This window comes from Oryx dammah, unplaced genomic scaffold, assembly GCF_014754425.2.
Source record: "Oryx dammah isolate SB20612 unplaced genomic scaffold, SCBI_Odam_1.1 HiC_scaffold_26, whole genome shotgun sequence".
Classification (NCBI taxonomy): domain Eukaryota; kingdom Metazoa; phylum Chordata; class Mammalia; order Artiodactyla; family Bovidae; genus Oryx; species Oryx dammah.
In genome coordinates, this window is record NW_024070210.1 from 81,734,459 (window position 1) to 81,794,572 (window position 60,114).

General features: G+C 44.7%; 1 protein-coding gene across 1 annotated transcript; it reads left to right on the forward strand.

Moving 5' to 3' along the window:
• Nucleotides 1-22,328: 22,328 nt before the first annotated feature.
• On the forward strand, nt 22,329-51,268 carry CELF6 (CUGBP Elav-like family member 6). Its single transcript, XM_040227407.1, has 13 exons — nt 22,329-22,590; nt 26,366-26,448; nt 36,132-36,180; nt 46,480-46,608; nt 46,711-46,790; nt 46,951-47,094; nt 47,211-47,343; nt 47,452-47,598; nt 47,809-47,871; nt 48,129-48,209; nt 48,296-48,439; nt 48,989-49,143; nt 49,964-51,268. Exons 1-12 carry the CDS (start codon nt 22,329-22,331, stop codon nt 49,114-49,116), a joined length of 1,443 nt encoding a protein of 480 aa, XP_040083341.1. The 3' UTR covers nt 49,117-49,143; nt 49,964-51,268.
• Nucleotides 51,269-60,114: the final 8,846 nt, after the last annotated feature.

The following is a 60,114-nucleotide window of genomic DNA, read 5'->3' on the forward strand; positions in this document are numbered from 1 at the left end:
GCTCTCTGAGTCTCCTAAGGATGCAAAGCCTCCCCAGTGGGAATATAAGTGAAGGAGTGAATGGAGGCTGAGAGGATATTCAGCTTGGCCTCTCTTGGGCAGGAGTTGAGGTAGTGTGCCAGGTGACCCTCACTTCTTAGAAAGCTGGTGTTTTGAGGTGTACCTCAGTGGATTTCCCTGGTGGCTCAGACGGTAAAGCGTCTGTCTACAATGCGGGAGACCTGGGTTCGATCCCTGGGTTGGGAAGATCCGCTGGAGAAGGAAATGGCAATCCAGGAAATGGCAATCCACTCCAGTGCTATTGCCTGGAAAATCCCATGGACAGAGGAGCCTGATAGGTTACAGTCCATGGGGTCACAAAGAGTCAGACATGACTGAGCGACTTTAGTGTAGGGATAGGATAGTAGAGGACTTGGGAGCCTGGTTGCTCCATAGCACTAGTGATGAGGGACACAGCAAGTGGTGAGGAAAGCTGAAAGATACTGGGGAAAGGTGAAAAAAGGATTATAGATTGAATTGAATTTATATCACTGTAGATGAACATACCTAGTGGCAACATTGCTAGCTCTCTAAAGTTTAGATTTTTATAGTTTTTGTCAATATCACTTATAAGATCAATCAGTACAGGCTGTGAAAATTGTATTTCATGTACTTTTTTTCCTACTAAGAAAATAAGTAGGAATTGTCTTTGTCTTAAAATCATTGTTTTTCCTTTATAAATAAATTTTGAAAGTTTAAAAATCTGTGTCCTTTATATCATTAATAAATATAGAATATAAATACATACTAACTAACTTCAGTGAAACATTTACTTGATTTTTTTCAACACTGTTCACTCTTAACTATATATAAATCTTCACAATTATTTTTAAAATCCTTTCTGAAACCCTGTGTTTGTATATCTGTGTGTGTTTCATGCATTTTTCAGTAAGATTTTTGAAAATGTCTATGAACCTTGTTTATTTTCACAGTAATTACTGTATTCTAACCACATCCATGTTGGGTCTTCCCTACCACAGTAGGAACTTTTATTTAACCCAAATGTGTCAAACAGAAAATTGTAGGGAATAGCATAATAAACACAGTATAACCACTTAGCTTTATCACATCTCAGTAGTTGCATCTGCTTTAAATTTATGTTCTTTTTAAGAGATGAAACATGATATATGTCCCGCACTTCCCAGTTCCACTCTCCTGCTTCCCAAAATAACCACTTTCTAGATTTTATTTTAAATCTTATTTCCTCTGGAAATCTGATACTTAGCTATGATTTTTCTTCATTGTTAATAAATTCTTTATGGCTCACTTCATAGCAAATTAGGAAGGGATGTTTTGGAACCCACTCAGAAAAGGGGTTTGTGTGTGTGTCCAGGCAGAAAAGGGGTGTGTGTATATGTGTGTGTGGACAGACCAGCTGGCAAGCAGACATGGAAACAGGGGCATCTGTGCTGTGCTAATGTGCTGCTGGGTTTAAGAGAACATGTTAGGGACATCCAGATAATTATTTATTATAAACGAGAAGATATTTATTTAAGAAGAAAATATTCAGAGAAAACTATGCAGATGTTTACCTGGACTTAAAGGAGATCAGCCCTGGGATTTCTTTGGAAGGAATGATGCTGAAACTCCAGTACTTTGGCCACCTCATGCGAAGAGTTGACTCATTGGAAAAGACTCTGATGCTGGGAGGGATTGGGGGCAGGAGGAGAAGGGGACGACAGAGGATGAGATGGCTGGATGGCATCACTGACTCGATGGACGTGAGTTTGAGTGAACTCCGGGAGTTGGTGATGGACAGGGAGGCCTGGCGTGCTGCGATTCATGGAGTTGCAAAGAGTCGGACACGACTGAGTGAATGAACTGAACTGAACATAAGTTAGAAATCTGAGTGAAGACATTTGTGGAAATCCATCCAGGGGAGCAAAAGTGCTTTTGTCATTTTTATGTGCTTGCTGTGTCAGGGGCTGGTATAAGCACTTGTTCAGATGTTAATTTATTTAATCCTCATCCCAACCAGTGAGGTAGATCAGTATTACCCTCACCTGACAGAGAAGGAAACGGACATCGACAGGTTAAATGATTCGTTCATGGTTACCCAGCAAGGCTGAGTCAGGCTTTGTGCACAGGGCCTATGGATCCAGGCTCACCTAATTCATCCTAGCCTATCCTGTGTCAGACCACCAGTCGCAGCCTCACTCTGTACCAGACATCTTCCTGCTCTTGAACTCCACACTCAGAGACACACCTAAAGCTGGGTACTCAATTATGTCTAGGCTCGAATCCATGTCTTCCCACTTTTCAAACTCTTCCTTACAGATGGTTCCATTCTTTCAGCACACACACATGTACAATCTCCTTTATCTTTAAACAAATTAAAAACTCTCCATCCTGCTTTTTCTCAGTCAAGTTGCGTGCAACAACTACAAGAATTTATCTCCATTTCTCCACTTCTCATTCAGTCCTCATGAAGGCTGCTCTCACTGAGGTGAACAATAACCTATAAGCTGCAAAGTCAACATATCTCAGTAATTAAAATATCACTTGCCCTTTCCTTGTATTTTGAGATTTTGATCACTCCTTTGAAATTCTTTCTTCCCTGACTTCTGTGACACCATTCTTCCCTGAGTTTTCTCCTACGTCTTTCATGATTGTTTCTTAGCCTGCATCACTGATGACTCCAGCAAAATCTGATTCCACAGCCAATTATTTTAAAGGTTTTCCTCTTCTATACCTTCTTCTCAGTGATCTCATTTACACTCAAACAGATCTTTAGCTATATATATATATATATGTACAAAGCTCCAAACTCATCCACTTCATATCATCTGAAGCTCACATGCCAAACAGAACTCATCATCCTTCATAGCTCTCTGCTTTACTATACCACTATTCTGCTACTCATTTCAGCCAAAATCTGGGAATCATCTTTACTCACATCTGTCATAATAGACTTCTAATCTGTCACTAAGTCACGCCCATTCTGTACCAATAACTCTCAGAGCCTCTCCATCTGCACTGCCACTATCTTTTAATAAGCCCATCACATCTTCCCTGAACTTAGAATAGGATCCTGATAACACCGGCCTCAAGTGAAGCTCCAATACTTTGGCCACCTGATGCAAAGAGCCAATTCTTTGGAAAAGACCCTGATGCTGGGAAAGATTGAAGCCAAAAGGAGAAGGGGGGCAGCAGAGGATGAGATGGTTAGCATCATCAACTCAAAGGACATAAATCTGAGCAAACTCTGGGAGATGGTGAAGGACAAGGAAGCTTGGTGTGCTGCCATCCATGGGGTTGCAAAGTACCAGACATGACTTAGCGACTGAACAACATCACACTTGCCTCAAGTCATCTTTTTTTAAGTTGCAAATCAGATTTCCTGCTTCTGCTTTTTAAAGCTATTTAGTTACTATTTGGCTGTGCTGGGTCTTAGTTGCAGCACAGAGATCTTCAGTCTTCATTGCAGCACATGTGCTCTCCTAGCTGTGGCACGGGAACTCTTAGTTATAGCGCATGGGATCTAGTTCCCCAACCAGGGATCAAACCTGGGCCTCCTGCATAGAGAGAGTGGAGTTCTAACCACTGGACAGCCAGGGGAGTCCCTCAATTCCATGCTTTTAATTTTTCAAAATTGCCCCATTGTCTAATTCACTCAGCAGGGTATATATGTCTCCCACTACAAGATGATGTGTCTTGAGTGCTCCATCATCAAGCCCTGACATTCTACCTGTATTAGTCAAGACTCCTTTAGTTGCAGGGAAATAGCTCAAACCGGCTAATAAAAAATGACACTGCTTCACGTAACTGCATGCCTCATGTAACAAGAGTCAACAATTATATGGTCCTTGGAATAAATCTAATGAAAGACATGCAGGAACTTTATAAAGTTCAAACTTTATGAAGTTTGAAAAAAATTTTCAAAGACATTCAGATGTCTTTTGAAAGAACACCCAGATATAAATATGTAACATGTTCATAAATGAGAAGACCCAACATTGTAAGGATTTTAAAATGATCTGCAGATTCAGTGTGATTCCAATTATAATGCAAATTTTATTCTTTAATGAATAACAGTTTGTCCAAAATAATAACAGCACTGTTAATGATTATGGTACCTTATGAATAAGGGAAACAAATGACAGCAATGTTGTGAAGGATGAGAGGCAGAGATTGGGAACACTCTATGTTAGATAATCATCCAATTTTATCAATGATCACTTTAAACATGAATGACCTAAATAAAAAAAAAATTGAAAGACAGATTGTCAGAATGGATTAAAAAAACAAGGCCCGGGACTTCCCCTGTGGTCCAGTGGCTAAGCCTCTGTGCTCCCAAACAGGGGACCTGGGTTCAATCCTTCATCAGGGAACTAGATTACACAAGCTGCAGCTACTGGGGCAGCCAAACAAACTAAATAAATAAATAAAAAGCAAGACCCAATTACATATCTACAAGAAGCCCACCTTACATATAAAGACACAGATGGATTACAAGTAAAGAGATGGAGAAAGACATTTCATGTTACACTAATCAAAAGAAAGCTGGAGTAGCTGTATTTCAAACAGAGCCAACTTCAAAGCCAGAAAAATTGTCAGAGGAGAAAAATGGGGCCAATCTTCAATAGTACATGAACCGTGAACTTCCAGATGTTCAAGCTGGATTTAGAAAAGGCTAAGGAACCAGAGATAAAATTGCCAACATCCGTTGGATCATAGAAAAAGCATAAGAGTTCCAGAAAAACATCTACTTTTGCTTTCTTGACTATACCAAACCCTTTGACTGTGCGGATCACAACAAACTGGAAAATTCTTAAAGAGATGGGAATACCAGAAGACCTTACCTACCTCTTGAGAAATCTGTATGCAAGTCAAAAAGCAACAGTTAGAACCTAACATGGAACAGACTGGTTCCAAATCGGGAAAAGAGTACAGTAAGGCTGTATATTGTCACCCTGCTTGTTTAACTTATATGCTGAGTACATCATGCGAAATGCCAGGCTGGATGAAGCACAAGCTGGGATCAAGATTTCTGGGAGAAATATCAATAACCTCAGATACACAGTTGACACCACCCTTATGGCAGAAAGTGAAGAACTAAAGAGCCTCTTGATGAAAGTGAAAGAGGAGAGTGAAAAAACTGGCTTAAAACTTAACATTCAAAATCTTAGATCATGGCCTCCAGTCCCATCAGTTCAGTCGCTCAGTCATGTCCGACTCTTTGCGACCCCGTGGACTGCAGCACGCCAGGCCTCCCTCTCCATCACCAACTCCTGGAGTTTACTCAAACTCATGCCCATTGAGTCAGTGATGCCATCCAACCATCTCATCCTCTGTCATCCCCTTTTCCTCCTACCCTCAATCTTTCTCAGCATCAGGGTCTTTTCAAATGAGTCAGTACTTCACATGAGGTGGCCATAGTATTGGAGTTTCAGCTTCAACATCAGTCCTTCCAATGAATATTCAGGACTGATTCCCTTTAGAATGGACTGGTTGGATCTCCTTGCAGTCCAAGGGACTCTCAAGAGTCTTCTCCAGCACCACAGTTCAAAAGCATCACTTCTTCGGTGCTCAGCTTTCTTTATAGCTATCCCATCACTTCATGGCAAATAGATGGGGAAACAATGGAAACAGTGACAGACTTCATTTTCTTGGGCTCCAAAATCACTGCAGATGGTGACTGCAGCCATAAAATTAAAAGGCGCTTGCTCCTTGGAAGAAAAGCTGTGACCAATCTAGATAGCGTATTAAAAAGCAGAGACATTATTTTGCCAACAAAGGTCTGTCTCATCAAAGCTATGGTTTTTCCAGTAGTCATGTATGGATGTGAGAGTTGGACTAGGAAGAAAGCTGCGAGCCGAAGAACTGATGCTTTTGAACTGTGGTGTTGGAAAAGACTCTTGAGAGTCCCTTGGACCGCAAGATCAAAGCAGTCAGTCCTAAAGGAAATCAGTCCTGAATATTCATTGGAAGGACTGATGCTGAAGCTGAAGATCCAATACTTTGGTTACTGATGTGAGGAACTGACTCATTGGAAAAGATCCTGATGCTGGGAAAGACAGAGGGCAGGAGGAGAAGGGGACGACAGAGGATGAGATGGTTGGATGGCATCACCGACTCAATGGACATGAGTTTGAGTAAGCTCTGGGAGTTGGTGATGGACAGGGAAGCCTGACGCACTGCTGTCCACAGGGTCACAAAGAGTCAGGCATGACTGAGAGACTGGACTGAACTGAACTGAATACATACTACCCAAAGCAATCTACAGATTTAATGTAGATTTAAATTATCCATGATTAGAACAAATAATCTTAAAATTTATGTGGGCCATAAAAGATCCAGAATTACCAAAGCAATCCTGAAGAGAAGGACAAAACTGCAGGCATAACCCTCCCAGACTTCAGACAATACTACAAAGATAATCCTAATCAAAACAGTGTGGCATTGGCACAAAAACAGACATATGGATCAGCGGAACAGAATAAAGAGCCCAGAAATAAACCCACACACCTACAGTCAATTAATCTTTGACAAAGTAGGCAAGGATATACAATAGAAAAAAGTTTCTTCAAGAATTGGTGTTGGCAAAGCCTCACAGTTGCATGTAAATCAATGAAGTTAGAATACTCTCTCACACCATACAAAAAATAAGCTCAAAATGGATTAAAAACATAAAATAAAAAACATGACACCATTAAACTCCCAGAAGGGAAAACAGGCAAAATATTCTCTGACATAAATAGTAGCAACATTTCCTTAGGTTAGTCTCCTAAAGCAACAGAAATGAAAGCAAAACTAAACAAATTGGACATAATTAAACCTACAAGCTTTTTTACAGCAAAGGAAACCAGAAACAAAACAAAAAGACAACATACGAAACTGAATAAAACATTTGCAACTGATACAACCAAAGGCTTATTTCCAAAATATACAAACAGGTCATACAACTCAATAATGAAACAAGCCAATCAAAAAACGGGCAAAAGGCCTAAATCAACATTTCTCCAAGGAAGGCATACAGATGGCCAATAGGCATGTGAAAAGATGCCCAACGTCAGTAATTATTAGAGAGATGCCAATCAAAACTAAGGTAAAACCTCACACCAGTCAGAATGATTATCATTAAAATGTCTACAAATAACAAATCCTGGAGAGGGTGTGGAGAAAAGGAAACCCTCCTACACTCCTGGTGGGAGTGTAAACTGGTATACAGTCACTACAGAGAACAGTAGGAAAGTCCCTTAAAAAACTAAAAATAGAGTTGCCTTGCTGCTACTGCTGCTAAGTCGCTTCAGTCGTGTCCGACTCTGTGCGATCCCATAGACAGCAGCCAACCAGGCTCCCCCGTCCCTGGGATTCTCCAGGCAAGAACACTGGAGTGGGTTGCCATTTCCTTCTCCAGTGCAGGAAAGTGAAAAGTGAAAGTGAAGTCGCTCAGTCGTGTCCGACTCTTTGCGACCCCTCGGACTGCAGCCTACCAGGCTCCTCCGTCCATGGGATTTTCCAGGCAAGAGCACTGGAGTGGGGTGCCATTGCCTTCTCTGAGAGTTGCCTTATGATCTAGCAATTCTACTCCTGAGCATATATCCAGAGGAAACTCTAATTTGAAGAGATACATGCACCCCAGTGTTCATAACAGCACTATTTAAAATAGCCAAGACATGGAAGTAAACTAAATGCCTATCAACAGATGAATGGATAAAGAAGATGTGGTATATATTAATGTATATACAATGGAATACTACTCAGCCATAGGAAAGAATGAAATAACACCATTTGCAGCAACATGGATAGACCTAGGGATTATTATTCTAAGTGATGTAAGTCAAAAAGAGAAAGACAAATACCATATGTTATCACTTAAATGTCGAATCTAAAATATGATACAAATGAATTTATTTTCCAAATAGAAACAGATTCACAGACATAGAAAACAAACTTATGGTTACCAAAAGGAAAGGGGATGGGGAGGATAAACTAGGAGTTTGGGATTAGCAGATACAAACTACTATATGTGAAATAGAGAAATGGTAAGGCCCTTCTTTATAGCACAGGGAACTATATTAAATATACTGTAATAAGCCATAATGGAAAAAATATGAAAAGAATATACATATATAAATGAATAACTGAATCACTTTTCCGTATGCCAAAAGCAACACAACATTGTAAATATATATATGTTGTATATAACACAACATTGTAAATCAACTATACTTCAATAAAAAATAAGAAAGAAGGGGAACATTACATAATGATAAAGAAGTTAATTCTCCAAGAAGACAGAATCTTTCAAGTGTATGCCCTAACAACAGAGTATACATGAGAGGAACATATATGAGGGGAAAACTTATAAAACTACAAGGAGAAAGAGACAAATCCACTACTCAGCAGGTGAAAATTAATACTGACATAATTGAACTGAGCAGCACCATGAATGAACTGAATCTATACATTCCTCTCAAGTTCACATGGAACTTTCACCAAGATACACCACATTCTGGGACATGAAACACACCTTAATAAATATTAAAAGACTGAAGTCATAAGATATATGCTCTGAGACCACAATGGAATTAAGCTAGAATAACAGAAAAATAGCCAGAAAATCCCCAAATATTTGAAAATTAAATAACATACTTTTGAATAACACCTGGCTTAAAAAATATGTCAAGAAAAAATTTAAAATATTTTTAAATGAAATGAATATGAAAACACAATTATAATTTGTGAGATGCAGTGAAAACACTGTAGAAATATATGGCATTAAGTGTGTATATTAAAAAAGAAATATCCAAAATAAATAATCTAAGTTTTCCTTAAGAAACTAGAAACAAATATAATCCAATGTAAGCAGAAAAAGGAAATAATAAAAATTAGAGCAGGAACCAATAAAATTGAAAAATGGAAATAGAGAAAATCAGCAAAAGCTTCTTTCAAAAGATCAATGAAATCAATAAACCTCTAGCCAAGCTAACCAATGAAAAAGGAGACAGCAATTACTTGTATCAGAAATGAAAGAGAGGTCATCACTATTGATTCCCATGGACATTAAAAAATAAATGAAGGGATATTACAAACAACTCTATGTCTACAAATTCAATAATCTAGATGAAATGAACCAGTTCCTTGAAAGACCTTATCTACCAAAACTCACACAAAGAGTAAACAATCTGAAATAGGCCTATACCTACTAAAGAAGTTGAATTAGTAATGAGTATTGTTCCAAAATAGAAGGCATTAACCCAGATGAGTTCACTGGTGAGTTTTACCACATATTTAAGGAAGAAATTGACACCAATTCTCTATGCTCTCTTCCTGAAAATAGAGAATAGCATTATCCTAACATCAAGATCAGACAATGATATTACAAGAAAAAATAAACTGCAGACCAGTATCTCCCATGGACATAGATGCAAAAATGCTCAACAAAATATTGGCCAGTCAAATCCAATGATGTATACAGAGACTTATACACAGTAACTAAGTGAGGTTTACTCCAGGATGCAAAGCTAGTTCAACACTTGAAAGTCAATTAATACAATTCCTTATATCAACATGTTAAAGAAAAATCATGATAACATTAACAGATACAGAAAAAAGTATTTGACAAAATCTAACACCTATTCATAATTCTAAAAACTTCCAGTAAACTGAGAATAGAGGTGAACTTCCTCAACTTGATAAAGAACACTTGTAAAAATCCTATAGCTACCATCATACTTAACAGTGAGAAACAAAATTCTTTCAACCTAAGATCACGAACAAGGCAAGCCACGTCCTCTTTCACCACTCTTATTCAACGTCTTACTAGAAGTCCTTGTTAAGGCAATAATAAAAGGAAAAAAGAGATGTACAGATTGGGAAGAAAGGAATAAAACTGTTCGCAGATGACATGACTGTCTATGAAGAAAATCTCAAAGACTTGACCAAAATCTCCTGGAAATAACAAGCAACTATAATAAGACTGCAGGACACAAGACATATATAAATGTTGATTGCTACCCTGTATATTAATAATGAAAAATTGAATTTGACACTAAAAATACAACACCATTTTCATTAGAACCAAAAACTTGAATGTATAGGAATAAATAAATATGTACAAGATGTATATAAGGGAAAATATAACACTGTTGAAGAAATCAAAGAAGACATAAGTAAAGCAAGAGATCTTCCATGTTCATAGATAGGAAATTCAATACTGTTATCAGGTTTTTCCCAGTGTGATCCATAGAGTCAATGCATTTCCAATCAAAATCCCAGCAAGGTATTTTATGGATATCAACAAACTGATTCTAAAGTTCACATGGAAAGGCAAGAAGCCAGAATAGCTAATACAACACTGAAAGAGAACAAAGTTTGAGAACAGACAATAAGTCAATTTCAAGATTTAGTATAAAGTCACTGTAAACAAGACAGTTTAATATTTGGTGAAAGAATAGGTGGGTAGATCAACAGAACAGCATCAAGACCAGAAATAGGCCAACACAATTGAAATTCAACAAAGGAACAAAGGCAATTCAATGGAGAAAGAATATTCTATTAAACAAATAGTGGTGGAATAACAGTACACTCACAGGCAAAAAAAAAAAAAAAAGAACATCCAAGATCAATTAATACAATACAGTATATTAAAATTAATAGAAAAAAGAAGAGAATGCACATTCTCATCATAATAGTCACAGAGAAAGCACTAGAAAAAATAGAACACCTATTCTGGATGAAAGCTCTTATGAATGTCAGAAAGGAATTTCCACAGCCTGATAAAGTGTATCTACCAAAAAAATATACTGTTGACATTATACTTAATGATGAAAAACTAAGTCTTTTCCCCTAATATTGAGAACAAAGCAAGGGTTTCCATTTTCACTTGCTTATATTTAAGATTGTACAGCAGGAGGATAACATGTTCTAGTTTTCTAAGTTTTATGGATTTAACTTTGGTACTGCTTACTGAAGATGTGTACTTTGGACATTTGTAAATTAATAACACATCATATGTGGCAATTCCCTGGCAGTCCAGTGGTTAAGACTCTGCACTCTCACTGCTGAGGGCCTGGGTTTAAACCCTTGTTGGGAAACTAGAATCCCACAAGCCATGCAGCACGGCAAAAACAACAAACACCAAACAGCATATGCTAAAACAAATAAAACTGTCTAAGGTAGAGCTTTTCTTTTATACATTATCCTTATGAGTGTTGTCAATGCATAGGGGAAAGGACTCTGGTCAGAAATCTGGATTCCATCAATGGCTTATTTTTATATATCTATAAAAAGAGAAAATTGTCAGGCCCTGTAACTGTGATTATTTCCTTGATTATTTGAAAAATATAATGAAAAGAAATAAATATCAAAACACCTTAAAAAAAAGATTGTACTTGGAAATTCTAGTCATTGCAGTCAGGCAGGGGAAAAAATAAAAGGCATGCAGATTAAACAGGAAGCAGTAAAACTGTCTTAATTTACAGATGACATGATTGTTTATAGAGAAAATCCAACTGGATTATATTTTTATAAACAAGCAGAAAACTACTATAAATTGTAATTTTTGAAAAGATACAATTTCGGAATTACCTGACAGTCCAGCAGTTAGGACTCCACACTCTCACTGCCGAGGGCCTGGGTTCAATCCCTGGGTCAGGGAACTAAGATCCCACAAGTTGTGCAGCTCTGGCCAAAAAAAGATACGATTTATAATAACATCAAAAATTTGACCTTTGACAAAAGATGTAAAAGAACTATACAAAAAACTTCTGAGAGAAATTAAAAGCCTAAATAAATGTAAACCTATACTTTGTTTGAGGGGCAGAAATCTCAGTTTTGTTAAGATGGCATTTCTCTTCCAAATTTATCTACAGATTGAATACAATCCCAGGAAAAATCTCAGCAGGCTTTTTTTTTTTTAATTGACAAACTGATTCTAAAATTTATATGGAAATGCAAAGGTCCTAGGATAGCCAAACCAACTGAAAAAGAACAAACTTGGAGGGCCAAAACTAACTGATCTCAAGAATTATGCTAAAGCTGTATTAATCAAGGCAGTGTGATATTGGCATAAAAATGAAGAAATGGGTCAATGGAATGAAACAGAGTCCAGAGAGAATCACATAACATAACACACAATTAATTTATGACAAAGGCAATTCGGTAGAGAAAGGATAGCCTTTCTCAACAGATGCTGCTGGAACATATGGATATCCATATGTAAAAAAAAAAAAATTCTTAACTTGATCCATAGCTCATACCATAGAAAAAATTAACTAAAATTATTCAAAGAACTAAATATAAAACCTGATACTATAATAAATTCTAGAAAAAAACATAAGGGGAAATCTTTGTGTTCCGTGCTTTAGGCAATGATTTTTCAGATATGCTACCAAAAGCATAACCCATTAAATAACAAACTGATAACTTGGTCATCATAAAAATTAAAACTAAAAACTGCTATAGAAAACTGAACTGTTGTTCAGTTGCTCAGTTGTTCTCTGTTAAGAAAATGAAAAAACAAGACACAGTCTGGGAGAAAAATCTTTGCAAAGCATAACTTTGACAAAGAACTTGGAACTACAATATCTAAAGAATTTCCAATGTAATGATAAGAAAAGAAAACAATTTTTTTAATGGGGAAAAGATTTTGATAGTAAAAAGCTCATGAAAAGATTCTTAACATCATTAATTATTATGGAAATGGAAATAAAAACGACAGTGAGATACCACTACACACCAATTACAATGGCTAAAATTTAAAAGACTGACTATAAAAAATAATAAAATAAAAGATTGACTATAACGTGTTAACAAAAATGTAGAAGAACTTGAACTTTCATGTACTACTACTGAGAATGTAAAATAAAACAACCACTTTTGAAAACATTTTGATAGTTTCTTAAAAAGCTAAACACATATCTCTGATATAGTCTTGTCATTCTATCCCTTGGTATTGATCCAAGAGGAAAGGAAATACATGTCCATAAAAAGACTTGTACAGGAGTTTTCATAGTAGCTTTGCTAGTGATAGCCCTAAACTGGAAACAACCCAAATGTCCATCATAAGGTGAATGGACTAACAAAATGTGGTATACAAATACAATGGAATACTGCTCAGCAATAAAAAATAATGAATTGTTGGTGAATACAACAGCATGGATAAATCTAAAAATAATTTGCTATGAAAGAAGCTAGAGAAAAGGATACACATTGTATGATTCCACTTATATAAACTATAGAATGTACAAACTAATCTGTGGTTGTTCAGTGCTCAGTCATGGCTGACTCTTTGCAACCCCATGGACTGCAGCACGTCAGGCTTCTTTGTCCTTAACCATGTTTGTAAGCACTTTGGAATCAACAGGACAGGTTTAAAACACACTTATGCCTAGGTCCCATCCCAGCAAGTCTGATTCAATTAGTTTGGCTGTGGCTGCAACAAGCTAGTCCAGTCCGTCTTCTCCCTGCCACCAAAGTAGCATCAGAGAAGGTCAAAAGCAGAGTTAGGACTTTCAACCCCACCCAACATTAACAAATTCCCTTTCTGTGGATTCAGTGGGTCTCCTCTCCCTCCTTGTTGGAATGGTGTCAAAGGGGCACACCTGGAAGTTTCCAACCAGTAGTAATGAGACCACCTTTCCTCCAATTTAGGGTGGTTTCAGCAGAGATCTCCTTCTACAGCAAAGAGATTGAACCAGTCAGTCCTAAAGGAAATCAGCCCTGAATATTCATAGGAAGGACAGATGCTGAAGGTAAAGCTCCAATACTCTGACCACCTGATGTGAACAGCCAACTGATTGGAAAAGACCCTGATGCTGGGGAAGATTGAAGGCAAAAGGAGAAGAGGACAGCAGAGGATGAGAGGGTTGAATAGCATCACTATTAAATGGACATGAACTTGGGCAAACTCTGGGACATAGTGAACGACAGGGAGGCCTGTCATGCTGCAGTCCATGGGGTCAAAGAGAGATGGACATGATTTAGTAGCTAAACAACAGCAGCAGCAGCAGAGCTTTAGCAGGACACTTGAAATGAAATGTGTCAGTAACAAGGCTGTGTCTCTGTTTCTCAACTAGTGTAGGGTCAGAGATCTGCTAAAATAGAAAATTTAAATATTCAGAGTTTCACAATAACACATCCAGAGGGCAATAATAGGCACTAACACTAAGATGACACACATATTGGAATTATCTATCAAAGATGTTAAAGCAGCCATTATAAAATGCTTCACCAAACAAATACAGTAAGTCTCCTATATACAAATGAATTCCATTCCAATGGTGTGTTTGTAACTCCAACAAAATTGGCCTGGGTACCCAACTAACAGTTGGCTCTATAGTACTATAATAGGTTTATAATATGTTTGCATATTCAAAAGTTCACAATTTGGAGGTTCATATGTAGGAGACTTAATGTACAAACACCCTTGAAATAGGAAAAATAGGATGTCTCAGCTGAGAAATAGAAGATATAAATAAGGACAAAGTAGAAATGTTAGAAGAATTCATGCTTTTGAACTGTGGTGTTGTAGAAGCCTCTTGAGAGTCCCTTGGATTGCAAGGAAATCAAACCAGTCAGCTGTAAAGGAAATCAGTTCTGAATATTAATTGGAAGGACTGATGCTGAAGCTGAAGCTCCAATACTTTGGTCACCTGATGTGAAGAGCCCAACTCATTGGAAAAGACCCTGATGCTGGGCAAGATTGAAGGTGTGAGGAGAAGGGGATGACAGAGGATGGCATCACTGACTCGATGGACATGAGTTTCAGCAAGCTCTGGGAGTTGGTGATGGACAGGGAAGCCTGGGCTGCTGGAGTCCATGGCGTCACAAAGAGTCAGACACAACTGAGCGACTGAACTGAACTGAACAGAGAAATTTTAGAAATGAAAAATACAACAACCAAAATGAAAAACTCACTAGATAGGCTTGACACCAGAATGCAGAGGAAAGAATCAGTGAACTTGAAGGTAGAAAAGAACTTACCAAATCTAAACAACAGAGAGAAAATAGACTTAAAAAAATTTAACAGTGCCTCAGGGACCTATGGGCTTCCCTGGTGGCTCAGACGGTAAAGAGTCTGCCTGCACTGCGGGAGATCCGGGTTTGATCCCTGGGTCGGGAAGATCCCCTGGAGAAGGAAATGGCAATCCATTCCAGCACTCTTGCCTGGAAAATCCCATGGATGGAAGAGCCTGGTAGGCTACAGTCCACGGGGTCGCAAAGAGTCAGACATGGCTGAGCGACTTCACTTTCACTTTTCTTTCAGGGACCTATGGGATTAACAAAAGATCATAGTTCTGAAGAAAAAGGTAAAAGAGGAAGGGGATGAAAAGGTCCTTGAATAGCTGAAAACTACCCAAATTTAGCAAATTCCAAACAGGATAATGCCAAAGAAATCTACTTCAAAACACCTCATAATCAAACTTCTGAAAACTAAAGACAAAGATAGTATCGTAAAAGTAGTGAGAAAGAAATGGCAACTTACCTATCAGAGAAAAATAATTCAAATGACAGACAACAGATTTCTCACCAGAAATTGTGGAGGCCATAAAAAATTGGCACGTGTTTTATATGCTGAAAGAAAATAACTGTCAAGCTAGAATCCTATATTCAGCAAAAATATCCTTCAGGAATGAGGGGAAATCAAAATATTTTCAGGGACTTCCCTGGTGGCCCAGTGGCTAAGACTCTGTGCTCCCAATGCAGGGCCCAGGTTTGATCCTCCATCAGGGAACTAGATCCCACATACTGCAACTAAGAGTCTGCATGCCACAGGTAAAGATCCTACATGCTGCAACTAAGACTTGGTCCAGCCAAATAAATAAATTTTTTTAATAGTTAAAAAATAGATATTTTCAGATGAAGGGTAACTTAGGGAATTTGTCACCAGGGCAACTGCCTTAAAAGAAGGGTTAACAAAGTTATGAAAATGCAAAGGAAATGATAAAAGAAGGAATTTTAGACTATCTGGAATGAGAGAAAACACAATGGAAAGATGAAAACATAGGAGGGACTTCCCTGGTGGTCCAGTGGCTAAGACTCCATACTCACTCCCAATGCAGGAGGGATGGGTTCAATCCCTGGTGTAGGAACTAAGATCCCACATGCTGCATGGTATGGTCAAAAGAGGAATAAATAAAATATAAAATAAAAACTTTAAAAGGTGAAAATACAGGTAAATATAGTAGGTTTTTACTGTTCCTCTGGGTTTTCCAAGAGAAAATTGTTTTTGAATAATATTGACGTGGTTTTCAAAGTGTATAGAAGACATAGTTATGACAATTATAAATGAGGGAAGATGAATTATGGCTTCCCTGGTGGCTGAGATAGTATAAAGAATATGCCTGCAATATGGGAGACCCAGGTTTGATCCCTGGGTTAGGTAGATCCCCTGGAGAAGGGAATGGCTACCCACTCCAGTATTCTTGCCTGGAAAACCCCATGCACAGAGGAGCCTGGTGGGCTATAGTCCATGGAATCACAAAGAGTTGGACACAACTGAGTGACTAACACACACAAAGGGACTTAAAGGTAGGTAGATTTTCTATACTTCACTTGAACTGGTAAAATGTCAATACAAGTAAACTTTGATGTGTATTTACAGTGTACCTAAATAAGGAACAATTAATCCTAAGGAAGATTGAAAAAAGAAAATAGAGAAATGAAGAGCAGAGGGAACAAAAAGAAGACAGAAAATTAGGTGGCAGATTTAAAACCCTAGTATATCGATAACTATATTAAATGTAAATGGTCTAAATACAACAATTAAAAGACAAAAATTGATTACCTAAATTTAAAAAGCAGAGACATTACTTTGCCAACAAAGGTCCGTCTAGCCAAGGCTACGGTTTTTCCAGTGGTCATGTATGGATGTGAGAGTTGGACTGTGAAGAAGGCTGAGCGCGGAAGAATTGATGTTTTTGAACTGTGGTGTTGGAGAAGACTCTTTAGAGTCCCTTGGACTGCGAGGAGATCCAACCAGTCCATTCTGTAGGTGATGAGACCAGGGATTTCTCTGGAAGGAATGATGCTAAAGCTGAAACTCCAGTACTTTGTCCACCTCATGTGAAGAGCTGACTCATTGGAAGAGACTCTGATGCTGGGAGGGATTGGGGGCAGGAGGAGAAGGGGACGACAGAGGATGAGATGGCTGGATGGCATCATGGACTCGATGGACATGAGTCTGAGTGAACTCCGGGAGTTGGTGATGGACAGGGAGGCCTGGCGTGCTGCAATTCATGGGGTCGCAAAAAGTCGGACACAACTGAGCGACTGAACTGAACTGAACTGAAATTTAAAAAATGACCCAACTGTCAGGGGACATTCAACTTTAAGGGATCCAATATGTTGTTCTTTTGTGTGCCGTTTTTCAAGGACTCACTATTCCTTATCAGTTCCTGGGAAACAGGAGAGAGCAGAGCTGCACACAGTTCTCAGGACTGAGATCATGAGAAGGGGCACCTTCTTGGATTCCTTTCAGTAACTCGCTTCAGCGACCTTGCTGCTGCTGCTGCTAATTCGTTTCAGTCGTGTCCGACTCTGTGCGACCCCATAGACGGCAGCCCACCAGGCTCCTCCGTCTCTGGGATTCTCCAGGCAAGAACACTGGAGTGGGTTGCCATTCTTACTCAAATGAAATTTATTCAGTTATGCCCCTCTTACTCAGGATATGAAATGCTTTCTGGCCCTTTGAAGATTGTTATTTGCTTGGCTTTGTTTTTGCTCAATTTTTTTTACTGCCTAAAGCTGCCTTGTATGAAGATATATAAACATGCTTTTCTGCAAATAAAGCACCCTTGTTTCACTTGAGACTTGGGTCCCCTGCATCCTTCTTGTCAACTCCAGTCCCTAGGTCCCAGTCTACAAAGACCATGACACGCAACCATATGCTGTCACATCAAATATAACAGGACAAGTAGGTTGAAAAAAAAGGATAGAGAATGATATACTATGTAAACATTAACCAAAAATAAATCAGGCATGGCTATATTAATGTCAGATAAAGCAGATCTCAAAGTAAGAAACTTGTCAAGAACAGAGAATGACATTCAGTTCAGTTCAGTTGTTCACTTGTGTCCAACTCTTTGCGACCCCATGGATTCCAACAGGCCAGGTTTCCCTGTCCCTCATCAACTCCCGGAGCTTGCTCAAACTCATGTCCATTGAGTCAGTGATGCCATCCAACCATCTCATCCTCTGTCATCCCCTTCTCCTCTTGCCCTCAATCTTTCCCAGAATCAGGGTCTTTTCCAATGAGTCAGTTCTTCATATCAGGTGGCTAAAGTATTGGAGTTTCAGCTTCAACATCAGTCCTTCCAGTGAATATTTAGGACTGATTTCCCTTAGAATTGACTGTTTTGATCTCCTTGCAGTCCAAGGGACTCTCAGGTCTTCTCCAACACCACAGTTAAAAAGCATTAATTCTTCTGCACTCAGCTTTCTTTATAGTGCAACTCTCATATCCATACATGACTACTGGAAAAAGCATAGCTTTGATGAGACAGACCTTTGTTGGCAAAGTAATGTCTCTGCTTTTTAATATGCTATTTAGTTTGGTCATAGCTTTTCTTCCAAGGAGCAAGCATCTTTTAATTTCATGGCTGCAGTCACCATCTGCAGTGATTTTGGAGCCCCCCAAAATAAAGTCTGACACTGTTTCCATTGTTTCCCCATCTATTTGCCGTGAAGTGATGGGACTGGATGCCATGATCCTGGTTTTCTGAATGTTGAGTTTTAAGCCAACTTCTTCACTCTCCTCTTTCAGTTTCATCAAGAGGCTCTTTAGTTCTTCTTCATTTTCTGCCATAAGGGTGGTGTCATCTGCATATCTGAAGTTATTGATATGTCTCCTGGCAATCTTGATTCCAGCTTGTGCTTCATCCAGCCTGGCATTTCACATGATGTACTCTGCATACAAGTTAAACAAGCAGGGTGACAATATACAACCTTGACATACTTCTTTCCCAATTTGGAATTAGTCTGTTGTTCCATGTCCAGTTCTAACTATTGTTTATTGACCTGCATACAGATTTCTCAGGCGGTAGGTAAGGTGTCTAGTATTCCCATCTCTTTCAGAATTTTCCACAGTTTATAGTGATCCACACAGTCAAAGGCTTTGGCATAGTCAATAAAGCAGAAGTAGATGTTTTTCTGGAAATCTCTTGCTTTTTTGATGATCCAACAGATGTTGGCAATTTGATCTCTGGTTCCTCTGCCTTTTCTAAATTCAGCTTGAACATCTGGAAGTTCTCAGTTCACATACTGTTGAAGCCTGGCTTGGAGAATTTTGAGCATTACTTTGCTAGCGTATGAAATGAGTGCAATTGTACGGTAGTTTGAACATTCTTTGGCATTGCCTTTCTTTGGGATTGGAATGAAAACTGACCTTTTCCAGTCCTGTGGCCACTGCTGTGTTTTCCAAATTTGCTGGCATATTGAGTGCAGCACTTTCACAGCATCATCTTTTAGGATTTGAAATAGCTCAACTGGAATTCCATCATTTCCACTAGCTTTGTTTGTAGTGATGCTTCCTAAGGTCCACTTGACTTTGCATTCCAGGATGTCTGGCTCTGGGTGAGTGATCACATCATTGTGGTTATCTGGATCATGAAGATCTTTTTTGTATAGTTCTTCTGTGTATTGTTGCCACCTCCTCTTAATATCTTCTGCTTCTGTTAGGTCCATACCATTTCTGTCCTTTATTGTGCCCATCTTTGCATGAAATGTTCCCTTGGAATCTCTTATTTTCTGGAAGAGATCTCTAGTTTTCCCCACTCTGTTGTTTTTCTCTATTTCTTTGCATTGATCACTGAGGAAGGCTTTCTTATCTCTCCTGGCTATTCTTTGGAACTCTGCATTCAAATGGGTATATCTTTCCTTTTCTCCTTTGCCTTTAGCTTCTCTTCTTTTCTCAGCTATTTGTAAGGCCTCCTCAGACAACCATTTTTCCTTTTTGCATTTCTTTTTCTTGCAGATGGTCTTGATCACTGCCTTCTGTGCAATGTCATGAACTTCTGTCCATAGTTCTTCAGGCACTCTGTCTCTCAGATCTAATCCCTTGAATCTAGTTGTCACTTCCACTGTATAATCATAAGGGATTTGATTTAGGTCATACCTGAATGGTCTAGTAGTTTTCCCTACGTTCTTCAATTTAAGTCTGAATTTGGCAATAAGGAGCTCATGGTCTGAGCCACAGTCAGCTCCTAGTCTTGTTTTTGCTGACTGTATAGTGCGTCTCCATCTTTGGCTGCAAAGAATATAATCATTGACATTACATAATGATAAAAGAGTCAATCCACCAGAAAGACATAGCAATCCTAAATGTGTATGTACCAACCAAGAGAACTGCAACATATGTGAAGCAAAAACTAATAGAACTGGAAGGAGAAATAAATTCACAATTACAGTTTTAGACTTAAACTGTTGAGAGAGACTTACCCCTCTCTCAACAGTTGAGAAAACAAGTAGACATAAAGTCAGCAAAGACAGAGAACTCAACACCACCACCAACCAACAGGATCTAATCAGCATTTACCGAACACTCCATCCAGTTACAGCAGAATATACTGTTGAAAATATTCTTTTCAGTCACCAACGAAGCATTTACCAAGATAGATCATATTCTGAGGATCACAAAACCTCAACAAATGTAAAATAACTGAAATTGTACAGGCTATGTTCTCAAACTAGAAGTCCATAAAAGACAGACAACAGGAAAATTCTCCGAACAGTTGAAAACTAAAAAATAGACTTGTAGAGAAAGTTTCAAAGAAATTAGAAAAAATACATCAAGCTCAGTGAAACAAATATTCTGGTAACCATTCCATAATCAGGTAATTACAAAGAATAACTTTTACTAAAAGTAAAAAAAAATTTTTTTTAATTTTTATTTCTGAATTTGAATATTGTAACAACATTTTTGTTGATTCCAGTTGCTACTGCTGCTCTTGAACAGTCATCAATTAAGACAGATTAGCAATTTTAATGAAAGAAGGCAAGAAAAAATTATGAAATAAACATATCTTATGAATTATTTATCTTTATTGTACTACTTGTGTCCAAATATCACTGACCCATCAAGAGAATACTCAGACATAAGCAAGCACAATAAAAATTCCATCAGCTCTGATATATTGCCAACTTTCCATCATATTAAAGTTTTACACATATTTTTCATTTTTATTATGAAGGAGTATTTGTGGAAATAAGAAATAAACATATTTTATTTAACAACTTGTAACTTGATTTATATCTTTTAAATATTTAGACACACAGTATGTGTATTTTCATTTCTTCTTTTGCCCTGGCCCCAGCAGATGTTAGCGGTCGGCTTGGTCCTAACCTCCTTGACCCTCAGACCCTCAGCTTCCTTTTCTGGGAAAAAAGGATAACACTCGTGAGCTCACAGTATCAGGATGAACTAGGTGCGTGAGCAAATATGGCTATATAAGTTCCCTCACTCTCCTGAGGAGGAATTCATGTTCTAAGAGTGTTTTGGAGTTTTTGTTTTGTCTTTCTTTAAAATTTTATTTTTAGTTTTTGTGGGATCCGTGGGAGACGAATGTTTTGAGTCTCGTGCGTAAGGTAGTTGTTGAGGAGAGAGCTGTGTGATAGGCGGGGTGGGATCTGCTCCGAGGACTGGCTTCGGTAGTGGGAATCGAGAAGAGGAATCCCCATCCACCCCCGCAGGAAACGCTCCAGTGATTGGAGTGTGTGCCTGTGTGTGCTGGTGTGTGAGGAGAGGGGTTAGCTCTGACTCCCTCAGACATTACCACGCATGACAAAGCTACTTCCCCTCACGCTGTCCAAGGCGCACACGCACGATCCACGGCCACGCCCGCACATACTCAACAGACACAGGGCATCCTAGGGTCCGGTTGCCATGGCGAGCAGGAAGGAGCGCTAGAGCCCAGCCGCCCCTCCCGCCCCCGGCCGAACCCGGTCAACTCCATCTCTGATTGGCCGTTGCTTCCTCATTATGCAAATCATTTGCGTAGACCCGGCGGCCAGCTGCCCTTACGTCATCAAACACAGGGGCTGGGGCTCGGGGCTCAGCTCCGGGAGAGCTCGGGCGGGAGCCCAGAGAGCGCCGCGCGGGGACCTCAAGCCAGACCCCAGCGTCCCGCCGCCTCGGCCCGGGCCTGCCCCGCCCCCTGCCCCGCCCCCTTCCAGCCTGCCCCACCCTTTCTACGCCCCTCCACCCGGACCCCGCCCCCTGTGCAGCCTCCCCCCCTGCCCTCTCCGCCTGGGTCCCGCCCCCTCCCCCCCGGCCCTCTCCACCGGTCCAGGGAGGGGACGGCGGGACAGGCGGGGACCGGCGGGAGGGCGGACCGGGCGGGGATATGGCCGCGGCGCCCGGAGGGTCTGCGCCGCCCGCCGGCCCCGGCCCGCGCCTGGGTTTCAGCACCGCGGACAGCGGCATCGGCATGAGCGGGCTAAACCCGGGTCCTGCCGTGCCCATGAAGGACCACGACGCCATCAAGCTTTTCGTGGGGCAGATCCCGCGGGGCTTGGACGAGCAGGACCTCAAGCCGCTGTTCGAGGAGTTCGGCCGCATCTACGAGCTGACGGTGCTGAAGGACCGGCTCACCGGCCTCCACAAAGGTGCGCGGGGTCAGCCCAGCCCAGCCCTGCCCAGCCCTGCCCAGCCCAGCCCCAATCCGATTAGAGCGAGGCCCAGCCCAAATCCCAGCCTCAACTGCAGCCCCAACCCAAGCCCTGCCTAGAGCCAGTCCAACACCAGTCCAGTACCAGCCCACTTCAGCCCAGTCTTTCTCCCGGATCACCCTCAACCCAGAATTTTCTGACACCCTCCTTTCTGATCATCACTCCGGCCCCCTGATGTGTTCTCTATTCTAACCTCCAACTCCCTACCCCTCGGCTCTCACATCCTAACAGTCTCCGCCTTTCAGCTGGACTTCTCTCCATCTTTCCCATCAGACAGCCCAAATCCAGGAATTTGGGAACTTATTCCACCTTCTAAGTCTCTGACACCCTCAGTCTCCCAAACCCTGGACCCAATCATTCCTGAATCACCACCCACCACCCCCAACCTGGTGCCAGCCCATTCAGGGATAACCACATTTACACACATTTTGGACTTGCACCCCTCATTCTTGCCTCCAAGACCTGGCAACATCTGGAGCCTTTTTTTGATTCAGATTGCCAACCTAAAATCCCACAGACCCAAACTCTCGCCTTCTTCAGAATGCAGGCCCGTCTAAACCACAAAATCCAATTCCCTTCCCAGGAGGCTCTCAGCACCAAATTCCACCTTCTTGCTTAGGAATAGCCCCAGTCTCTCCATTCCCATCCAGAACCCCAACACTATCTTCTTCTGATCTGAGTCCAGGACTCTGACCTCAGCAGGAACTCCAGCCATCTGTGCTTCCTCATCCCCCACATCTCAGGTGTCCTCTCAGCTGAACCCACACTTCTTTTACCCTCTAATCTCCTCACTCCCGTGCCACATATTTGTCCCTTCCCAATCCTCTTTATGGCCTCCCAATCCTCTTTATGGCTTTCCCTTCCTCACAAGCTGGTCCTAGAACAGAACCTGTGGACCAGAGCCTCAGGGTGGGTCAAGTTGAAGAGGCAGAAAGTGGTCTTCTCCCAGGCCCTGTTCAAGAGACAGGCACCATGGTCCTGTCCTGCCACACCTCTTTCTTCCTGTAGGGAGAGGGAGGAGGCTTGTTTACATGCAGAAAAGTCTGTCCAGGCTGGGCTGGAGTAAGATGGCCAGAGTCACATGTCATACATGGCCACGGGAAGGAAATTATTTGAGAAGAATCACCTTTTTCTCTCCCCACCTTCACCATGCTGTAGTTTCAGGATCTGTGGAGTAGGGGAGGGTCTCCAACTATCCTCCATGATCTTTCCAGGACAGAAGTGGTGGGCCCTGGGTAACAGCTACATGTATTTTCCTAAGGGCTGAGAGCTGGAATCAGGCTGCCACCTTTTCAACTCAGAGGCTTTGGGGAGTTCCTAGACACACTAATGTAGGAGTTTCAGGAAAATGCCCATAGAGGATCCGGGACCAGCTATGTAGCAGTGCATCTTAAACCCTTTGGAGTGGGGTGATTTTTAAAGGGGCATGAAACCACAAGACCATACCACCCAGATCCCTTCTAATGCAGTCCAGTTGCCAACTGCCAGTCCATCCATAGCAACTTATGGTCTTATTTTTTAGACATTTATTTCAGTATGTAAGTACAAGCTGGTCTTGCTGAGGGATCTGTGTAGTAAAGGAAGTGTATAGATTATCTTCAATTCTCACTCTTCTCACTCAAACACCATCAGAGTCTCTGAACTGTTCCCTGATCCTTTCTCTCTCTCCACTTAGTTCTAATTTTTCCTGTTTTGTTTTTTTTCCATTCATCTGTCCCTCAAGCCATGCTTCTCTGTCTTTTTATCCTTCCATTCTTCCACTCCCTGTCCACACAGGGCTCCTTTTGGCAGCAACTAGGCCCTTGAGCCTTTCAGACAGGGCCCCAGCCCTGCTCAGTTCTGACGTCAGCTAATATGGTTTGGTGGTGGAAGATGGAGCAGGGATGTAAGCGGAATCAGGTTTTGATGATTTTTTCCCCAAATCAACCCACAACTCTTGAAGGCAAGGTTACTTTGCAAGGTCAATGGGGAGGGTCTCCCAATCAACATATTCTCCACCTTCTCCCCAGCAACAGTGACGTCCAAAAGCCAGAGTGACTCATTTTCTTTTAGATGGCTGAATACTGAAGGGGGCAGCCACAGTGCTTTGAAAACAAGCTCAGCCTAGGAGTTGGAGATTCCAAACCCTGTGCTACCACTGGCATACTTTCTGGGCGTCAATTTTCCTATTGATATGATAAGTGGTTGTTCCAGGAGTTCTCTAAGGTCTCTTTAACCCAGTGAATGGCAGATATCTGCCCACCTTAAGAGGACAGCCACATAGAAGACAATGGATAAAATGTTCCCATTTGCCTTTGCAGTCTGCTGAGGTCTAAGTGGAAAACTGCACCAAGCTCCTAATGGTTTCCCACATCCACTTTCTCTTCCTTTAGTCTTTCTCCTTCCTTTACTCAGAAGGCTCTTCTTGAAAACACAGACCTAATGTCACAACCCTGCTTAAAACCCTTTAGTGGCTCTCTACTGTTCTTAGGACAAAATTCAAAATCAAACTGAAGTTACAGATGAGCTGATCCCTGCATGCCTCTCTGGCCAATCTGCCCCCAGTTACCAACCTTCAACCATACTGGCCTTCCATCTGTTTCCCCAACACACTGAATTCTTCACTCAGTCCTCATATGTACTATTCTCTCTGCTTGAAATATCACTACCCTTTCCATCACGTTAACCCCCCTTTGTTATTGAGAACTCAGTGTGTTCTTTGAGACATTCATTCCTCAATTGTGTGGACTTAGATACGTCTCCCTCATGATCCTTGACATGATTCCCATGAGGGCAGGAAATGTGTCTGTCTTGTTATCACTTTACCTTCAAGCCATCATAATATACCACTATAAGAAGTAAGTATTCAATAAATCTTTTCTGAGTAAGTGAGTGTTCAATGACTTTTGGAACAGAAGTCTTGGCCCTATGCTTCCTAGCAGGCTACAGGTTCTGAGGCTGGACAAAGAGTGGGTAGGACTGAACATTTGGTTCAACTTAGACTCCTTCTCTCCCCCTTTAACTACTCATTCTTTTAGAGAAGTCAGATTTTATGCCCCATCAGATATGGGGCATAAAAACACTTTAAGAGGCCCTGTCCTGCAGTCCTGGGAGGGTTGATGGATCAAGTACTTTGGATAGGACTGGAAGTCCCTAGAAGCTCCTATCTATAGCATGTCCTTAAACCTGTTCCATCTCCCAAGCCTCAAATCAATCCATTTCTTAGATTCAAACTAGGAGGAGGTATCAGGAAGGAGTTGTGGGGTCCTGGGCTTGGTTCCCAACCTTCTTCCTCCTCTTCTGTCTCCTCCCATCTGAAACTGAGTTGGGAAGGAATTGAGGCTGATTCTTAGAGACTAGGAGTATGAATCCAAAAAGGAAGGGGGAGGTTGGGGTTAAAGCTGAAGGCAAAGCGGCTTAGGGAGTTTTAACCCCAACAGGATTTATGGTTGGCGTGGGGAGGGGAGATGTGGGATTGCATGAATATGTGATTGGGTGTGGGTGCACATGTTCCCTAGGCAAAAGGCCAGGAGCGAGTGAGCGAGCCAGAGTCTGTGACACGGACGCATGAAGATCCTCCCTTCAGAGAAGGTGGGAGGCAGAGAAGCCTTCTCAGAAGCAATACCCTTGTTGAAAGGAGAATGGCCTTGAGTTTGTCAGTGTAATAGGGTCTTTCCAGGAAGAGTATCTGGGGGTTTCAGGAAAACCCCTGAGCCAGCCTCTTCCTCCCCAGGCTGTGCCTTCCTCACCTACTGCGCCCGGGACTCTGCTCTCAAGGCCCAGAGTGCACTTCACGAGCAGAAGACCCTGCCAGGGGTAAGTCCACCAGGGCTGGGAGGGTGGGAACCACCTCCGGCTGGGAACATGCCCTACGTGCTTGCCAAAGCAGCATGTGGTGGCTGGGCTGGGATCAGGAACTAGAAGAAGAGTCATCTTTCTAGCAGAGGACTTACCTGTACCCTTAACAGCTACAGGTTATATGTTATATTCAGTCTTCTGGTCCAAAGAAATGGGCTTGAGACTCTTGGGCCAAGCGTACCATTCCCATCTTTTAGGAAAGGCATTACTATGAGCTATGCTAGAATTTGTCCATGTTGGCTAAAATCATAGCGTTAGGTGTCATTTGTCACCGGTGTGAGTATATTTGCAGATCCACAGGGGAGAGGCTCTGCTGGGCTGGTACCCCATTTCTTCGAGTTCTGGGGTCCTTGATGATCCTCTTCCTGTAATGCTGTTTTGGGTGTCTTGACTCACCAAGATTGCTTTCCTTCCACACCCCCAAACACTTAGCTCAAGGTTAAGGGAGACCTCATTCTACAGGGAGCTAGGCCACTGTACATTAGTGGCACTTGATATGGCCTTGGCTAATGGCTAATCGCTGAGCAGAGAACAAAGCAGGACCTCCTGCTAAAGGAAGAAAGTGGTGATTGTTAGGAACTAGTGTTCCTAACACTTGGTGAACTAGGGTTCACCAAGAGCAAGTCATACTACACAGTTTTTCTCTTGTCCAAGGAGTGACATGTCTAGAGCAAGAATGCTATTGCCCTGGGCAGGCCAAACCTGGGAATATATCCAATTCCAGGCCTCAGGATTAAGAGGGTCATGAGCCTACCAGAAAGAGACTTGGATGGTATAGGGACATAAAATATATTATGGAATGATAATTTGAAGAATCAGGGATATTTAGCTGGACAGGGTTTAGTGGGGGCTACAATAGGGAGACATCATAACATAATAATTACGAATACTAGTTTTTGAGTCTCACAAACTGGAGTTGAATCCCAACTCTGTCATTTAGCATTTCTGTGTCTTCAGATACATTACTTAGACATTCGAGCTTCAATTCCTCCCCTATAGGGAGTGAGTAATACTAACGCTTAGCTCACTGGACTATTGGGATTAACTGAGGCTTAGCAAGTACCTGGCACAGAGTAAGATCTCAATACATATTACTGCTGGGGTGGGTACCCGCCTTCAGATCCTGAAGAAGGATTTGGTTTTCTATGGGTGTCCCCATAGGGCAGGACCAGGATCAGTGGGGGTATAAAAAACAGCCACATTAATTTCAGCTCAGTATAAAGAATTCATTTCTCATCATCAGAGCCCTCCAGCAATAAAACAAACTTTAGAGAATTCTCTGGTGGTCTAATGGTTAGCACTCCACGCTCACTGCTTGAGGTCCCAGGTTCAAGCCCTGGTTGAGGAATTAAAATCCTCCAAGCTGCATAGTGTAATCAAAATATGAAAATTAAATTACATTTTTAAAAAAAGACAAGCTTTACTTAGAGCTGATCAAGCTGTCAATGGGGTGTCAGGTCCTAGAACTAATCCTGTAAGTGAAGGAACTTGAGCCTGGCTCTTGAAGGCTCAGTGCCAAGTAACACCAACGTGGGCTGCCTGGATGACTCAGTGGTAAAGAACCAGACTGCAGTGCGGGAGACCCGGGTTCAGTCCCTGGGTAGAGAATACCCCCTGGAGAAGGAAATGGCAACCCACTCCAGTATTCTTGCCTGGAGAACCCATGGACTGAGGAGCCTGGAGGGGTACAGTCCATGGGGTCTCAAAGAGTCAGACAACACTTAGCAACTAAAGTCCACCACCACAACACCAACTTATCACCCTCACCAATCCTCTGTAGGCAGGCTCTGGAGCTAGACAGACCTGGGTGTCAATCCAGGACCTACCACTCACTAACTCTATGACCTTGGGCAAGTCTTTACCGCTCTAAGCCTAGGCTTTCCTCCTCTGTGAAATTGAGCTTGTAGGGCTGTTATAATAATTAAATAAACTAAGTCATATAAAGTGCAAATCTCATAAGTAAGTATTCAGTACAGGTTAGCTGATGGTAGTAGTAGTAATAGCAGCATTACTAGGAGTGATAGTAGAAGTCATTATGGATCCACCCTTGGGAGTAAATGACTTCTGTCACTAGAATTAAGAGTCAGGGAGACAAGTGATAAGACTCCATATATGGGAAACATCATGGTAAAGGTGCAGAGACAAGAGGAACAGATGGGTGTGAAATGGGGCTGGGAGTGTAGAGGAGGGTCCTCACATGAGCACAGGCCAGACCAGAGAGAAGATCCACAGAGGGCAATGGTTGAAGCGGAAACTTTGAATCCCAGGGTGAAGGGTTTGGACTTTATCTTGAAAGCTAACAGAAGACACTGAAAAAAATTAAGATGAAATCTGGGAGAACAAATCCCCCCCAGGGACTTCCCTGGTGGTCCAGTGGCTACGACTCTGTGCTCCCAATGCAGAGGATCTAGCAGAGGAGTGTATAAGGAAGATACGGCACAGATACACAATGGAATATTACTCAGCCGTTAAAAAGAGTGAAATCATGCCATTTGCAGCAACACGGATGGGCCTAGAGAGTGTCACACTGAGTGAAGGAAGTCAGACAGAGAAAGAGAAATGTCATATGACATCCCTTATATGTGGAATCTAACAAGAAATGGTATAAATGAACCTACAAAATAGAGACTCACAAATTTAGACAGTGAACTTACGGTTGCCTGGGGAAAGGGATAGCTGGGACACACTACTATATTCAAAATGGATAATCAACAAGGACCTATTGTATAGCAAAAAACCAAAAAACCAAAAACCCGCAGGTATCTGGGTTTGGTCCCTGGTCAGGGAACTACAGGGCTTCCCAGGTGGCACTAGTGGTCAAGAGCCCACCTGCCAACGCAGGAGCTGTCGGACACTCTGGTTCTATCCCTGGGTTGGGAATATCCCCTGGAGGAAGGCCTGGCAACCCACTCCAATATTCTCGCCTGGAGAATTGAATGGACAGAGGAGTCTGGTGGGCTGTGGGCCATAGGATCACAAAGAGTCGGACGCAACTGACGCAACTTAGCATGCACATGCATGCAGGGAACTAGATTCTGAATACAACTAAGAATCCGTATGCTGCAACTAAAGATCCCACAGGCTGCAGCTAAAACCTGGGGTAGCCAAAGAAAAACATCCCCTCCTCAACCAGCCACAGGGCTCCCCAGTTGAAGGGGTACCTGGTGGACTCTATTGAGCTGAGGGCACCTGAGATCAGGACAGTGAAGCACTATGCTACTAGGGTGATTTCTGGGAAGGAAAAGAGAAATAATAACTAACAGGTATTGATAGCGACAGTGTTCCTAGCACTTGACACGTTCAAAGTCATTTAATCCTCTATGAAGAAGGTATGGCACTCACATTTTATAGATGAGGAAATTGAGTCATGGAGAACAAGTGACTTGCCCAAGGTCGGGTAGTTACCGATGGGAAGATCAGGGCTTTGAGCCTGGGTAGTCAGGCTCCAGAACTCATTCACTTAGCCACTGCACTGTTACCTGAGCCAGGCTGGTGGCAGACAGGGGTCAAAGGTTCTAGAGCAGACGATGACTGGGTACACCTGGCCCCTCTGACCCTGTCATCCTCAGGCTTCCAACATGGCCTGACTTCCTCTGATACTGCCAGGATTGGCTTGATTCACCCTCCTCAGCTTAACAAAGTGAAAATTAATATTTAATTATTCTCCTAAATGAAAATCGATGGCCTTGTTGGCTAGCCCCAGCATTGGCCGAGCCATCCATCTTTCCTCTGGGCCTGCCAGGGGCAGCAGCAGCTTTAGTCACCTGGCCTTGGGGCCCACCAGCATGGAGGGGGAAGGTGCCCAGCTTCCTATAGGCTCAGGGTCCTGGGCACACCTGCCACCTGCTGGAGAAGCAGAGACAAGACTTCAATCTGGACTCCTACTGGAGACAGTCACACTGTCACTGTGGGGTTAGGAAAAGCTGGGTCAAATTCAAAGAGAAAGCTTGAACCCCTAGGAGAAATTTCATGGTGTCTGCCCAACTGGTACCTCCCCCGGCCCCTCTCTACCACCTATTAAAGCTTGGCTCCCAAATCAGGACTCCCTTCAGACCTCAGTGGTTGTTCCAGCTTCTGCAGCCTCTTCCCCAGGAAGCTGGAGCGGCTTCTTTCAGCCTCACTTCAGGCTCCGGAATCCACCTGGAGAAAGTGAGGCCCGACCTCGGGCCTGCCTTCCAGGTTTCAGAAGGTGCCCCCTCCCTCACTTGTCTCTCTTCATGCTCATGATCTCCTTTTCCCTGGGCATCCACCCCTTCAAACTCTGAGTACACTTGTTTTTGCAGGTTTTGTCCTGCACGAAAGAGCTTGAGTGAAAAAGGCAAATGCGGGCTGCAGTCTAGCCATGCTCTGTTGACCCAGCCATGCTCATGATCATAGGACTTTGGGGCACATTCTTCCTAATTTGTCCACAGTATCTAACTTGCCTGTCTGTATCTCACACAGATGCACTGTATGTGCCAGCGCCTGCTCATTGCGTGAGCTGGCGCCTTTGCCTTCAAGGAGCTTCCAGCCCAGAAATAACCCACTGCACCTCAGTGGGGTTTACCTCTGGGCACATAAAAGAAGCATCAGGAGTGGAGAGGGCGGAGCTGCTATCTGAGCTGAATCATGATCATCACGTTTGAGGGCCTAGAAACCTAAAAGATAAAGGCTACTTCTGGAATCCTGGGGACAGTGTGAGAACCGGCAGGGAAGGTATCCAGTGGAGATGGCTAAGGCTCCAGCTGAATGGAGAGGATCACATGTACAGGACAACAGGGGAGGCACGACCAACAGGTTCGGGCTCCCAGTCTTAGGATCTTGGGCTTTACTGGAGGCTTACAATGGGGAACTGTGAGTGCATTTCGCGCAGGGAAGAGTGAGGGACTGGTATTAAAAGATCACTCTGGATATGGTGTGAGGCTGGCGTGGAGAGGAAGCACTGCTGGAGGCAGGTTACCCTCTGGACACCGTTGCTTGAGTGCAGGTGAATATGACACGGGCCTGGAGCTGGGGTTGAGGCAGGGATGGAGGAGAGGATGGACTTGTGATCTGTTCAGAAAAACCATACAGACCCTAGAACGAATGGGACTCGGGAGTGGACTGAATTAGAGGAAGGGGGTGACGCGGAACAAAGTGCTGACCGTGGTGGTTTCCTTTTTATCTGCTCAGCTCTCTCTTGTACCCATGACACCTCTCTTAGACCCACCAGGAGCCCCTTCTTTGGAGAGGTTCCAATAAACAGTCTTCCCACAGTGAGGGGAAGGGGCTGAGGGTATCATGAGTGCCGAGTGGAGGGAATAGTTAGCATCAGGACAGAAGAGTCTGAAGAAGGCGATGCGGAGTCCAAAGGCAGGAACTGTAGGCAAGCCAAGCAGGGAGAAGGAGTAAGGTATGGCCTTCCTTGCTGCTCACAGGGGCAGAAGGATCAGGACCCAGTGTGTGTCTGTGCTGTTGCTGACCTTCTGCATTCCATGACCTGGAGTGGGTTGTTCTCTCCTTTTTCTGACATACTCTCCCTTGACTTCCCCTCCAGGGCTAGGTCCTGAAGCAGACATAGGCCTGGACTTGGGAGACTCAGGGGAACAAGTGTTCAAGGGCCAAGGGCAAGAGCTCCCCTGAGGTCCCATGACAAGTGCTTGACCAAGGAGGCAATGCCTTTTCTTCAAAGGGGAATCGTGGGTACTTCACCCCATTCCCACATCCCTCCCCTGGCTGTGGAAGGAATGAAGCAGGGCAGGGTTGCCCAGGTAACTCATGAGGGCAACTCTCTTTCTCCTTCAGTCACAGACAACATACCCAAATCCCAGATGCCCTCCCCGACCACTTCCCAGTGGAGACTGAAGGTCAGAGCCTAGGGGAGCATTCCTTTTCCCAACTCAGTCATCACCATCTTGGGCTCCTGCCCTGCACCTCCTACCTGCCAAACTACCAACTTCCCCAACACCTAAGCCAGAAACCTGTCGGTCAGAATTTCCTCCTCTCCCTCATTCCCCATATCCAATACTTTAGTTCAGTTCATTATTCCTCAACATCTCTTGAATCTGTCCATTTCCTTCTGCCCTGATCCAGGTCACCCTCAATCCTTACCTGTATCACTGATCTTCCTGCCTCTAATTTTTCCCTTTTCAATCCTTTCTCTGCATAATGACAGTTCATGGGATCCTTCATAAGACAGATTCATCCCCTGCTTCCCTGGATCTCTGCTGCCTTTGAAATACAACAAACTTCCTCATCATAGTTTTTACAGCCTGCCCCAATCTGGCTTCTTCTGACTTTTCAATTTCATATCCTTCCATTTAAAACACACACACAAAACAAACAAAAAACGTATTACATCTGGTGTATCTACTATGATCTGGCTTTTGTCACTTTCACCACACCTTCAAAGTAGGATCATGAATCCCCTTTTACTAATGTGGCTACTGAGGCTGAGTCTTTAAGTAAATTGTACTGATGAAGCCAGGATCTAAATCCACATCTATCTGACTGGGAGAAATTTGTACTACCTTAGCCCCCTAGTGGCTCAGCTGGTAAAGAATCCGCCTGCAATGCGGGAGACCTGGGTTCAATCCCTGGGTTGGAAAGATCCCCTGAAGAAGGGAAAGGCTACCCACTCCAGTATTCTGGCCTGGAGAATTCCATGGACTGTGTAGTCCATGGGGTCACAAAGAGTTGGACACGACTGAGCAACTTTCACTCACTAGCCCCCTCAACGTCAGGTGCCCACCTGGAAACCCTTACTCCTTCAGACTTGCGTCTCCCTCTCCATACCCCAGCCATCTGGAATGTTCAGCCTCCAGCCCTGCCCCTCCCATAATGGCCCAGTGACACCAGTGCTGCAAGACCCAGCTCAAACCCTGCCTGCTCCCCAAAGCCGTCCCTGAGCCAGCCTCTCCAGCTGGAGTCAGCACTTCACCTTGTATTCCTCCCCGGTCCTGGCCCCTCTGTGCCTCATTTGTGTTCATGTCTTCAGAACAGAGTTGAGCAACTCAAGGGAAAATCATGGACTTCAATGTCAGACAGACCTGGGGGCAAATCCCAGCTCAATCACCATGTGATCTCAGACAAGTGACTTAGCCTCCCCCAGCCTCAACTTTCTCATCTGTACTATGGGAACAATGACATTCTCTTGTAGTGTTTGGAAGGAATTTTAGAGACGGTGTATATACAGTGCCCCAGGAAGGGCCTGGCACATAGTGGGCTCTTGGGAAATGGTGGCATTATTTTACCCTTTAAGGACAGGGTCCCAGGGTCATTGCTGTCTCCCCTGAAGGGCCCAGCTCAGGGCTCTTCAGAGTTCTGAGAATACTGACAACCTGGCTGAGTGGTGGAAAGTCTAGGTGCTCAGACTCTGAGACCTGCACTCTGCCAGGTCCACGGGGCGTGTTTATGCAGCACCTAATGCCCACTCTCCATTAAAGAGTGGTGCAGCGGGGGAGGGGAAAGGGCATCCTCCAGAGCCCCAGTGAGCTCCGTCTCCCCAGAAACCCAGCCGGGGAGGCAGCTGCCATGGAAACCGCTGTCACATGTGCTCATCACTCTAGGCTCCAGAGAGAAATTCTTAGAATCTATTTAAGAAGTAATAAAATAATGATGGGCTTGCTCACCCTCACTGCCCCCCACCCCAGGCTTCTCCCCTTCTGCCACACTCCACCCTCCCTTTCCTATGCTCCCTTCCTGACCCCTATCCTCTCAGTTCCTTCTCATCTCCACCAGTATTTCTTTCCTTGCCCCTTGCAGGTCTGTCTTACTCTCTTATCATTTCTGTCTTCCTGTGTCTCTTCATCTCTCCCTGTGTCTCTGCTCTCCATGGCTCTATCTCTGATCTCTCCTCCACAGTCACAGGTGGCCATGTCCAGGGAGGGTTCCTGTCCTCCCGGTCCCTGGTCCAGGCCAGTCCAGACCTGTCCAGCTCGCCCTGATCTGCTTGGATTGATCTGTCATCCCCTCTAGACTGCAGCCTGAGTCCTGTCGGTGTCTCGGCCCCCACCCACAACCTGGTCCACTGCAGGTGCTCCACCACCAGCGGGCGGGTGTGTCAGAGCGCATAAGAACCTGAGTCCTGGGAGGGAGGGGGATTGTGCTGGTTCAGGCTTGGCCTGTTTTCCTTTTTTTTTTAAACCCTCCCCACTCCCCCCTCCTCCAAATTTGATCCAAAGGAAATTGCTCAACTGTGACTGCCAGGGCGTTACCATGGTTACTGGGTAGCACTTGTGGCTATGGTAACAGGAAGCTGCCCGTTGTCTCAGCAACAAGCACACTGGTAGAGGATGGAGTGGCCCCTGATTGGTGCAGAAGCATTGCATTTCCTGAGGGGAGGGGGTCAGATCATCACCTTCTCAGGCCAGATGGGCATCAGTACCCCTTCCTCCACGAACAGGAAGGCTGCGGTTCATTCCTCCCAGCACTCAGCTGTCTGCCCCCCAACAATAATTCCTCACGTCCTACGCACCCAGCTCCTGGCAGTTTACAAAGACCTTTTGCGTCCCCATTATCTCATGTGATCCCCACAACACCCATGAGAGGAAGGTGAGATGGGGATTCAATCATGAATTCTCTCAGGGTGGTTGGGGGATGGGAGTGGGTGGGGTGTATAGCGAAGTCACCTGGGAGCGTTTACCAATGAATGATAGAGTTCCCCCAACTTGAGAGTCTGATATGGTTCCCGGGTGATTCTTATCTACCCCTGATCAGGGAACCCCTGAATTAGAAGGTGAAATCGGTTGGTGGGGGAAGGGAGGGAGGAAGGAGTCAAGCTGCTTTCCAGGTTTACAGCTTGGATGACTGGAAGGATCAGGTCTGGGCAAAAAGATGAGCTCTGGTTTGGGTGTGTTCAGTGGAAGGTACCAGTGAACTTTCTAGTCGGGGTGTCCAGCAAGCAGCTGGCCACAAGGGGCTCAAGCTCAGGCGGGAGGTCCAAGCTGGAGACGCAGAGCTCTGAGTCATCCCTGTGGAGACAGGAGCAGAGGCTGTGGGTGTGGATGAGACTCTTCAAGATGAAAGGGAAGAGTGGGGTGAGTGGGGCTGAGGATGGTACCCTGGAGAAATCCAGCATCCTCAGGGGTAGAGGGTGCCCAGGGAGAGGACTGGGAGGGTGAGTGTAGACTATAATGACATAGAAGCTTGGGGGAGGTTTTTCTCATTTGACAAGTTGAATCCAAGCGAGGATGGCTTACTCTAAGTCATACAACCACTAAATTGCAGAGTTGGGGGTAGACAACACTAAATCTTGATTCCCAGATTGTTTAAATGACACATAGAAATTATATTCTCAGTCTTAGACACAAAACACAAATCTGCAGTATCAGTTCTACCCTGCTACCCAATTCCTCTCACCTAGAGGAAGTCCAGGAGCCAGAGGGACAGGCCTCACCTGGTCTGTGCACAGAGCCCAAAGCAGGAGAATCTCTTTAGCCTCCACATTCCCTCCTCAACTTGCCCTGAGCTTCCTATGGCCTAATCCTCAGGCTTTAGCACTTTCTAAAGTCCTGCATTCAAGGGAGGAATCTTGGAGAAAATCTACAATTCCTGTGTGAGAGTGGTGGGGTATAGAGTGGTGGGATGAGGGCTTAGATCCTGAGAAGTCCAGGGGTGGAGAAGCCGGGGCCCCAGGACTAGGCGGTCGTGCTGATGGGGTGTGTTGGTCCGATGTCTTTCAGATGAATCGTCCTATCCAAGTGAAGCCGGCTGCCAGTGAGGGCCGAGGAGGTAACTTGCCTGCCTGACAAATCTCAGGGTATCATCCATGTCGGGGACGGTGGGCCCACTCCTGAAGTCAGGCTTACCCATGTTTCATTGCTAGAGCCCCCCTCCGCCTACCTTGGATAAGGGGAACAAGTAGGGAGGGACCAGATTGCTCAGCCCCAGAAACAACTCAGCCATCTCAGATCAGACTGAGGAGGGATGGGGTCCCAGCATCCCCAGACCCAGAAGAGGGAGGAGATAGAGGCTGCAAGTAGAGGAAGGGAGTTCTTGCCACCTTGCCCCTGGAGAAAGTTCATTCTTGTTTTAACAGGTGGAACTTCCAGATTTGTTTGACGAACCAGGCTAGAATTATTCTCCTTTTCCAGATTCTTCTGATTACAGAAAATCCAGTCCATTCTGGGTTGGAGCCACTCATATTCCTTCATTGTCTTTGGAAAAAGATGAGGCTGGTCAGACAGATTTTGCAGGCCATATTAAGAAATTTGACTCTATGTTGAGGACCATGGAAAGTCTTCAAAAGTGATTTTTTTTTTTTAGCTGCACTGTTTCATAGTACAGAAAACAACTAAAGCTCCTTAAGAACAGAGGATTTGAGAGCCTGTGCTTTTTGACAACCAGCCACATTATGGCCAGCTTCTAAGCTAGAAAAGCAAAACTAGCTTCTGGTGTCAGTTCTTGGTGTCTTTCTTGCCCTTGGGTGTTAAATCATTCCAAAATATCTGCCTGTAGCCCTCCCTGACATCTGCTGACTCTCTCTGATCTCTGATTCTGTTCTCTGATTTCCTGATCTCTGATTCTCTGCTTCTGGTCAAGATACTACCATCCCACTTTGTCTTGAGAAGCTATTTCCAAGCTTCCTTCCTCCCCCTTCATACACACATCCTCCTTTTCCATCTCATTCTTTCCAGACTGGTTTTTGAGAAGTTCCAGGCTGCACACCAAACCTCTGGTTCACTTGTCCCAAGAATTTCTGCTTCTTGGGAAACTGTTAGGCATCACGGCCAGTGTTGGCCATCTTCTCAGCCCTGCTCACAAACACTAGACAGTCCCACAGCTGAGAGGGCACCTGAGAGTATCTGAGTAAGCTAAGAAGCAGACAGGTTGGACTATAGTTTGTTCAACCATCCAACCAATATCTTTTGAGTAACTTACTCCACATTAGGAATGCAAGGCAAACCTGCCTCCTGGCCTCATGAAGCTCTGGAGCTATAAGGGGATATAAACAGTAAAGGAAGCTATTATTCAGTGTGATCAGTGCTTTTCAAGTCCTGGGGGTTGTGGGGAAACAAACATGGGGCACCCTAACTTGGTCTAGGAGGTCGAGGTGGGCTCCCAGAGGTAACACTATTTAAGCTGAGACCTCCAGGATGAACAAGAAGTAGCCAAAAAGAAAAGGGAGGAGCAAGGAAGCAAGTACGTCAGGTAGAGGGAAGCACATGTACAGGGCTCAGAAGAACACGATGCAACTTGGAGTCTGGTTCAGGAACTGAATCCAGGACACTGGGGACACATTTGTTGCCTGGAGTCTAACACATCGTACCAGGATGAGGGCCACTGCCCAAAGGAGACCTCCACACCAATAATGCTTCTGCTTAGCCTGGTCCAGATGTCTTGGTCATCTGGGCCCTTAGCAGTGGCATCAGTGTGAGTTTTATAATTTTTCTCCTCCTTTTTGTACAAGTGTTTCAGGTGTAATATCACTGACAAATTCTGTATATATGGCATTTCACCTCTACACCTGTTCAGATTTTGAGCAGCTCAAGAGAGCAGGAAAAGCAAATCTATCTGAAAAGAGGTCTGCCTGGCAGTAGGATTCATAATTTTAAAAAGAAAAATAGTGAAAGTTTTAGCAACTCAATCTTGTCCAACTCTTTGTGACCCCAGGGACTGTAGCCCTTCAGGCTCCTCTGTCCATGGGGATTCTCCAGGCAAGAATCCTGGCGTGGGTAGCCATTCCCTTCTCTGGAGGATCATCCCTGCCCAGGGGTCAAACTCGGGTCTCCTGCATTGCAGAAGGATTCTTTATCATCTGAGCCACCAGGGAAGCCCTTTAGTAGTCATGTATAACATAGATATTTCTTGACAAGTGATGGTTTTTAAGGAGCATATATTCCAAAGACATCTATGGATAATCCTTCTTCTCATTTTGGATGACCAGATCTCTCAATTCCTTCCTGCTTCCACTCAAAGTCACCAAATGTTCCCTGATACACATTTGGGAGAGAGGAGGCATATGTATTAAGTCTTGCAACAGTTGGGTCTTTATAAATATTTTACTTTTCCAGTAACATTGGAAAAGACCCTGACTCATTGGAAAAGACCCTGATGCTGGGAAAGATTGAAGGCAGGAGGAGAAGGGGATGACAGAGGATGAGATGGTTGGATGGATATGAGTTTGAGCAACCTTCGGGAGCTAGTGATGGACAGGGAAGCCTGGCGTGCAGCAGTCCATGGGGTTGCAAAGAGTGGGACACGATTAAGCAACTGAACTGAAACTGAAGTATTTTACTACTAAGTGATCTGTTAGATACTAATCAAAATTTGCTCCTTCTCTTCAGTGCTATTGTGTATCTCTTCAGAAGCTCTCTGCTGAATTTTAACACAAATTAATGCTTTAGAAATGCAATTTTTAAAATGGTATTGAATTTGAATTTTGAAACGTAACATTTGACACCAATGTAGGACAGCTTGTCCCATTTAAATCTTATCTCTGTGATCCCAGTTCTATAAACCTTCAGAGTTAATGATCATACCTGCCCTGATATAGGTAAGCCTGTGACCTTGCATATTTTTAAATCATTCCTGAAATTAAATCCTTTGAATACAGATGATTAATGACTTTTATATCTGACAAAAATACTGGTATCAATGCAGACATAATCTAAGGGGTATCAAGGCAAATAAAATCTTCCAAAACTTTGTCTTTTTTTCTGGAAGAGATTATTAGCTTTTTCTTCCCATAAAACAGGGATCACTAACTCAAATGCTACAGGAGCCAGGTAAGTAACCCTAAATGGTTGAGACTGTCATAATTTAATTTAAAATTTTCCCTTTAATATATTAAATGTTGGCAGCTAATTCCAGTTTTAAAAGTGCACCAGCACTGTGACAGCCTAACCAAACCTATCAAGCTTGCTTCTTTGGCCCAAAGACTTCCATTTTCCCTCTGCCATACAGGAGTATTCTACTATGTACACACGCATGTGCTTTTTGACAAAAATAGTCACTTCACACACATTCTGTCTCTTGAATTTTGATGCCAATGCAACAGAGTAGTATTACTATTATTTTTAATCAATAGACATAAGGATTGTGGTTGAAATAACCTATATTTTACTTTATTTTTTTTATAACTTCTATTGTAGGTCTGTTTTATTTTCACTTCCAGCCAATGTTGTAGAAATCAGATTGTTAGCGCAGCAGGGGAAAGCCTGAATAGAAGTAGAATTGTTTTCATTGAAAAAAATGTTTAAAGCAAATTTATAAAAACATTTTTCATAATAGCTTGGAAAGATGCAGAGATGTTCTGTCTTCTTTCCACTATAACATTACCTACAACATCATTGTTCTTGAAACTACCCATTTGTTCTGAGACTAAAGAGCTCCTTATGAATCTGAATGATCATAAGACTCTCTGTATAACCATGCTCTACAGGTCACAGACCCATCTCATGAACTTAATTCTGGGGTCCTCTTCTTCCATGGCCATCTCTGGTAGCATTGCACTTGGGGTGCATCCAAGTCTTCATGGACTACATTATGGCAGCATTTTAAAAAACTTTTTTGGCTACACCCCATAGCATGTGGGACCTTACTTCCCTGACCAGGGATTGAACCCACATCCGCCTTCACTGGAAGGCACAGTCTTTTTTTTTAAAAAAGTATTTATTTATTTATTTTTGGTTGTGTTGAGTCTTCATTGCTTTTCTGTAGTTGCAGCAAGTGAGGGCCACTCTCTAGAGCACAGGGTGCTCATTTCGGTAGCTTCTCTTGTTGTGGAGCACAGGTTCTAGAGGGCACAGGCTCAGTAGTTGAGGGCTTAGTTGCTCTGCAGCATGTGGCAATCTTCCCCGACCAGGGATGAAACCTGTGTCTCCTGCACTGGCAGGCAGATTCTTTACCACTGAGCCACCAGAGACATCCCACAATAGCCTTTAAATGTATGCCAGCCCTACATATATGTTTATACAATTACACATAGTTTAATGTATGCCAGTTCCCATAAATTCTGCGGCATAAGTTCTGCACTATCCATTTACTCCGGAAGAGAAAAATGCATCTCCAGAGGCTGAGATCTTCTCTCTTAAGGGAACCTGAAGGCCCAGGATTTCTTACTTGCCTCCTGGCTCTCTTGAATCAGGATGAAGAAAAAGTGGAGTCTCTGTTCTTTCTTGGTCTAAGTCCCTATTTTTCAGGCCTCCTGCACTGTATTGTTTTTTAAGTGGGGGTAAAACAGACATAACATAATCTTTATTCTTTTTACTACTGTTAAGAATATAATTCAGTACTGTTAGCAACATTCACATTGCTGTGCAAAGTCCAGAACTTTTTCATCATATAAAACTCAGACTCTGTTCCCACTAAACATCAAGTTCCATTTCTCCCTCCCTCTAGCCCCTGGCAACCATTCTACTTTCTGTTTCTATGAGTTTTACTAATCTAGATACCTCACATAAGTGAAATCATACAGTATATGTCTTTCTGTGACTGGCTTATATCACCTAGAGTCTTCAGTTCTCATCCATGTTGAAGAATTATCAGAATCTCTTTCCTTTAAAAAACTGAATAATATTCCATTGTGTGTATACACCACATTTTGCCCATCCAGTCATTGGTTGATAGACATTTGGGTTGCTTCTACTTTTTGACCATTGTGGATAATGCTACAGTGAACATGAGTATATAAATACCTCTTTGAGACTCTGCTTTAAATTTTTGGCTATATACCTAGAACTGGTACTGCTAGGTAGTATGGTAATTCTATTTTTAATTTTTTGAGGAACTGCTGCATTGTTTTCCACGATGGCTGTACCATTTTACATTAGTGCACATACGTAAACAATAGTCCACAAGGGTCCCAGTTTCTCCACATCCTTGCCAACACGTGTCTTCTTCCTTTTTCTTTTTTTCTTTTTTTAAATAACAGTTATCCTAATGGGTATGAGTTGCTATCTCATTGTGATTTTGATTTGCTCTTTCTTAACTATCAGTGGTGTTGGGCATCTTTTCATATACTTGCTAGCCATTGTATATCTTCTTTGAAGAAATGTCTATTCAGATCCTTTGTTCATTTTTTTAAATTGAATTGTTTTGTCATCATTGAATCATAGGAACTCTTTGTATATTCTGGATCTTAAACTCTTATCAGATATACGGGTTGCAAATATTTTCTTCCATTCTGTAGTTTGCCTCTTCACTCTGTGTCTTTTGATGCAGAGTAGTTTTAAAATTTGACATAGTCCAAAATTTCTATTCTTGCTTTTGTTGCCTGTGCTTTTGATGTCATAGTCAAGAAATCAATGCCAAATGCAAGGTCATGAAGGTTTCCCACTGTTTCTTCCAGGAGCTTTATCATTTTGGCCTTTATGTTTATGTCTTTGATTCATTTTCATTTAATTGTTGTATACAGAACAAGATAAGGGTCCAACTTCATTCCTTTATATGTAGATGCCCAGTTTTCTCAGCACCATTTGTTGAAAAGACTGGAACTCTAGTCAAAAATAATTTGACCATGTATGTTAGGGTTTATTTCCGGCCTCTCTGTTCCTCTTCATTGGTCTAAATGTCTCTCTTTATGCCAGTACCATACTTTGATTACTGTAGTTTTGTAATGAGTTTTGAAATCAGGTATTCTGAGACCTCCAACATTCTTTCCCCCCACCAAGATTATTTGGCTATTCATGCATGGTATTTTGAGATTCCATATAAATTTTAAGATTGATGTTTCTATTTCTTAAAAAAATGCCATAGGAATTTTGATAAGGATTGCATTAAATTTGCAGATTGCTTTGGGTAATAATTACATCTAACAATATTAAGTCTTTCAATTCTCGAACAAAAGATGTCCTCCAATTTCCTTCAGTTTGTGCCTTCCCAGTTTCCTTCAGCAGTGTTTTATAGTTTTCAGGGTACAAGTTCTTTGGCATCTTTGTTTAAATTTATTCCTAAGTATTTTATTTGTTTTGATGCTAAGTGGAATAGTTTTCTTAATTTTGTTTTCAGCTTGCTCACTGCTAGTGTATAGAAGCACAACTGATTTTTTAAAATTTTATTTATTTTTGGCTGTCTTAGTTGCTGCACAGGCTATTCTCTAGTTGCAGTGAACGGGGGCTACTCTCTAGTCATGGTGTGTGGGTTTCTCATTGCAGTGGCTTCGCTTGCTGCAGAGCACAGGCTCTAGGGTGTGTGGGCTTCAGTAGTTTCGGCATGTGGGCTCGGTAGTTGGGGCTCCTGGGCTCTACAGGACAGGCTCAGTAGTTGTGGAGCAGTTGGGGGCGCATGGGCTTAGTTGCTCCGTGGCATGTGGGATCTTCCCAGACCAGAGATTGAACTTGTGTTTCCTGCACTGGCATGCGTATTCTTCACAACTGAGCCACCAGGGAAGTCCTGATTATTTTGTTGATTTTTGTGTAGCGGAACTTTGATGAATTTGTTTCTTAGTTCTCATAGTTTTCTTTTGGAATTAACGTCCTCCCTGATAGTCATTAGATTTGATCAGAAGACTTTGTTTCCCCTGGATATTTCCTTCACTCATTTCCTAGTTTACCTTGGCTAGGTCATTATGCTGCAGTCATTACTAAGAACATCAGGGCATCAAAGGCTGCCGTCAGCAGGATCTCCTGAGTTGGTAGTTGGATGGAAAGTTGGACTGGTAATTTTAGGGTGCATTTGGTGGTTGGTACCCTAATGTTGAAACTTCGTCCCTGCACTGTTTCTACAATCATGATATCTCTCCAACACAGAAGTGAGTGGCTGGCCGTGAGGGGCCTAGAAGCCAGAAACTTGTGCACCTCAAGAATTCCTTTGGGCCAACTTGAGGCAGAGCCTTTTTTCTAGAGCAGTGTCTTGAGACCCTTCCTGAAGAAGACAGAGGGACTGACTCTAACTCTGGGCTTTCAACCCCATCATTTGCTACATTAGAATCACTGTATGACCAGCTGCACAAGGTAGCTTTATGAAGGTGAACCTCTAGGGTCCAAACAACTTGGTTTGGTTCAAAAAAGCATTGATAGAAAAGCAAGGAGCACACATTGGTTGCATCATGAAAAGGCAGTTATACTGTTCAACTGTGTCTCTTTCCAACTATGTCTCAACTCCACACTGATGCTATCTTCTAGTTCCATCCACTCTAGGAAAGTTAGGCCTCCCTGTCCAATATTTCCATCTTTCTACAGACCTGTCCGCCACTCATGGAGTGCTTTTACTCAGACATTTCTGACCTACCTCTTATAGAATCCTCTTTTTTACCAAACTGGTATAGTTCTTTTTTACCAAACTGAATATTCTGGGCTAAGTCCTGTCATCACCAACTCTCCAGGAGCATGCCTCAGCCCTCAAAATCTTCAGGGATGTGCATTTGGGGGCTACTCTCAGGGGGCCAGCCTGTAATTCTCTTTGACCAGATCTCTTAAGAAACTTATCCCACCATTTCTGGAGATCAGCTGATGCTAACACACACTGTGACCAGATCATCCTCCTGTCAACACCATCAAGGTTCCTATAAAGGGGCAAAGAGAACACTAGGATTTAGGGTGATACCTGCAATGTGCAGCATAGAGACCAGCCCATGGCCCAAACCCATTTCAATTTCAAATTCAGTACAAGCCAGTAGCTCAGAACCATAGGGTCAGTGCCCTGTCATGGAAATAGAAATTTTTTAATTTGGGAGACTCTCATTGGAAAAGAAGGATCAGAGAATTTCATGGTCTTGACATGAGCTGTAACTGACCACCATCATCAGAAAAAAGCAACAGGGGGAAGAGCAGATGAAGGATTGGACCACTGTCCACACAAACCTCTTTTCTGTCCTGGGGGCGCCTTCTCAGCCATGACATCTTTCTTCCTACCTAGGGCTACCTGGATGCTGTTTCATGTGGCATGACAGCTTACCTGGGTACTAACATCATCTTGCAGATGCTACCCAGTGTCACAACTGCACTGCAAGTTAGGACATTATGAAGCTCTGGGACTCTGAAGACCCCAGGATCTTCTCCAGCCCCTCCTGGGCCTCTTGTAGATGCCTGTGCATACTTTAGTTTCATAGTTCAGAACAATAACAATCTCAGAGGGTTTGATTCCTTGACCAAATAGGGCCTGTCTTCCAATGTCAAGGCAAAACCACCATCAGATTAGTCAACAGAATCATGAAAGACCATTCCTGTCTTCTCAGGTTCCTGAACAGAATGATCCCAGATCCCTCTTCATATACCATGTAGAATTGTATGTACTGTCTTTTAGGTCAGTGGTTTACAAAGGACTTTCCTTGGAGCCCTTTCTAGGGAGAACCAAGGGAAGATGAAGCCAGAGAAACTCCAGCCCTCCTCCCTCTTTTCTGGCTTTACTCCAAACATTTCTACTTTTCTCTTATATTTTGAGCTTCATCCTGATCTTTTTGTTAGAATCATGGATTTCACAGCTTTTTAAAAAGGTGAGGAAACCAGTGATCCATTCCAAGGGCACTCTTCTGTGGCTAACACACCCAGGAGTGAAGTACACCCACTGGTTTGTGTTCTTACCACAGAAGGTTGGTACCTCCACTCAAATTCTGGCCACAAGTACATTATCTATCCCTTCCCCATCAGGATTTCTGGGCAGTTACCCTCTGGACAGAGGGAAGTGTTCTGCTGAAACATATAAACCACATATAATTCTTCTGTCCCATATAAACCGCAGCCCTTGACTTTCATACAGACACAGCATTGACAGGCAGATACCATGGTATTCAGGGCCGCCTAGGCTGAACCCCACACCATCCAGGTGAATATGGACACACACGTAATCCCCTTGTCAGAGATTCCCTCCACTGCTAATTTTGATCAATCTGTTCTTCCTTTTCACTGTCACCCATGCTTCAGCCTATAACCTTCATCAGTCTTGTTTCCTCTGCACTCAGGATCCAAGGATCCCAAGAGCCTAGCCAAGCTGGCCAAAGAGAAAAGGAGTTTGAGATGGATTTTCTTGGGCTCCAGGATCTCAAAGGTGGAGCCTGAAGCCATATTCCCACCCAGTCCTTCTTTTCCAACTTGTATCACCCTGATGAAGCCCCCTCTCAAATTTAGACCTACCCTGGTGCAGAAATGAGAGGGGCTTTGACCTGGACTCCTGGATAGTGCTCTTGCTGCATATGCATCTAAGTCCTGCCAGCTCCAGTTCTGCAGCTTTCTTCAAGGGCACAGACGCAGCCTGCAGCCCCTTTCCTGGCATCTCTACCACTCCCATAGGAAGCGGGGACACAGAGGAGGATTCTCAGATGGCTACTGGATCTGCAGGCAGAAACTGTTCTGCCTGGGGAGAACACCTAGGGAGAGATCAAGGCAGGAAAACGGGAAGTCAGGGAGGAGGTAGCAGGGCTCAGGGAGGGCCTCGTGGGCTCGGTGAGAAGTAAGGGAGGTAAGGAAAGGGGTCACGGGTTCCGGAAGTGTAGTCGGGAAAATGCCAATGCTGGAGGATTAGGAACGGGAAGGGCACCCAGGTTGAGTTTGGAGCTGGCAGTGGGGGTTCATCATCCCAGTGCTCAAGAGTCTGGGGAGGCAGCAGTACAATGAGACAACTGTTTCTGTGCTGTTTTTTTGTTTTGTTTTGGTTTTTGATCCAGAATTTTCCTTGATTCCAGTTATTGCCAGCAGGCTTCTCCTTAGGGTGTACTTATCTCCTCCAGACCCAGTATGAATACTAGGACTCCTCTCGGACTCCCTCCCTTAATAGGGCTGAAATGGTCCAAAACAGCATTTCCCAAACTCTAAGAACATAAAGGGCAAGCATAAAATGGTGCGTGTAGGGCTTTATTCAGCCAAAAACTATGGACTGACTCACTTCCCACAAGAGCAGCCATGAGTCGGAGTTTTTCCAGGACTCGGGTTTTCCTGATGGAAATCCCGAGTTCCTTTCCTCCAGATCCATCTGAAGGTCATCCTGCCCCTCAAAAAAAACCCAACCTTGTGGGCCCAATGAGTAAGGCCTTCTCATCTCCTCCTCTTCTTCCCAGAGCTAGACCGTGGTTAGCTCCCTTCCTAGGCTCCTCTGTTCCTCTGCAGAGTCCAAGAGGACTTAGGGTTCCCAGGTGACTCCTGGATTTGTCCCCAGAGGACCGAAAGCTGTTTGTGGGCATGCTGGGCAAGCAACAGGGCGAGGAGGACGTCAGACGCCTATTCCAGCCCTTCGGCCACATCGAGGAGTGCACCGTCTTGCGGAGCCCTGACGGCACTAGCAAAGGTGACTTGAGCTGACCCCGGGACTTCCTGGTGACCCCTGCCTCACTCTGGACCACAGGACCCTTTGGCCTCTGTGACCTGAGCCACCTCTATCCTGCCCCAGGCTGTGCCTTTGTGAAGTTCGGGAGTCAAGGGGAAGCTCAGGCAGCCATCCAGAGTCTGCACGGCAGCCGGACAATGGCGGTGAGGGCGGGCGCCGGGGCCAAGGCGAGGCCAGTGGGATGGGGGCTGGCTACTTCTCCCCACAAACCCGGGGAAAGGGCCTGATGATGAGCAAGGCACTGGGCCCAGAGCTGGAGCTGGGGGTTAGACCGGTCCTTGCAGCCTCCTCTGTCTTACCCAGGGCGCCTCGTCCAGCCTCGTGGTCAAGCTGGCAGACACGGACCGCGAGCGCGCACTGCGGCGGATGCAGCAAATGGCAGGCCAGCTGGGCGCCTTCCATCCGGCGCCGCTGCCGCTCGGGGCCTGCGGAGCCTATACCACCGCGGTAGGTGCCTGGTCCTGGAGTACACGTGGCGCAGCGAGTGAGCCAGGCGGGGGCTAGGGAGCCAGAGCAGCTGCCCGCCACTGGTCCTCTACACTTGCCCTTCTTCCCTCCCAAAGATCCTGCAGCACCAGGCGGCCCTGCTGGCGGCGGCGCAGGGCCCGGGCCTCGGCCCAGTGGCGGCAGTGGCTGCACAGATGCAGCACGTGGCGGCCTTCAGCCTGGTGGCAGCGCCGCTCCTGCCCGCGGCAGGTACTGCGCGCAGGGGGCGGGGCCGGGCGGGGCCGGGGCGGGGCTAGGGCCAGGGCGGAGCGAGCGTGGGGCGGAGAGCTGACTTTCGCACCTCCGCGCCACCTGCAGCCAACTCCGCGCCCGGCGGTGGCCCGGGCACGCTTCCGGGTCTCCCGGCGCCCATCGGCGTCAATGGATTCGGTCCCCTGACTCCCCAGACCAACGGGCAACCAGGCTCGGACAGTCTCTACAATAACGGGCTCTCTCCTTACCCAGGTGGGCCCCCTACTCCGCCCAAATCTCCTCCTCCCAAACGGAATGGGGAGTGGGGCCTGGGGGATGGTGATGGCAAGGCCTGGCCTCCCTAAGAAGAGACTCCTCCTTCCCTGCTGCCTCTCATCGCCTCCCTCCACACTCCCTGAATTCTCACCTAGCCCTGCCCGTCAGCCCACCTCCATTTAGGGTCTTGCGCCCCTCTCTGCCCAGCCCAGAGTCCCGGCGTGGCTGACCCCCTGCAGCAGGCCTACGCTGGGATGCACCACTACGCAGGTTTCACTTGGCGCTACGCGGCCTGGGAGGTTTGAAGGGCCCCAGAAAGTAACAGGGAGATTTGTGGGGGGCGGGGGGAGGGGAGGTTAGGCTCTGTTCTGAGGAGTCGACCCTCCATTCCCTCACCCTTGGACCCAGAACGACTTTTCTAGGGGTGGACTGGCTGAATTGGTCAAAAGTGGCCAGGCAGGTGGGGTCCTGCTTGAGGGATGGCTCCTGGGGGGGGGGTCACTGCCCGCTCCCACCTCTGTCTCCAGCAGCCTATCCATCGGCCTATGCCCCAGTGAGCACAACTTTTCCCCAGCAGCCTTCAGCCTTGCCCCAGCAGCAAAGAGAAGGTGAGGGACAGGGGTCTGGAGAGCAAAGCCTGGTGGGGCTGGACTGAGGACTCCTCCCCTGAACCAGCCTGCCGCTGTTCCTCCAGGCCCCGAAGGCTGTAACCTCTTCATCTATCACCTGCCTCAGGAGTTTGGTGATGCAGAACTCATCCAGACATTCCTGCCCTTTGGAGCTGTTGTCTCTGCCAAAGTCTTTGTGGATCGTGCCACAAACCAGAGCAAGTGTTTTGGTGAGTTGAGGCCCATCCGTGGACCTCTCCCTCTCCTAATTACGAGGCTCCCTACAAACCCTAAGTTTGTGCCTCCAGAAGTCAATGATTCCTAGAAACTGAGTGTATAGCACTCAGCAGGATCCCAGACCAGGAACAAGTCTATATCAGCTTCACCTGGGACAGTCAGGTGTCTGGTAGATCTTCAACCAGGTCAGACTTCAGAATCTGGCCAGGGCAAGTGGATGGGGGAGATCCCCTCCAACTGCAACTGCAATTCAGAGGATCAGAATAGGAGCTGTGGAGGGAGAGAGCTTTTTCCATGCCAGGAAAAAACAGAGAAACACCCGCCACCCAACACACGCACTCAGAATTACTTCCTGTCCTTCCAAGAATCACAGGAAACTCAGGCCACTTGTCCATGTCTGTATGAGCCTGTGTCCGTGTGTGTGTGTGCACACATGCAAACACTGAAGGGTGGAGGGGTATATTGATGGAATTTGCCTGAGGTGGGTGAGGAGAAGAGGCTGGGCAGAGTTCCCAGCTAACCTCTCTGCACATACCCTCCAGGGTTTGTTAGCTTTGACAATCCAACCAGTGCCCAGACAGCTATTCAGGCCATGAATGGCTTTCAGATTGGCATGAAGAGGCTCAAGGTTCAGCTGAAGAGGCCCAAGGATGCTAACCGGCCTTACTGATCTGCTCTTACTGACCAACCATGAAAGGTGAGTCCTTCATGGACCCCAGGCAGATGCGTCCTGAGTGATAGAGGCACTCTCAGCTTTGCTGTTCCTTTTTGGGATGTTGAGGGCACCCACCTCTGAAAAAATCTGAATGAGAAGAGGCAGAAGTTAGGAGGAATCCTCAGTTTGGGGCTGTTTTTTGCCTTCCATCTATGAACTGAGATAAATTTGACATCATTCCTGTCCCCACAGCCTGGGAGAGATGATTACAGTAAGATCCAGCCAGCTTGTTCCATGCCAGGGATAGTCATGGGGGCCTGTGTAGGGAGGGCAGGGGGTGGAGAATGAGACTAGAAAATAGATTTGTGTCAGCTCGTGAAGGGTCTTAAAGACCATGAGTTTGGAATTTATCCTGAAGATGGTAGAGAATCACTGAAGAGTTTAAGCAAAGAAAGGACAGGCTGTCAGGGCTGGGATGATGGCAGTGAACATGGAGATGAGGAGAGAAGCAAATACCCTGAAGATTTACGGGGCCTGGTGGTGATGGGGGGAAGATGACAAGCTCTCTTAGATTTCTGGCAAGGCCAGCTGCCTGTGACTTTTAGAGATTTGCTGTCTTAGAAGGTTCACAAGACCCTCCTTCTATTGAACTGTCTTCCAGGGAGCCCTCGGGAGGGGGTGCTGGCCCACAGTGATCTGCCCAGAACCCAGAGTCTGGCTCCAGGGGGAAGCCTGAGGTCCAGCCACTCACCTGAGATGTCACGGATGGGGCAGGTTGCTCTGTCTTGCTCTCCAGAGTGACATTGTTCTTTTTCTCCTTTCTCTCTCCTTATCAATTAATACCCAATACTGGAAACTGAAGAGTAAGAAGAAAGGAAAAGAGAAGCACAGAAATGCTTGAGCAGCCCTTCCTGAAGGAGCAGCCGCAGATGGAGGTGGACCCTAGGCCAACGCCTGGGCTCAGGCCGCTTTAAGGATTGTTTTCACCAAGTGGGTTGTTCTGTGCCTGTGATGCAGAGCTCAGGCTGGCAAGGCAGCTGGGGCTGGCTGAGGAGTGACTGTCTAGGGAGGGGAACCAGCAGATGGCCTAGGGGGTGCCAAGGGCTTCTCCAAAGGGAAGCCCAGATCTACTTCTTTCAAAATCATATCATTCCTTAGAGTTTAGGGACCAAAGGACTATTGCTTTTTTAAGAATATATATATATATATATATATATATATATATAAATTAAACAAGAAAAAAAAACAAAAAAAAAATCACAAGGGAAACAAAAGAAACAGTATAGAGTCTAATAAAAGCTGCCTTTAAATATCCCTAGGAGACAGGGTGAAGAAGACCCTTGAAGGCCCCAGCCTAGGCAGAGGAAGGCTGTGGAAAGATTATTCTGTGTCTCATTCCCTCTTAACCTCCCAACCCCACCCCAACACCTTTTAAAATAATTAAGGACTTGAGGTCTGTGTTCCTAAGCAGGTAACAAGAGAGTTACGGAAGGCAGTGAGCCCAAGAGAGCATCCCTGAACAAGCCTTGATGAGGAGCTCTGGCCTGCCCTGGTCCTTGCCACCCTGAAAGGCCTCTTAAGCCAGCAGGAGTGGGAACCTGCCTTGCCTTCTTGACAGCCTTTCCCGTGGAACCTCTGCTTCCCCAGTTAGGATGAAAGGGAGTTTGGGCCACCCCAGTCTTTCCCTTCCCTGTCCAGACAGACAGAGGCCCTGCCTTTGGCTGAGCTGAGACACCTCCTGTTTCCCCTCACCTTGAGCCAGCCCCAGTGTCCCCTTGCTCCAGACCACCTTCTGTCTCTAAGTCTAAGTCTACCCACCTGTAAAGTGGATTCAGGATATATATAGAGGCCTGTGACCACAGACTTGGAAGATTCGCTACTGTATATACTGCCATTGAGAAGGGGATAATTTTCAATATTGTAGAAGCTTCAGAATTTAGAGGTCCCTCTTTACCCAGGACCTGGGAGGGAAGTAGATGTTTTGCCAAAATACTTCTTCATTCCTTTAAAAACTACATCTTTCCTATGCAAGAGTGTCTCACGTGCTTATCCGAGGTGCTTCTAGATGGTGAGCAGTGTTCAGCTTAGAAGTGGTGTGTGCTCTGTCTGTCTGTCTTTGTCTGTCTGTGTATCCAGTGGGTGCCATATAAAGCTGGTCAATGGTGGTGCTTCCTGCCTGCTTCTGTGAGATGGGCAAAAGTTTCGGCTTAGAACACCATGACTCACCTTGCCTTGGTCAGCCTTTCCTGGGCCCACAGGGCCTTGCACATACTGTTCCTAGGAGGATAATCTTTGCTCCACCCCACACACCTGGATCAGACTAGTCTGGGGCCTCAACTGTGTGGTGGGCACTCTGGTCCCCAGCTGTTACTGAGGCTGGAGGCCTCTAATCTGATGTCACATCAGACAGTGAAGGACATGGCGGGGGGAGAGTTCCTCCTTCATAAGAGTTTCTAAGAAAACTTGTTCCCACCTGTTCCTTTGTCTTTGACTCATTTTTGGAGGGAATGGGATGAAAATTAATGTTACTAGGTAAGATGCCCTATACACCAATAAATAATTTCCAGCTGAGAGAGGAGCTAGTGTCAGGGGCATCGGTACACCAGCACAATGCTAACACACAGGCTAAGCACCCTGGACACAGATGGGAATATGTGACATCTGCACATACAAACAGCTATTCACGTGGAGGCATAGAGGCCCCTCACTGCTAGGTGCTAAGCACGGTGCTAGGAGCCGGAGCACAGGTATCGTCTAAGCCAGTGCTCCCCAACCTGTTCTGGCACCAGGGACTGGTTTCACGGAAGATAATTTTCCCACGGATGGAGGAGGGATGGTTTGGGGATGATCCAAGAGCATTACATTTATTGTGCACTTTATTTCTGTTATTATTACATCAACTTCTCAGATCATCAGGCATTAGATCCCAGAGGTTGGCGAACTCTGCTTTAGTTAAAGAACTTGCTGATCCCTCTAAGCTCATGGAAGACTTATATAATGTCTAATGAGTTTAAACAACCATGGTGTTTGTTTCTCTGTTGTGTGTGCATGTGTAAGTCCAAATACTTTCAGTTGCAAGTGTCAGAAACCCAACTCAAACAAGCCAACAGGAAACTACTTGGCTTACAAAATTGCTAAAGGATGTACCTGCCTTTAGGTATGGCTGGATCTAGGCTGGATCTGGATTTAGGGGTTCAAACGATGATGTCTCCATCTCTTGACTCTGCTTCCTTCTGTTTGTTGGCCTCACCAGTTCTAGCTCTAAAGACCTTGGGAGAACTTTGGCCAGAATGGACATGTGCCCACATCTAGGGTGGAAGAGTAAGCCACCATAATTGACTTCACCAGGACTGTGTGGAAGGGTGAAATGGCTCTTCAGAAGAAGAGAAGATGGGCAGGTTAGCAAGGTGCATCCACAATATTCCAAAATCCACCTATATACTCTTCTTGACAAACATACAATGTCAAAAATATGCCTGCCTAACGATATAACATTCTTAGTCCTAACAAAAAACTACTCACCCACTTCTCAATGGGAGGCAAAACCAAATCATGCCCAGTGGCTTCATTGAGCCCTCAGTGCAGGGTCCCTTTGTGATGTGCAGTTATTGATTAGGTCTGGATATAACGCCTTGTGATTTTGCAATCTATGGCTTAAAGATAAATGTAGCTACCTCGGCATAACCAATATGAAATAGTAGAGGGAAATAGGATAACCGTTAAAAAACAAAAAACAATTCAATTTGGAATAGAAGAGAAAACAGTGGTCACTAATCCATAGCATATAGCAGATCCATCCTTCTGGACAGTGGAGTGAGTTTTTGGTCGATGAAACTAATTACTCTAGGTCCTTGCTTACTGGAAAGTATCTTCTTTATCCATTGTCCTTTACGTACATCAAGAAGATGCCCCTTCTGGAACTGAAGCTTCCCTCCTCCTCTTGGAGATGGTGCGTTGTGTGTGCATGTTCCGTTGCTCAGTCACGTCCTACACTTTTGTGACCCATGGACTGTAGCCCACGAGGCTCCTCTGTCCATGGGATTTCCCAGGCAAGAACACTGGAGTGGGTTGTCATTTCCTCCTCCAGGGAATCTTCTTGATCCCAGGATTAAACCTGTGTCTCCTTCACTGCAGGCAGATTTTTTTTTTTTTTACTGCTTGAGCCATCAGGAAAGCCCCCTTTGGACATGGGTTTGGGTCTAAACATTGTCTTAGAGATTATGTCTTCCCAGATCCCTGACCGTCAAGTGAGAAGTCTCTGCACAAATCCTGTCAAACTGATTTGATTTGATTCCTGGTTGCTCTCTGTGAGCTAGTAACCTTCATCAAGAACCTTGGCGAGTTCTTGTCCTTGAGTCTGGATCTGACCCTTGTGGTTCCTTTTAGCAACAGGTCACATTTGGCCCATTCCCCTCCCGCTCAGCTTCATGGCTTCCACAATGGACAGTCTGAGATAATGTCAATCTAAACCTCAGTGCCTCCAGAAACATTATATATATATAATGTTTATATATATAACTGTTTATATATGTGTATGTTTATATATATAACTGAACTGACTCAGTTCATTTCAGTCGCTCAGTCGTGTCCGATTCTTTGTGACCCCATGAACCACAGCACGCCAGGCCTCTCTGTCCATCACCAACTCCTGGAGTTTACCCAAACTCCTGTCCGTTGAGTTGGTGATGCCATCCAACCATCTCATCCTCTGTCGTCCCCTTCTCCTCCTGCCCTCAATCTTTCCCAGCATCAGGGTCTTTTCAAATGAGTCAGCTCATCACATCAGGTGGCCAAAGTATTGGAGTTTCAGCTTCAATATCAGTCCTTCCAATGAACATCCAGGACTGATCTCCTTTAGGATGGACTGGTTGGATCTCCTTGCAGTCCAAGGGACTCTCAAGAGTCTTCTCCAACACCACAGTTCAAAAGCATCAATTCTTTGGCACTCAGCTTTCTTTATAGTCCAACTCTCACATCCATACATGACTACTGGAAAAACCATAGCCTTGACTAGACAGACCTTTGTTCACAAAGTAACGTCTCTGCTTTTTAACGTGCTGTCTAGGTTGGTCATAACTTTCCTTCCAAGGAGTAAGCGTCTTTTAATTTCATGGCCACAATCACCATCTGCAGTGATTTTGGAGCCCCCCAAATTAAGTCAGCCACTGTTTCCCCATCTATTTGCCATGAAGTGATGGGACTGGATGTGATGATCTTAGTTTTCTGAATGTTGAACTTTATAGTCAAAAATCCCTAAGCAGTACTGGCTCGTAGGCCTCAGCACCAAGGCGCTGTTCAGGACAGTAAGCACAGAAGCACTGGTTCTGGCCAATCATCAGCTTGCTTAGCTCCTTTCCCTCTGGCCACGGTCCATATTACACTAAGGGCACATCACCAAAACCTTCCTGAGGGGAGTCTGACAGTGGACATTGAATTGGGGGGACCCTCTGAGAACCTGTATAACTTGGGCACTGTGGGCAGAGTCTTCACCCTTCAAAAGGGCTCCTGGAATTTCTCTCTTTCTGGATGCAATCTGGGTGTGTTGGATATAGATATATAGAGAAAAAACCTTTGGTCTAAGATAGGACTGACAACCTGTGACCTCAGAAGCAGCTCTGGATTTGCTGTGTGCTCTGACCTGGGGTCTCACGTCTGCCTCAGTGGAGCAGAACATGCATGTGATACCCTCCAAAAGAGGGTACAAAGGTCAGGGAGATCTCAGAATCTCTTTATCTTTTCTAGCTTGGGTTCTGTCTTTGGGCAGTCACTGTCCTGACTATACCTGCCTGTACTGTGACACAGCCAAATGCAGCAGGGATTCAGAGGCTGTTTGGGGCCTCTGGGCCTCCCTTGCTTCCTGGTGGCTCAGCGGTAAATCATCTGCCCACAATGCAGGAGACTCAGGAGATGTGGGTTCGATCCCTGGGTCGGGAAGATCCCCTGAAGGAGGAAATGGCAATCCACTCTGGTCTTCTCACCTGGAAAGTCCCAAGGACAAAGGATCCTGGTGGGCTACAGCCCATAGGGTCACAAAGACTAAAGGCTTAGTCGGACATGAACTAAGTACACATGCATCCATGCTGGGCCTCCCTCAGCCAATGTGTTTGCACAAGCATGTTACACAGCCCTGTGTTCTTCGGGAGAACCCACCAAGGAAGACACCTCATGGGCTCAGGAAGCTCAAAGCCAGTGCACACTCTACAACCAGCCTTGGAGCTTGAGTCATGTGGGGTCCACAAAGAGCTGACCAAGTCTGTGCCAAGTGCAAACTCAGAAAATGTGGAGACGACAACTCTTTTTCTCCCCAGCCCTGCTTTCCGGAACTGCCCTCACAGTAGTGCAGCCTGGGCTAATGGGCCTTTGATTGCACACCTATAGAGGGGGCTTTTAACTTCCAGGCTCTAGCCTCCTGCCCGCTAGTGGCCTAAGAACACAGAGACCCAGAAGGCACAGCAAACTGCAAGCCTAGGTTTGATTCTTCCCAAGGTCTTAGGTGCCTGGAAGACAATGTAGGGAACCACAAAAGGAGCCTGAGAAATTAGCCTCAACTTCTCCTAGGGAGTGGGCCAGAAATGGCCTGACCCAGCACTCTTGGCTCTGGGACCCTGACAGGAATCCAGAGATCTGGGCTGGATTTCCTGCAAGTGAGCTGAACTCCAATACTTTGGCCACCTGATGTGAAGAGCTGACTCGTTTGAAAAGACCCTGAGGTGGGAAAGATTGAAGGCGAGAGGAGAAGGGGATGACAGAGGATGAGATGGTTGGATGGCATCACCAACTCAATGGGCATGTGTTTGAGTAAACTCTGGGAGTTGGTGATGGACAGGGAGGCCTGGTGTGCTGCAGTCCATGGGGTCGCAAAGAGTAGACACGACTGAGCGACTGAACTGACTGAACAACTGAGTTGGAAAAATCAGTTGTGCCCTCAGGACACTCTTGCTACCCCAAACAGTGTTGGGATGGGGGCTTTGATTGTGGCTCCATATCTTAACTCAAGTGTTCTAGAAAGCAGAGTCTGAGGCTCACATTTTGGAGAGATGGAAACCCAGGATGGTGAGAAGGGAGGCGATGTGGTGAGGAAAGATGTGCAGCAATGCAAGACAATGTATCCCTGCGGTGCCCACTGTGTCACATGGGCCCTGGGGAGACAGCCAGTGATTTGACGAGACTGTGCTGAAGCACAGAGTGTTTGCAAGGAGAAGGTGCACCTTGGATGGGTTTACCAAGAGGAAATTTGAGAGGGGATTTTAGCAGCTGTTCCCCTCTCACCACTTGATTTCTACTGGCCAAGGTGCACCCTGCAAAGGCCTGACACAACTGCATTTTTGAGTTGCATCATTTGCCCCCTGGGTGGCTGCTTGGGAAGTCAGATCCCTTGCCGGCCACGAGGCATTTCTACCACAAATGTGGAAGTGGGGTGGTGGGCTACAAGAGAGAGAGAAGGAGGTGGCTGAGGGAGTCTGGAAAGGTGCAGCAGGTTTGTGACCAATGCACTTCACTCTCTCCCACAGGATTTTTACAGTCAAGGTTCCCAGACACCAGAGCCCCCAGGACTGTCTAAATTTTAAGTAAAATACACATCATTTAATTTGGGAGGAAAAAAAAGACGCATTCAGGTGTGGCTTGGAGGATCAGGCCTTTTCTCTAGAGCTTCCCAGACCCTAAGCTGCAGTATCTCCTGCAGGACATCCCACCTCTCCACCCTTGTTCTCATTTGTTTTAGTTTGGGGCAGATGGTCTGGCTTTTATGATCTATCACACACGTGATCATCTAGCCCTTGGCTGTTTAGCTAGCCAGTCACAGGCAAGAAAGGAACTCTAGACAAAGCTGCCTATGCTTTGGTTCTACTAGCAGGGAAGCAGATAAATTTCAGGACCTTACCAGAAGTCTTGTGAGAGGCCAGTATACTGCAACATCCAGATATTTGTCCAGGGTGTCCCTGAAATCTCCATCTAGGATGAATACATGACCCAAAGCTCCAGATAAAATAGAAGATCATTTAGCCAGTTGACTTGATACCACATAACAGGGATTTCTAACCTCCCATTCAACAATTGTCAGAGACCCACAGTCTCCACTTCAGTTCCACCAGCTCCACATTCTGGAGTCTGTTGATTGCACACACCATTCCATGTGTATATTAGGACTGGCTGAATTGTAAGCAATAGGCACCCATACAAACCAGTGTAAGCAAGAAGGGAGCTGAGAAGTGTAGTGCCATTAATAACTTCAGGCAGGACTGAATTGAAGGGCTCAAACAAATGTCATCAGACCTCTTTCATTCCATCATCTCTCAAGCCTCTGCTTCTCTTCAATTATTGTCCCATCCTCTTACCTGCCATAAACACACTTTCTCCATGTGGTAGAGAGCTGGGTGCCAGCAGCTTCAGTCCCACGTGCTCCTGGCACCATGGCCTCAAAAGCAAGAAAGTTTAAGGGGAAGGTTATGATTGGCTGTCCTTAGGTCACAAAGCCTCACCTGAACTAATCATTTTGGTCAGGGGGATGGATTCCTCCACATGGCCTGTTGGGTCATGTATCATCTCTGTGGGATAGAAGCGGGGAGGGAGCAGAGGTGGCCCTGTGACTGTCAGCCCCACTAAGGAGTCATAGGGTGTAAAAACACACCCTGCATGGTCTGCAAAAACATGTCAGTTGACCTAGCTGGAGCATAGGACCCAGGTGAGGGTGTGCTGAGGGTCAAATAGGAGCCAGAGTCATGGAAACGGTACCAATTTTATCTGGAGGCCATAAAGAGCCATTGAAGAATTTTAACAGAGGAATGACATGATCAGATTTGGGTTTCATAAAGATTCCCTTAGATTGAAGATCATCCTGCATGCTACAACTAAGACCCGGCACAGCCAAGTAAATAAATAATTTTTTTAAAGGAGGGATTGGTTTAAGATGTATTAAGAGGTAAAATCAGTTCTGTTTACAGGAGGGTGGGAGAAATCTAAGATGTTTTCCTCTCTGGGTTCTGGCTGAACAAGTCACAGGTGCTATTTACTAAGCTAAGAATGTGAAAGAAAGGCAGCTTGAGAGGGAAAAGATGAGTTTGCCTGTGAGACATACAAGTGGAGTTGTCTAAAAGGCAACTTGAAATGCAAGCAGCAAAGAATGGAGATAAATATTCGAGAGTCCAAGTCACCTGCAGTTAGTGTGTCACACAGGACAATTTAAAGAGAAGCCACTTCTTGAAAGGGCACTGGGTGGGTCATAGGACTGCCAAGCAGGACATGCAAGTTTGAAAAATTACTGAGAGCAATTGGAGGCCAGTCCACCAGAGCAAAAGCCAAAATAGACTCCAGACCAACCCAGTGAGAATATTGCCACTTCATCACCACTGGGCACTGGATGTCATCACCACCCACACCCACACTGCTACAACCCCCAAGCACAGGACAGAGTGGTGCCACCAGGATGCATTCTCCATGGTTCTATTTCTCGGAATCATATATTCCAGAAGCTATTTTCCTGGGACCTATTTGGCCAAGCTTAGGTCACATGCCTCTGTCTTAGTTGCCAAAGATCTGGGAAAGCAAAGACCCAAACTTTTCAGTGTCTGTCATAGAAGGTGGGCTCTGCTTACCTCCAAGACTTGTAACACAGGAAGGGTAATGAGATTCTGCAAAGCCCCAGATGATCAGGGCCTGCTTCAGGTGGATGCTATTGAGGTCACTGGAAAGAGTGATGAAATGAGAAGTGGGTGTTGACTGAACTGTATTTTTTATATTATTATTTAAATGGTGAATGAGGCTGAGATGGTTAGATAGTATCACTGATTCAATGGACATGAGTTTGAGCAAACTCTGGGAGATAGTGAAAGACAGGGAAGCCTGGCATGCAGCAGCCCATGGAGTCGCAAAGAGTCAGACATGACATAGAGACTGAACAAGAAGTGGTAAATGACAGAAAATAAATCTGTTAAGGTAGTCATGAAGGAGCCATGTGAAATGTGGGAAGAAACTGGAAGAACACAGCCCATAGGAGCCAGTAGAGGGAAAGGATGCAGGGACTCCTAATCCTGGATGTCAACTGACATCAGTGGTCAAATTATTGTTGAGCCTGAAATTTTCCAATGGGTTTCGAAGCTCAGAAGTCATCTGTAACTTTGGTGAATGTTTTCAGTAGAGGTTTGCAGGAGAGGAAGATGACACTAGATGGAGAGTGTAAACTACTTAGAGGTTTGCTTGAAGACAAGAAAAAGGGTGGTGTAATGATCAGTAGTGTGTGGGATTAAAATTGGAATTTTTTTTAGGTTGGGCTATTTGATCAAGTTTCTATGCTGAGATCAGAGATTAGGAGAGAGGCAAAGCTGACTATCCATGAAAGAGGAATATAAATAAAGAAGCAAAGTTCCCAAAGAGACAAAAGGAAGTGAAAAACAAATTATAAGGATTTTTAAGATAAAGGATTAGCTTGGATTTGAAGAGAGACTTCATTACTTCTAAGAAAGAGTAGGGAAGATTCAAATGTTTGGAGGGGGCTGAACATTAAGCCAGATTCCTCCACGTTGACTTTATTTTCTCTGTGAAGCAGAATGGGGGGGTGGTGGAACAAGCTAATGTGTAGAAGGATTGTACACTCAGGGCATAGCTGAGGAGACAGTGAATTTGTTGTAGCTCTATATCATGTCCAGGATAAGTTTCCTTACATGATTTATTTTAGATAAAGGTGACTCATAGATTCCAAGGTCAGAGGGCCTTAGAAAGGGCCTGGGAGGACTTCCCTGGTGGTCCAGTGATTATGAATCTGCCTGCCAATGCAGGAGACATGGGGACAATCCCTGGTCTGGGAAGATTCCACATGCCACGGGGCAACTAAGCCCGCACACCATAACTACTGAGCCTGTGCTCTAGAGCCTGTGCTCTGCAACGAGAGAAGCTACCACAATGAGAAGCTGGCACACCACGACTAGAGAAAGCCAATGAACAGAACAAAGACCCAGCACAGCCAAAAAGGAAGGAAGGAAGGAAGGAAGGAAGGAAGGAAGGAAGGAAGGAAGGAAG

Bases quoted from the DNA above. Each gene is read 5' to 3' on its own strand.
- CELF6 (XM_040227407.1), top strand. From the start codon at position 22,329: ATGGCCGCGGCGCCCGGAGGGTCTGCGCCGCCCGCCGGCCCCGGCCCG. The intron at 22,591-26,365 runs GTGCGCGGGGTC...CTTCCTCCCCAG, and splicing joins GCTCACCGGCCTCCACAAAG to GCTGTGCCTTCCTCACCTAC. The intron at 47,599-47,808 runs GTGGGCCCCCTA...CTCTCTGCCCAG, and splicing joins CGGGCTCTCTCCTTACCCAG to CCCAGAGTCCCGGCGTGGCT.